Genomic DNA, 72,089 nt, shown 5'->3' on the forward strand with positions numbered 1-72,089 from the left:
AGGCTTGCTAGTATATAGTTGGCCTTGGGATGTTATGGTATGTATACATATATTATTCTATGGCCAATATTTGGCGATGTTGTAGTCGTATCGACTACGGATGTTACGTATGCCTACTTTGTGTTTGCATATGTTGATGAGATGTTACGTGTTTGGGTTGTACATTTGCTCGACCTTGATGTTATTACTTGGATGTTATATATATATAATTATATATATATAGGAATGTACTTATAAGGATGTTTATATATATGTATGTATGTATATACATAAGAATGATTATTTACCAATGATGATGGCTTAACTGGTGTACTCCTTTTATATTTTTAAACCTTTGGAATGCCTATTATGATTTTTATTATAGATGTTATTTATTTAAAAACTTAAACTCACTCAGCTTAAGCTGACTTTGTGTGCATGTTAGTGTGAGTTTCAGGTTAGGAGGAGGATGCCTTATCGCTTGGACGTGCACGAAGCTACTTGGATGGTGAAGGGCATACGTGGATGGAAGATTTTATTATTGAACATTTTATTTTAAAAAGCTTTATAAAATACATTTAACTTGGTTATTGGCATAATTTCCCAGGGTTTTGGGAACTTATTTTATTATTTATGTTTTCCGGTGAATTATACTCTGAATTGGTTATTTTGATGAAATGAATTATTCCAAGTTTAAATATTTTTACAAGTGTTTTGAATGAATACCAACTATAGGGTTCTCGGGATTCGGGGCGTTACAAGTTGGTATCAGAGCCATGGTTCGAGGGATCCGAGCATCCCCGAATGCTTGGACTTGAACTGTAAGAAAAGAGACCAGTATGCCCACCGCGAGTAGCTGCACGCCAAGAGGTAACTTTAAATTATTTAGTCATTCATTTGAATTTAAAAGTTTACAGTATGTGATTAACTGTTTAAGTGTTAGATAGAAGGCTAATGTGGTTAGGGGCAGGGGTGATTAGGACAGGCGGGTAAAGTAAACAATTAATTACACTTGATCAACGTCATTAGCAGTTTACCCTTACCTTACATGTTCTAAATGCCACTCATAGTTGACCATATTAAAATTCTGTCTTTGTAGGGATAAGTCATGGTTAATACACGAGCAGCTAAGAGAGGTGGTTCAAGTGTTCGTGGTCGTGGTCGTGGTCGTAAGCCACGTGCCGAAGCCGAGAATGAGATTCCCACTTCCCAGCAGGAAGCCCCAATTCATGAGGAGGGGGATAACCCCGCCTTAGATCCTGCTATGCGCACGGCTATCGCGGACGAGGTTTATCAGGTGTTCCATAGTGCCATTCCCGAGATAGTTGCTGAGGCCGTTAGGGCCATGGAGGAGTCTATGGTTGGTAAGAGTTCGGGTAAAGAAAGGAAGGGTAGGGAGACGCAGGTTGATGAGGAGAAAGAGGTGTATGTGCCGAGTGGGGATGAAGACGAAGTGCGGACTGTTAGTGTGTCTACTCGGGGTTGCTCATATGGTGACTTTAAGAAGTGTGACCCCCCTTCTTTTGACGGTACTAAGGATGCGTTGGCAGCACATCAGTGGGTGAGGGAGATGGAGGCCGTTCTGAGAGTTAGTAAATGTAAGGGGGATGACATGGTGACTTATGCTACTGCCTCTTTTCGTTCTGAGGCATTGTGTTGGTGGGATAATCTGGCGCTGGCCATGGGTGATCATTCGATTAGGAGGATGATATGGGATGAGTTGAAGAAATTAGTTCTTGACCAGTTTTGTCCACTACATGAATTGGATAAGATTGAATAGGAATTCTTGACCTTGGAGGCGGGTAATATGACGCATCGGGAGTATACCACCAAATTTAACCAGATTGCCCGTTTATGTCCCGATTTGGTTACTCCCGAAGCCAAGAGGATTAAAAAGTATGTGAAGGGGCTTCCGGCAGATATTCTTAAAGGTGTGGTAACCACCGACATGAACTCTTTTCACTCGGTAGTTTCCCTAGCAGGTACATTATATGATCAGAGGGAGAAGTTACCACCGACCGAGTCTAGGAAGACATGGAACGCAAATTCGTTCAGTAAGCGGCCCGGGGGAAGCCATTTCAATTCGTCTGAGAAAAGGGTAAAGAACGAGACTTCTGAGTTTAAGAGGGATGCCGTGTTCGGTAATTGCAAGAAGTGCGGGAAACCGCACAAGGGGGAATGTAAGAGTGGGTCTGGCTCCTGTTTTCATTGTGATAAGGTTGGACACCCCCATTTCGAGTGTCCGACGTTGACTTGTTTTCGCTGTAAGGGTTCCGTTCACTTGGCATCAAACTGTCCTACCAGTAAGGCGGGGGGGAGGGTCCGGTCAGGAGACTTCCTCAAGGGAGAAGATTGAAGAGAAGCCGAAGGCCAGGGTTTAACCGACAATTTCGGTTCAAGGATTCGGAACTTGCAAAGTATGTACAATTCTTGGGGTTTAACCGACATCTCCCGGAAGCCGTTTCGTCATCCTGGTACGTTAAAACATTTAACTTTCCTTTCAAGTTGCCATACCTTTCAAATTGGAGGTGCTTAGATGAAATATTTTTATATCATAACACAAACGTAAAAACCCTAAACCCCCCCCCCTCCTTGCTCTTGTCCGATCGGCGCCCAACAGCCCCAACCCCACCATCGTTTTTCTTTTTCCGGCCAGATCGTGAGCATAAAACATCAATTAAAGGTTAGTACTACGATTACCCAAGTCTTTTACACCTTAATTGACTCTTTTACACCAAAATCCTCCTAGGCATGTTTATTATATCATACTTAAAAACCATGTTCATTGGTGGTCATTAGATTGGTCAACTAGTTATCGTTTGAAAGATTGTGCTCGGTTGACTAGAATTGTAGTTTGATGTGTTTAATGCATGGGTTGAAGTGATTAACGACCAATTCAGCTCGGGGACACTTGGTTTGATGTAAGGGCTGTTGAAAAATCATTTTTATAAGATTTAGGGCTGAATCTTACCGGGAAATATTAGCCAAATTTAGAATTATGATAGATATATGCATTATACTTTTGTGAGCACCTATATCGTAATATTTAGATAGTTAGCTTCAACGTATCTTAAAGTTTCTTAGGTTATCACCCTAAATTTGTTGATCAACAATGAATCGAATACTCTAATAACACAACAAATCATATGCAACGTTCCTAATCATTTCTTTCTTTAAGAAGCTCGATAACATGTAATCAAGACTTCATGAGCTAGAATAAAGTGCATTAATCATAAAAAAAATATGTTTAAAAATAAGTTAATATAATACACATAAAATGCCAATACATAATTGCTCAATGTGTCGCAAGTAATTTGAGCTTCCATGCTGAGATGAAAGTGAGGATAATTATGCTAGCAAAAGCTGCATAAGAAAATGCAATTGAAAGGGTGCCCATAAAACAGAACTTTCGAGCCAGATGACATATAGGAGCCCAACTGATTCCCGGTTTTTCAATACCTTTTAGTGCCACAAATCCAACACCAGTTGCTGCCGCACAACCAGATATCACCAATGTCATCATCACCTGCACTTGTTTCATTCCATACTAAAATACTGCTTTTGAGATTTTAATATATGTTTAAAATTTAAACACGATAATATATCCTTTTACATCAATATTGAAGGCGAATGAGCAACAAGCTGCGTTGATAACCCTCAAAACATTCGCGATGTAATAAGTGGGAGCAATTTAACAAGTTTTTGTTGGTATTTAAGTGTTAGATGGGTTACATAGTTGGAATTTTTGTAAAAATATTATTTTTACACAAATATAGGAAAATGGTTTTCCTATCGGAGCTAAGATGAATGAGACATCGATGTTCAAAGTTGAGTGTTTAAACAAGTTAAAGCAGTAAAAAATTTAACCCGACAAGTAGATTAAAGACGATCTTCATTTAGTATAGAATTTGGAAAAAAGCGATTAGATTCAATGTATTAAAACAAAATAATGACATTGATGACGTCCAATGCCATTTATTTTCGTTTTAATTTCTATGAATATTTATCTGTCTTTGAAAGTTGGTTAGCATTTCTTTTGTCCACTACATAAACCAAGGTGAGCTTTGTTTGAAAACACACAAGAAAATAAACAATCTTGAGATACCTTTCTAAGCTCTCAAGAACACTTTACATATATTTTCGTTCCAACAGTATTAAGGTGCTTTTCCAGGCTTGGTGGTCTACTCTCGCAGTTCAACTACTTTTAGCTGTTGTACACTGGGAGATAGACGTGTTCTCAGTGGAACGCGAAATCTATTTTAAGGGAACCGCGTCAAACACGAGCCTCAGCTTTCTGCTTCTATCCCTTTCTTCGTATTTGCTTATTGCGATTGTAATTCTTATCATAATTTCCTTTCAAGTTATTTGATTTTCCATTGTATTGTAGTTCTTAGAAAAAATTGTGAACGGTTTCCCTACAAACTTAAAGCAGATTCGTAAATCTTATCATTCATAATTTTTATCAAATAATTTATTTTCAAAGAAAAATCGTCCGCATCACACAAAAATTTAAGAAACAAAAAAGTAGATCTTTGATGAAATATTTTGGTCACATGTTGATTAAGTATTTATAATAAATTGTTTTGGTTTAAGGATATTATGATCATTTAATCATTTTGGACAAAATAATTTTAGTTGCTTTGAAAAAAGAGTTTATTTAAGTATTAACTACGAGTAGTAATACGTTTGACGGTTATGAAAAATGAAAAGACACGAGTAGGGTCTTATGGATTACCTTATGCAGGTAAAAGGATGGTAACATCGAAAGAAAAATTAGGCCCAAGGAATGAAGTTATGGAAAAGAAACTTCAAAGATTTCAAGGGACTTTTTACAACTATGGCCAGTTTGGTCATAGGGTAAAAGAGTGTGAATTTCTAGAACATGCATTGCTTAAGGTTAGCTCTTTACCCGGAGTTATCTTCAAAATAAAATTTCCCTCACCCTTGATATCAACGGTAGTAGCATTTATCATGAACAATTTCCTATCATCCATAGCTTCTTTGAACAAATCAAAAAGGCTTTTGTTGGTGCAAACATGATAGTTAGCACTTGTATCAACCCACCACTCCTAAGACGATCCTCGGTTGACTTCTGACAGCATAGCTGTACTATTAGATATCATAGCGATCTCTTCCACCATATTTGTCATTCTTGGGTTTTATCTTGTGTCTGGATGGTTGCTTAACAAGTTGGGGTTTGGCTTGGCTATTGAATCTGATGAGGTTATGCTAACCAAGAATAGAGTCTTTGTTAGAAAGGGACATGCCCTTAATGCAATGTTTAAACTTAACGCAATAGTTGTTAAAAATGATTTGATCAAAACAAATATGAATTCCGTTTATACACTTGAGTCTCCAAATCTTTGGCATGGATGACTAGGCCATGTAAATTTTAATTCAATGCGTCGTTTATTAAAACTAAGCAACATTTCAACATTCCAATTCGATTCAAACACCAAATGTAATACATTTGTTAAGGCCAAACTAACAATAACACCATTTAAATCGGCTGAAAGAATAACTAAACCCCTTTAAATGATTCACACTGATGTGTGTGATTTAAAGATGGCTCCCACAAGAGGTGGAAACAAGTATTTCATCACATTTATTGATGATTATACAAAGTATTGCTATGTATACTTACTTAAAAGTAAGGATGAAGCAATAGACATGTTTGTCCTATACAAAACCGAGGTTGAGAATAAACTCAAAAAGAAGATCAAAGTTGTACGGAGTGACGGAGGAGGTGAATATGTTTCACCATTCGCAGATGTACGTGCAAAAATGGCATTATACATGAGGGCATCCCTCCTTATTCTCCACACTCAAATGGCATTGTGGAACGAAAGAACCGAAATATGAAAGAGATGATGAATGCCATGTTGATCAGTTCTGGGTTAAGCGAGGGCATGTGGGGGGAAGCCATATTGTCGGCTAATTATCTTTTCAATATGATACTCCAAAAGAAATGGGATGAAACCCCTTATGAATTGTGGATAGGAAGAAAACCATCATATGCATACTTGCGAGTATGGGGGTTCCTAGGTGTTGGTGCCACCACCTAAGGTTCTATAGATAGGACCTAAAATTGTGGAACGCGTGCTCATTGGTTATTCTAACCATAGTAATGCATATCGGTTTCTTGTACATGAGTCCAAGAATCCGGATATACATAAGAGCACGATAACGGAATCGAGGAATGCCTCATTCTTTGAAAATGTGTTTCCATGTTTGGAAAAGGCTCAACCAAGTTCGCCAACACCGACTAATAAAATTGTCCTTGAGAAGAGACAATCCAAGGTTGAAGAGGTAGAGCCTAGATGAATTGCAAAATCCTTTGGCTATGATTTTCGTAGCATATACGGTCGATGGTGAGCCTAAGACCTACCGGGACACGGCTACCTCCTTAGAAGGACCTCAATGGAAAGAAGCCATGAAGGATGAGATGAATTCTATTTTACAAAACATACTTGGGAACTAGTAGATCTTTCGCCTGGTTGTAAATCAGTTGGATACGTTGGATATTCAAAAGGAAGATGAAAGCCGATGGCAGTATTGGAAAATATAGGGCAAGTTTAGTGATCAAAGGATATAGACAAAAGGAGGGTCTTGACTACTTTGATACTTACTTGCCCAGTGGTGAGAATAACCTCCATACGGATGGTCTTGCTCTTGCAATATTAAGAAATTTGCACGTACACCAAATGAATGTTAAAACCGCATTTCTAAACAGTGACTTAGAAGAACAGATTTACATGGAACAACCTGAGGGTTTTCTGCCTGTGGTCAAGAGGGCAAAGCATGTGAACTCGTGAAGTCGTTGTATGGCTTGAAGCAAGCTCCAAAGCAATGGCACCGGAAGTTTGACTATGCCATGATTGACAATGGATTCAAAATAAATGAGTGCGACAAGCGCGTCTATGTGAAAAACACACTTGAAGGTTATGTTATCCTATGTCTACATGTAGATGATATGCTTCTCATTGGGAGTAATGATAATATGATAAAGCCTACCAAAGACATGTTGAAAGCTAAATTTGACATAAAGGATTTGGGGTTAGCGGATGTGATCCTTGGTATGAAGATCACGCGAACCCAGAGTGGACTTGTGTTAAGTCAAACTCATTATGTGGATAAGATCCTTGAGAAATTCAGTCTGGAGGACTTGAGTATAGCTAGAACTCCAATTGATATTAATCATCATCTATCAAAAAATAGAGGTGAGAGTATTGCTCAATTAGAGAATTCAAGGATCATTGGTAGGTTAACGTATCTTATTACTTGTACTAGACCTAACTTAGCTTACGCTATAAGTAGACTAAATAGGTATGCAAGTAATCCGAGTGAAGACCACTAGAAAACTATTAGAAGATTGCTTTGATATGTGAGATACACCCAGGAATACGGACTGCATTATCACCATATCGAGCAGTGATCGAGGGATACTGTGACGCAAATTGGATATCGGATATAAAAGATTCCAGATCTACAAGTGGGTATGTGTTCACACTTGGCGGTGCAACTATATTTTTGGAAGTCTTGCAAGCAAACTGTTATAGGTTGATCAACGATGGAATCGGAGGTTATTGCCTTGGCTAAATCGGGAGAAGAAGCAGAGTGGCTACGTCAGTTTATGGAAGATATTCCTTGATGGCCTAAGCCTATGTCGGCCATATGCATACATTGCGATAGTCAATCAATGATTGGCATAGCTAAAAGTGCAATGTATAATGGAAAGTCAAGGCACATCTGATGTAGACACAATACTATACGGACTCTGCTCTCAACAGGGGTTATTACCATTGACTATGTGAGGTTAAAGGATAACATAGCGGATCCGCTTAGGAAACGTTTAAATAGAGAGGCAGTGTATAAGTCGTCGAGAGGAATGGGACTAAAGCCCATGGAAAAGGGAACATGAGGGAAACCTAACCATGTTGACTGGAGGTCCTAGAATCTAGGTTCAATAGGATAACCAACTCATGTAACCAAAGGTGGTTACTGTGGGGGCATAGCTTATGTATAAGTTGACTTATAAGCTAAAATCTATATCCTCCTAAATTGTAATGAGAGTTTAATTACTTCATAGTCCATTCCTATATATATTAGTGGCATTGATATGAGGCTAAGCATAATGTGGTTAATAATGTGTTAAAATCACGATAACCTTAATGCTTTTAATGATTTGTGCGAATCATCTATGTGAGAGAGAAGTGAGCTCATTTCGAATGGAATTTGGGGCAAATTCCTAGAGCTTTCGCAGAACCAGGCAAGTGTTCTAGGACCATAATGGACACGACTTTGAGAAGTTGACCAAGTCAAAGAGAGTCTTGTGTGAATGTGTGTTATCACTTATGTAAATAGCCATCAGTGCAAAGACAGCATATTCTATTGACAGCTTGTAAGCAAAGTATGCTTCACAAGGGAAGGTTCAATGGGTAACACTTGCCTATCTGTAACATCCGTCTTTTGAATGTAATAAATAAAGAAAGTTTTATTATTAAAATTTGTGTTGTTATTTAAATATGTTAAATAATAATGGATTGGGTGGTAGGCTTAGAAATAATATATGGACTTTGAGAACGTTACGGGCCTAAAGTCCATAGGCTTGGAGTATTTAAACTCCTTAAACCTCCCTAAAACCCTAACTTTCTCATTCCATCACCTTTCCCTCCATACGCACACTCAAAAACACACACAAACACTCCTTTCTCTCATCCGGATCCAAGATCCAAGTGAAACCAAGGAGATTTCATGTGCATGCATCATCAAAACGACAAGAATCACATCTAGATCTACGTGTTTCTCCATATCCGAACCGAATCAAAATCCAAGAAAGGTACGTTTTAGTATAAAGGTTAGGTTTTTGATGTCTGTTTGTTTTGAGATTTGATACAAAGGCAAATTGGACCTCATAATGTAAGAAAAACATATACTTTTTAGTAAACAAGTTGTTTAGAACGAAATGGGATGAACAATTGATATTCGGACCGTGCTAATGCGAGAAGAATGAAGTTTTTACGGCCTAGAACTCATTTTATCAGTAAAATGGGCATAACGGGATGTAAGGATGTGATAAGAGCTGAAAGACATGAAAAACCATATTTGAATCGAGTTATGAGAAAATCGATTTTTTTGGGAAGAAGAATCGAATCGAATAGTGTAACGCCCGTTAATTCCGGTTTCAAGAATTAAAGATTGTAGAGTATGTATAATTCTTAGGATTTATCCGACGTTCCTCAGAAGCCTTTACGTCATCCTGGTACGTCTAATCGCTTAACATTTCTCCCAAGTTGCCTTATTATTAAATTCCGGGGGCTAGAATGAAAATGTTTTATAATATAACATTAACAAAAAAAAAACCCTAAACCTATGCAGCTGCTGCGATCGGCCAGGTTCCAGCCCCCCTCCCTTCTTTGCTTCGACATTTTGATCGATTCCAAGCTCCTAGAAGTAGTTCAAGGTATGTACTACAAGCCCTAACACTCTTTTTGTTCACCCCTAATCGTTTTGATGCTCAATTTTGTCGAAACTTTTCGTTGGACCGATTTTCGGCCAAGGTGTAATTGACCCATTTCCCTTGGATGAAAATTAGAGTTTCCAGTGTAGAAAGATCCCTAGGTATGGTATTTACATCATATTAAAATTTCGTGGTCATTGGAGGTGTTTAGGTCGGTCAATCGATTTTAGTTCGAAAACTAGGGTTTATCGGGTGTAGAATTGCAAATTGTTGAGTTTGATGCGTTAATCGGTTGGATGGCCAACCGAATCAGTTTGAATGGCCCTAGGGGAGTCTAAGGGCTGTGGGAAAATTATTTTTTTGATGCTCGGGGCTGTTTTGGTTGGTGCTTGGTCAATCGAGTCGGCGGTGCGCGAATTTTTGTTTAAATGTTAAATTGAGAGTTGTAAAAAGGAACCGTCAACCCAATCAACTTAGGTGACATAATTATGATGAATGAAAATATTAAAGGGGGGATTTGGCCCATTTGGGGCTGATTCTTTTAACAATTTGTTTTAAGATTTATTACGCGCGTATTCGACTCGATTTGATTGCCGATGGGCAAGTGTTGGGGCTTGGTCCAAGTGTTGGGCCTTAGGCCAAGTTGTTGGGCCTTGGGCCAAGTGTTGGGCCTTGGGCCAAGTCTTGGGCCTTGGGCCAAGTTGTTGGGCTTGAACGGCCCATTAGGAAAGAGTGTTCTTACGGTCTAGCTTAGTAACACGTTGTGTATACTTTACAAGCGCTTGCTTGTGATTGTGCACTTAGGGATTTCCTAACTCGTTGCAAGTGTTCGATTGATTTCAGGTGAGTTCATGATGCCCCGTTTAACTCTTTTTATGTTTTGGGCTAGCATGCACACCTAAGTGTTTTCTCACTGACGAAATGTTTTTAAATAGTTTTATACAGGCTTGCTAGTATTGGTAGGCGTTGGGATGTTTAGAATGTTTGTATGTATATATATTTATATATATTTAGAATGTCCAATATTTGGCGAATGTTGTAGTCGTCTCGACTACTGAATGTTGTGTATGCCTACTTTGTGTTTGCATGCGCCGAATGTTACGTGTTTGGGTTGTACGTTTTCTTGGCCCTGAATGTTATTATTGATTGTTATATATATATATATATATATATATATATATATATATATATATATATATAGGAATGCACGTATAGAGATGCTCATACGTAAGAATGACTATATATTGAATGTGGTGACCTAACCGATGTACTTCTGTTTGCTATTTAAAACCGTTGGAATGATTATTAAAACTTTTGCTACTTATTTAAAACTTGAACTCACTCAGCTTAAGCTGACTTTGTATGCATGTTAGTGTGAGTTTCATGTTAGGAAGAGGATGCCTTATCGCTTGGACGTGCACGGAGCTACTTGGACGGTGAATGACATACTGGAATGAAGAATTGCTTATGAACATTTTATTTCAAAAGACTTATAAAAGTTGTACTTAATTTTGTGTTTGGGGTTAAATTCCCAGGTTTTGGGAACTCATTCATTTATTTACGTTTTCCGCTGAATTATACTCTGTTATTTTAATGCAAAGAATTGTTTTTAAGTTTAATTATTTTGGTGTTTGGAATGACTACCAACTGTGGGGTTCCTAGGTTTCGGGGCCTTACAAGTTGGTATCAAAGCCTTGGTTCGAGGGATCCGAGCATCCCCGAATTCTTGGACTCGAAATGTAAGAAAAGAGACCAGTATGCCCACCGCGAGTAGCTGCATGCCAAGAGGTAACTTTTAATTATTTTGTCATTCCTTTAAATTTAAAAGTTCCCGGTATGTGATTAATTGTTTAAGTGTTAGATGGAAGGCTAACGAGGTTAGGGGCAGGGGGTGGTTAGGACGGGCGGGTAAAGTAAACGACTAATTACACTTGATCAACGTCATCAGCAGTTTACCCTTACCTTACAGGTTCTAATTACCACTTGTACTTGACAGTGTTAAAATTCTGTCTTTGTAGGGATAAGTCATGGTTAATACTCGAGCTGCTAAGAGAGGTGGTCCTAGTGTTCACGGCCGTGGTCGTAGGCCACGTGCCGAAGCCGAGAGAGAGATTCCTACTCCCCAGCGGGAGGAGACCCCGATTCTTGAGGAGGGGGATAACCCCGCCTTAGATCCTAGTTTACGCGCGTCTATAGCGGATGAGGTTTACCTGGTGCTCCATAGCGCCATTCCTGAGATCGTTACTGAGGCCGTCAGGGCCATGGAGGAGTCATTGGTTGGTAAGGGTTTGGATAAGGGAAGGAAGAGTAAGGAGGTACAGGTCGAAGAGGAAGAGGAAGTGTATGTTCCGAGTGGGGATGAAGATGAGGTGCAGACAGTTAGTCTATCGACCCGGGGTTGCTTGTATGGTGACTTTAAGAAGTGCGACCCCCCTTCCTTCGATGGTACTAAAGACGCTTTGGCAGCGCATCAGTGGGTGAGAGAGATGGAAGCCGTTCTGAGGGTTAGTAAGTGCAAGGGGGATGACATGGTCACTTATGCTACCCGCCTCGTTTCGTTCTGAGGCATTATGTTGGTGGGATAATCTGGTGCAGGCTATGGGTGATCGATCGATTAGGAGGATGACATGGGATGGATTGAAGAAGTTGGTTCTCGATCAGTTCTGTTCTCTACACGAATTAGTTAAAATTGAACAGGAATTCTTGACCCTAGAGGCGGGCAGTATGACACATCGGGAATACACCACAAAGTTCAATAAGATGGCTCGCTTATGTTCCGATCTGGTTACCCCTGAGGCAAAAAGATTAAGAAGTATGTGAAGGGCCTCCTGGTGGAAATTCGTAGGGTTGTGGTGACCACCGACATGAACTCCTTTCACTCGGTGGTTACCTTGGCAGGTACATTGTATGATCAGAGGGAGAAGATACCGCCGAACGAGGCTAGGAAGACTTGGAACACTAATTCGTATGGTAAGCGGCCTGGGGGAAACAATTTTAGTTCGTCTGGCAAAAGGGCGAAGACTGAAACTTCTGAGTTTAGGAGGGATGCGGCATTCGGTAGTTGCAAGAAGTGCGGCAAACTTCACAAGGAGGAGTGTAAAAGTAGGTCCGGCACCTGTTTTCGTTGCGATAAGGTTGGGCACCCCCATTATGAGTGCCCGACTCTGACTTGTTTCCGCTGTAGGGTGTAACATCCTAAAATTTTAATGATGAATAAAGGAAGTTATGTTTAGTGATTTCGCGTAATTGATTAATGTCGGGGATGGAGGGGGTCTTGGACTTGGATTAATTGAGATGGGTTAAATGAGAATGGGATTTCAGGGATATAAATACCCCCAAAATCCCAAAATATCTTCATTTTCCCCCACTCTCCTAAACACACACATACACACACACCAAGCACACCCAAAACCGCCGACGGCCGGGCCGAGAAAGAAGGAAGGATCGAGCGAGGTCCGGGTAAGAGAGAAAGATTAGTGGTGATACCAAGATAAACGAGATCCAAACAAGCTCAAAAGGTATGATTCTTGATCTTGGAAGTTTAAAGATCCGAGCTTTTAGTGTATAAACGACCGAAAATGGTCGGGAAGTGTAGTGGGTAGTATTGAACCTTAACAAGGGTGTTAAAATCGCCCGAAATGTTCATCAGAAACCGAAACAGCGGACATCTGGGCAACTTCGCCTTCATCTGGGCAACTTCGCCTTCAAGTGATGAACTTCGCCTGCAAGCTAAGTTCGCCTGATGACAAGTTCGCCTGAGGTTTAAGTTCGCCGGATGATAAGTTCGCCTGAGGTTTAACTTCGCCTAAAGCTAAGTTCGCCTGAGGTTTAACTTCGCCTAAAGCTAAGTTCGCCTGATGACAAGTTCGCCTGAGGTTTAAGTTCGCCTGATGATAAGTTCGCCTGAGGTTTAACTTCGCCTAAAGCCAAGTTCGTTTAGAAAATAAATTTAAAATCTAATGAAAAATGTGTTAAGACAGTTAATGGAAATAAAATTTTTCCAAGCTGACCTGGCAGCTCGACCCCAGCCAGGGGCTCTGCCCCTTGGACCCTGCTAGGGGCTGCCGCCCCTAGACCCCGCTGCCAGAGGCGCTGCCCCCGGACCCCCGTTCGTTGTGGGTAGTAATTAAGACTAGAAAGATGTTATAAGTAGTGATAGTTAAATTGTTATGTATACTTGTTATACAGTCAGCCGTGCACAACTGAAGAAAGGGATTACGATCAACGGAGAACGTAACCGTGTTCAGGTGAGTTTCTAGCCCCATTCCTTGTTATGTTTTCGGGGCTGTGTGCATACTTAATGTGTTGATTAATACATTTATCCTAAGTGATAAATGTATGCCATGTGTCTTATATGTGATATGAATGAATGATTGCTTGATGATACGTGAACGATCTTCGGATATTGCACGTACTGTCAGGTTGTAACGCTATGTATAAGGTAAGTATGTTATGTATGTTTATGTGTATGAACATGATAGAGATAATAGAAGAAAGAAATGATAATGTATGGTTGTATGGTTACGAAAAGGGTACCGAGCCCTAATAATACTCGAGGTATGATGTATGGTTGTATGGTAACGAAGAGGGAATCTAACCCTACTAATATTCGAGAACTAGCGAACCGAACCCTACTAATATTCGAGGAAGAAGGGTACCGAGCCCTAATAATACTCGAGGAAAGAGGGTACCGAGCCCTAATAATACTCGAGGAAAGAGGGTACCGAGCCCTAATAATACTCGAGGAAAGAGGGTACCGAGCCCTAATAATACTCGAGGAATGTAGGGCGTAATGCTCTTTATAACATAAGATATGAAAGTAAGTTAATACAAAAGAAAGTAAGAAAGTATGAAAGTAAGAAAGTATGAATGTAAGAAAGTATGAAAGTATAAAAGTATGAATGAAAGAATATAATGTTATGTGAATGGTATGATTATGTGATTATCTAGAACTCACTCAGCGTAGCTGACTTTTAGTATGCACGCAGGTGAGTAGGATGAGGCAGCTCGCTTGAGGAGACACATGACACTGAACAAGAATCTGGCATCTGAAGACCTATGATGTGTTAATTTTAATGCTTTAATGTGAAAGGCAATAAATGTTTTGAGACAAGTTATGAATTACGTAAAGTTTTATGAAAGTTTCATATTCCGCGTAAATGTTTTAATTAACTCTGATATTTAGAACTGTGTTTATGAGTAAATCCAACACGTAAGTAGGGTTACCGGTAACGGGGCCTTACATAGGGGTTCCGGTCACTTGTCATCAAACTGTCCTACCAGTAAGATGGGGGGGTCCGGTCAGGGGACTTTCTCAAGAGGGAAGATGGAAAAGAAGCCGAAGGCCAGGGCGAGGGCCTTCAACATCTCCAAGAAGGAAGCGAAAGAGGACGCGAATGTCATTTCAGGTACTTTTTTGTGACATCCGTGGCAAAACCGAGTACACCTTAGTACTTACAAACTCAAATAAGCGTTTAACCGCTTATTGCGTACCGAACAAACGAATAACCAAACGGGTTTGGTTATGGTCCGGATATCCCAGGGTGCCATCTATAAGTGATATACGATCTATGCAAGCTAAAATATTAGTAATATGGCTTTAGTTCGATAGCAAACAAGTTAAACGAAAACATGCTTGTTTAACTACCCGCTATAGACTTAAACGCGAAAGATAGTTACAAACCAAGCATTGTATCATCCGTTAAGCCAAAAAAGACTTACCAAACACTTATTTGAAATGTTTTAAGCGATCCGTGAAAATTTTTTCGATTTTTACAAACGTATGGTATGTTTTTATAATTTTACACAAAACTAGCCGAAAAACACTCGTTTTCGCTCCGTTTGTCGCACCCGATATATTTTTGTCGCCAGAAACCGAACCCGAAATAAATTTGGACTCGGCATTTCACGTTCGTGCACGTAAATCAAGAAAAGTGGGCCAAATGGGCCCAAAAGGGGACCCAACGAGCCCAGCCCGCCAAAGAAGACTTTTCCCCCTTAAACCCTTTTCATATTTAAACAAGTTCTAAGATATTTTGTGATATCTTTTTCATGAAAATTCTGGACACAAGTTCTGCTCCAGCCAGAAAACCTTGAAACCTTAAGGTAAGGAGCTTAAATAAGTAGCTTTTGTACTTGTTTAAACTCGTTTAATACCATAAAAACATGTCTTGGTTACTAAAAATCATTCCTAACCGTGTAAAAATCCTAAAAATGGTCCATAAACATGTTTTGATCATAAACACGGTAAGGAACCTGTTTTGATAGTTTTTTTGGCCATAAACACGGATGAAAGGGTTGAAACGGCGTTTTTACGGTTCAAAAGTTCGTTTTTGTGCACTAGCCGAAACCCTAAGTTAAGGGCTGTTATGTTGATGTAAAATTGCTTGGTTTGTGATATAGGACTTGTACCTAGCTTTCTTAGAAGCACAAGAACCTGAAAACTTGATTAAAAAGTCGGAAACGAGCCAAACCCGCTAAGGTAATACCGAAACACTCGCTTACGGGCTATTTAGGTTAAGGTTGTGATGTGCATATTTTTAGGACTTGAAATTTTTTAGGGACATAAGGGACCATGTCAATAAGTTCCTGTTTAAATTTGGTAATTTTTCGACCATCCGAGAATATTTGGCGAATTTATTACCGAATTGGGATGTTTATTTGGGAAAAATAGCTAAAATACTTCAAAAATTATGAAATTTTTTTGGGAACTCAGATTTGATGTATTTTGATAACATATGAATTTTGCGATCATTTGGAGAAGTCTAAAGGTGTTTGTGTATATGCGTTCGTGTGAATTTTTATAGCCGAATTTGGGTCGAAAAGAATATCACACGAGCTTTTTACATTATGGAATTGATATAAATTGTTTTTGGACATGATTTGAAAATTCATGAATTTTTGTGGAATTTTTGGAAATTGTTTGGGGTAAAAGGACGATTTTAAGGCGAAATATAGCTGACAAAATGAATTTTTATAAATTAATAAATCAATAAATAATTCCAAAAATATTTTTATAAAAATCTACATATTTTAATTGATAAGTGGTTAAATTTTCATAATTTAATGATTAACGGTTAAATAATTATGTTAATTTAAAGATTAAACATATTCAGTTTTTATCAAAACCGGCAAGTTCGCGACTAGCGAACCTGCGAGAATATCAAAACACCAAGAGTGATCAAAAATCATATTTTTGGATTAATTAAGTAAAAACGAACTTTTCTATGAGAAACCTAGACAATCCGGGTGGATTGTGCGCGTTTCTTCTCAAATCAAACTGAATAAACGGAAACGGGCCCCGTGGCTAATCCGGGACCCCAGTATGTGATCATTCTTTATAAGTTAATCATTTTATTAACCAATACATTTAGCCAAGCTTATTTTCCCATAACTGTTTTCTGAACGCGTAAACGAACAACTTGGCCCAGCTGGGAAAACGTGAATCTGAGCCAAGTTCGGTTTTAAGTATTAGACATTGAACAACATCACAACCTAAGCCTATTGTCACTTTCTGGGCGTTCCAGCTATACCCAGATTAATTATACAGCCCGGTTTAGTACTGAGATTATAATAATATTAAAATATTAATATTATTATAATATGGACTATAGGGACTAAGTGATAGCAAGGGAAACAAACCCCGAGCTGATCTCGCACTGAGTGCCTACAAAACCGTGAGTTTCATGACCCCTCTTTTCAAACTGTTTACAAACTTTTGGGGTGAAAAGCATGTTCATATGCATTATCTATCTGAAAGCGGTTCAGAACGAAAAATACCTGAACCTTCATATATGAAAAATTCCTACAAACATAATGGTAAACTACGTGCTGAGGAAAGGTGATTATTATCGTGATTGATATATTAAATGGAAACACTACGAATGCCAAAACATAATGAAATCATACGTAACAACCTGTTTATACAAATACGCTATATAGTGCTAAACACAACAGGTAGAGGAAATAACGTGGTCTGTAATGGCCATTGGTGAATAACGTGGTCTGTAATAACCATGGGGCTATTGTGGGCGGAAGGGGGGGGGGGGGGCACAATAGTACTAAACTAAAGTTGAGTATGACCTATGAGCCAAGTTTTGCTACAACTTATAAACTAAAGTTGAGTATGGCCTATGAGCCAAGTTCTGCTGCAACTTACTAAACTAAAGTTGAGTATGGCCTATGAGCCAAGTTCTGCTGCAACTTATAAACTAAAGTTGAGTATGGTCTATGAGCCAAGTTCTGCTGCAACTTATTAAACGAACTAACTTGATTATGACATGAATGTTAAGAAAATAATGTGATTATGCGTATTGTGGGCGGATGGGGAGCCACAGTATTTGGTGATACGTGATAAATACTATATGTGTATATGTGTCTATATACATGCTATGTGATTAGCCGTAGGAAATACTATGTGTAGAATATACTAATTATTTGCGTGTACACTATATAATGTTTGAGTTTACATGGAATCATTGTGGATGGAAGGGGGACCACAGTGGTTGATGTTAACGCGGAACCGTTGTGGGCGGAAGGGGGGCCACAGTGGTTGAGTTTATGTGGAACCTTTGTGGGAGAAAGGGGGTCCACAGTGGTTGGTTAAACACGAAAATTGGAAACAGGTAGTACGAACAATCAGTCACGATTTTACCAAAATTTTGAATTTATATTATAAACTTACATGTGTGCATATGCACACACAAGGATATGGCTGTACATATTTATACAACCGTAAATACATATTTTTATATACGATCGTACATACAAACTATGACTGTGTGGTACGCAGAACTGATTTCGTTAAACTTATGAAACTCACCAACTATTCGTAGTTGACCTGTTTTAACATGCTTTTCAGGTAATCAGATATGAGAAGTAATTTCCTGTGCATTACGTGTCTGACTGATGATTGATGTTGTGGGCATTTGAGTTAGAAGTAAAGTAATTAAAGAACCGGTTTGATTGTATCACCTAGTTTGTAAAAGATGTTAGAACGATGTAATATATTGTAAATTAGTTAGTAATGTTTCTTTATGAACAATGTATTTGATACCAGTTGTATCTGTTGCATTTCTGTTTTACGCTTCCGCAATTCGCTTAATGGGGTGTGACATTTTTCCTTATTTAGCTTTCATTCCACTGTTATAACTTCTTGTTCCTTTGAAATCATATGTGTTGACCGTGTAGCTAAGCAGTAGTATAATATCGTCCCAGGTATTTTTCTACTTGATGAGTTACAGGCGTCAGTTTTATTTGATTCGGGCGCCAGTAGGAGTTTTTTGTCTACCGCTTTCTGTTCCTAGTTGAATAAATCACCCGAGTGCGTAGTCGATGTGTTTGAGGTTGAGGTCGCCGTAGGAAAATCCGTGTCCGTGTCTAGGGCTATTCAGGGTTGTTCCATCGAGTTGTCTGGTTATAGATTTCCGGTGCGATTGTATTTGATGCCGCTTGGTTTTTTCGATGTGGTGCTCGGGATGGATTGGCTCGCGAATGTTGATGCTCAGATCATTTGTGGTCAGAAACACGTTCGTCTAAGGGCCCTGGGTGGGACTCAAATTACGGTCTTCGGTGATCGGAATGTTGCGACGCCACGTATTATATCCATGCTTAAGGCGGGAAGGTTGATGCAGCGGGGGTGCGTTGCGTATCTGGCGTATGCTATGAATGTGAATACCGAGGTGGCTACCGTCGGTGATGTTCCTATTGTTCGGGATTTCCCGGATGTATTTCCAGATGATTTGTCAGTTGTGCCACCATATCGCGAGGTCGAGTTCCAGATGGACCTTGTACCTGGTGCTAAGCCCGTTGCCCGAGCTCCCTATCGCCTAGCGACGAATGAAATGAAGGAACTTATGGCTCAGTTGGAAGACTTGCTCGATAAGGGCTTTATTAGACCGAGCATCTCGCCTTGGGGTGCCCCGGTCTTGTTCGTTAAGAAGAAGGACGGTAGCATGCGTATGTGCATTGACTACCATGAGTTGAATAAGCTCACTCTTAAAAATCGGTACCCGCTCCCGAGGATCGACGACTTATTTGATCAGCTCCAAGGAGCTAATTGGTTCTCGAAGATCGACCTTAGGTCCGGGTATCATCAGTTGAAGAATCAGGGGTAAGATATTCCTAAGTCTGCCTTCCACACTCGTTATGGACATTATGAATTTCTGGTGATGTCTTTGGGGTTGACCAACGCACGGCTGCGTTCATGGATCTTATGAACCGGGTGTGTAGACCGATGCTCGATCGTTCGGTTATTGTGTTCATCGACGACATTCTTGTGTAATCTAAAAGTGAATCCGATCACGCCGGCCATCTCGTAGAAGTGTTGGAGGCTCTGTGGAAGAAAAAACTGTATGCGATGTTTTCTAAGTGTTCCTTCTGGTTGTGTGAGGTTCAATTCTTGGGTCATGTTATTAACCCGAGTGGTATCCTGGTTGACCCTACAAAGGTGGAAGCCGTGAACGAATGGGAGTCACCTAAGTCTCCATATGAAATCCGTAGTTTCCTGGGTTTGGCGGGGTATTACCGTCTCTTTATTCTCAATTTTTCGAAAATTGCTTCTTCACTGACCAGGTTGACTAAGAAGATTGTTAAGTTCGTTTGGGGTACGGAACAGGAGGAGGCTTTTCTCGAGTTGAAGAACAGATTGACACATGCCCCGATTTTAGTTTAACCTGATGGTACCGATGATTTGGTAGTGTATTCTGATGCCTCTTATCAGGGGCTTGGGTGTGTTTTGATGCAGCGAGGTCGAGTCATCGCTTATGCCTCACGGCAGTTGAAACCTCACGAGGCAAATTATCATACTCACGATTTGGAGCTTGCGGCAGTTGTGTTTGCGCTTAAGTTGTGGCGACATTGTTTGTACAGTGTTCCCTGCGTTATCTACACCGATCATAAGAGTTTAAAGTATTTCTTCGAGCAAAACGAACTGAATATGCGACAGCGTCGATGGTTGGAATTGATTAAGGACTACGATCTGGAGATCATGTACCATCCGGGTAAGGCTAACGTGGTGGCCAACGCGTTAAGCCGGAAGGAGAGACCAAAAGCTATTCGTGTGAAATCCTACCTGCTTATTCTCAAACCGACATTTTGAAACAAATAGCCAACGTCCAGAATGAAGCGTTGCAGGTGGAATGGGTTATGTCAGAACGTGTTTGGGGTCACGAAAAATTGTTGGAAAACGTCGGTGATGGGGTGAAGTATAAGGATGGTCGTTTATGGGTACCGAGGTATGGGGGATTCAGAGATAAAATTTTGTATGAGGTACACAAGTCGCGCTATTCTATTCACCCGGGTGCGACCAAGTTGTACCAAGACTTGAAGAAAAATTATTGGTGGCCTGCGATGAAATTTGAGGTGGCTCAGTACGTGAGTAAGTGTTTGACGTGTCTGCAAGTTAAGGCCGAGCATCAGAAGCCTTTTGGGAAACTTCAGCCTTTGGAAATACCTGAGTGGAAATGGGAACATCTTACTATGGATTTCGTGACTAAACTGCCTCGTACTCCTAGGGGTAATTACGACACCATTTGGGTAATCGTGGATAGACTGACCAAGAGCGCTCACTTCTTGCCGATTCGAGAGACTTTTAATTCCTAGTTGCTGGCTGATGTATTTATTCGTGAGATCGTCTCTAGGCACAGGGTTCTGTTATCTATTGTTTCGGATAGGGATACGCGTTTCACCTCCAGGTTTTGGAAAAGGTTTCACGAGGAGATGGGTACCAAACTCCTCATCAGTACTGCTTATCACCCGCAGACGGATGGTCAGTCCGAGAGGACCATTCAGACTGTCGAGGATATGTTGCGGGCTTGTGTTATCGACTTTGGTGGTAGTTGGGACCGTCACTTACCGTTGGTAGAGTTCTCCTATAATAACAGTTATCACGCCACGTTTGGGATGCCACCGTTTGAGATGTTGTATGGTAGGAGGTGTAGGACTCCAGTCTGTTGGGGTTCCATTGGTCAGAAGCAGTTGGGTAGTTTGGAGGTGGTCGAGGCTACGACTGAGAAACTCAACAAGATTAAAGCATTTATGAAGGCCGCGCAGGATCGTCAGAAGTCTTATGCAGATAAAAGGCGAAGGCCTATTGTGTTTGAGGCTGGGGATCGGGTTATGTTAAAAGTTTCTCCCTAGAAGGGCATTATTCGTTTTTGTAAGAGGGGGAAGCTCAGTCCGAGGTTTATTGGCCCGTTCCGTATATTGGCCCAAGTCAGTGAGGTAGCATATAGGCTGGAGTTGCTCGAGGAGCTCGCGGGGATTCATCCTACTTTTCACATGTCCCATCTGAGGAAATGCTTAGCCGATGAAGAGGCCCATGTGCCTCTTGATGATATTGAACTCGATAGTAAGCTGAACTACGTTGAACAACCGATTGCTATTCTTGACCGTCAGGAGAGGCGTTTGAGGAATAAGGTGGTTAGACAGGTGACGGTGCAGTGGAAACACCGTAGGGGTTCCGAGGCCACTTGGGAGACCGAAGACAAGATGATGAAGCTTTATCCGCAGTTGTTCCTGTCGCATCGGGATTCAGGGACGAATCCCATTGTAAGGGGGGTGGACTTTTAACGCCCGATAATTCCGGTTTCAAGAATTAAAGATTCTAGAGTATGTATAATTCTCAGGATTTATCCGACGTTCCTCAGAAGCCTTTACATCATCCCGGTACGTCTAATCGCTTAACATTTCTTCCAAGTTGCCTTATTATTAAATTCCGGGGTCTAGAATGAAAATGTTTTATAATATAACATTAAACAAAAAAAAAACCCTAAACCTATGCAGCTGCTGCGATCGGCCAGGTTCGAGCCCCCCCTCCCTTCTCTGCTTCGACTTTTTGATCGGTTCCAGCTCCTAGAAGTAGTTCAAGGTATGTACTACAAGCCCCAACACTCTTTTTGTTCACCCCTAATCGTTTTGTTGCTCAATTTTGTCGAAACTTTTCGTTGGACAGATTTTCGGCCAATGTGTAATTGACCCACTTCCCGTGGATGAAAATTAGAGTTTCTGGTGTAGAAAGATCGCCAGGTATGGCATTTACGTCATATTAAAATTTCGTGGTCATTGGAGGTGTTTAGGTCGGTCAATCGATTTTAGTTCGAAAACTAGGGTTTATCGGGTGTAGAACTGCAAATTGTTGAGTTTGATGCGTTAATCGGTTGGATGGCCAACCGAATCAGTTTGTATGGCCCTAGGGGAGTTTAAGGGCTGTGGGAAAATTATTTTTTTATGCTCGGGGCTGTTTTGGTTGGTGCTTTGTCAATCGAGTCGGCGGTGCGCGAATACTCGTTTAAATGTTAAATTGAGAGTTGTAAAAAGGAACCGTCAACCCGATCTACTCGGGTGACATAATTATGATGAATGAAAAGACTAAAGGGGAGATTTGGCCCATTTGGGGCTGATTCGTTTAACAATTTGTTCTAATATTTATTACGCGCGTATTCGACTCGATTTGATTGCCGACGGGCAAGTGTTGGGCCTTGGGCCAAGTTGTTGGGCCTTGGGCCAAGTTTTTGAGCCTTTGGCCAAGTGTGGGGCCTTGGGCCAAGTTGTTGGGCTTGAACGGCTCATTAGGCAAGATTGTTCTTACGGTCTAGTTTAGTAACACGTTGTGTATACTTTACAGACCCTTGCTTGTGATTGTGCACTTAGGGATTTCCTAACTCGTTGCAGGTGTTCGATTGATTTCAGGTGAGTTCTTGATGCCCCGTTTAACTATTTTTAAGTTTTGGGCTAGCATGCACACCTAAGTGTTTTCTCACTGACAAAATGTTTTAAATGGTTTTACATAGGCTTGCTAGTATTGGTAGGCCTTGGAATGTTATAGAATGTGTGTATATATATATTTATATATATTTAGAATGGCCAATATTTGGTGAATGTTGTAGTCGTCTCGACTACTGAATGTTGCGTATTCCTACTTTGTGTTTGCATGCGCCGAATGTTATGTGTTTGGGTTGTACGTTTTCTCGGCCCTGAATGTTATTATTGAATGTTATATATATATATATATATATATATATATATATATATATATATATATATATATATATATATAGGAATGCACGTATAGAGATGCTCATACGGAAGAATGACTATTTATTGAATGTGGTGACCTAACCGATGTACTTCCGTTTGATGTTTTAAAACCGTTGGAATGATTATTAAAACTTTTGCTACTTATTTAAAACTTGAACTCACTCAGCTTAAGCTGACTTTGTGTGCATGTTAGTGTGAGTTTCAGGTTAGGAAGAGGATGCTTTATCGCTTGGACGTGCACGGAGCTACTTGGACGGTGAAGGGCATACTGGAATGAAGAATTACTTATGAACATTTTATTTCAAAAGACTTATAAAAGTTATACTTAATTTTGGGTTTGGGGTTAAATTCCCGGGTTTTTGGGAACTCATTCATTTATTTACATTTTCCGCTAAATTATACTCTATGATGTTATTTTAATGCAAAGAATTGTTTTTAAGTTTAATTATTTTTACGAGTGTTTGGAATGAATACCAACTGTGGGGTTCTTGGGTTTCGGGGCCTTACAAGTTGGTATCAAAGCTCAAAGTTGGAATTTTTGGAATTTTTGTGAAAATATTAGTTTTCACAAATATAGGAAAATGATTTTCCTAACGGGGCTACGATGAATGACACATCGATGCTCAAAGTTGAGTGTTTAAACAAGTTAAAGCAGTTAAAACTTTAACCAAACAAGTGGATTAAAGACGATCATCATTTAGTACGGAATTTGGAAAGAAAGCGGTTAGATTCAATGTATTAAAACAAAATAATGACATTGATGACGTCCAATGCCATTTATTTTCGTTTTAATTTCTATGACTATTTATCTGTCTTCGAAGGTTAGTTAGCATTTCTTTTATCCACTATATAAACCAAGGTTTTGGTTGAAAAAGCGCAAGAAAATAAACAATCTTAAGATACCTTTGTAAGCTCTCAAGAACACTTAATATATACTTTCGTTCCAGCAATATTAAAGGTGCTTTTCAGGCTCGGTGGTCTACTCCGGCAGTTCAACTGCTTTTAGCTGTTGTACCCTAGGAGACAGACGTGTTCTCATTGGAGACGCGAAATCTGTTTTAAGGGAACCGTGTCAAATACAGGCCTCAGCTTTCGGCTTCTACCCCTTTCTTCGTATTTGCTTATTTCGGTTGTAATTCGTGTTATAATTTCCTTTCAAGTATTTAATTTTCCATTGTATTGTATTTCATAGATAAAACTGTGAACGGCTTCCCCACATAAATTATGTAGAATTAAAAATAAAAAGAAATCGCAAATAAGTGGATTCGCTTCACATTAATTTCTTGAACAAAACGAAACACAACTGCGCTATCAAAAATTGATCTATTTGGCCTATTGTAATAAAGTTCTATATGTTTTAATTCGGTTGGTGGGCTACAATTAAAAATGGGTTAAACAAATTAATTGGTTGTCTAGTTTGATTAAGCAAGTTGATAGTCAACTGAAGGGATAAAACACATCAACCCAAGCTCACCCCTGTTATTTTTAAGAGTTATATAACGGTCCGAAACATGATATATGCTTTTTCATCTATATCTGATCTGGAAATAAAAATAATCGCTGTCGTAAACTTACCACATCATGAATAAGCAAATTAAAATAGAAAGAAGATCTGGGTTCTGTATGAGAGCTTCTCGATTTCTTGTAAACCAGAATCGAGGATAGTAGAGAGAAAACGCTTACTAGTGCATCTATTACTAGTTTGTACCTAAAACGCGTCACATGATTAACATAAAACGTGTTAAAATCACAAATAATTTAATTTTGTTTTCCAATCGTTAACATAAATCACCTCAATGCAGAAGAATAATTATAATGAGCTTTAGCAATCGGTATGCGGTCCAACATATAGATTTCTTGATTGCTAGTCAATATCGTGACAACTGAAGTTGCGGCAAAACCATGTGCCAAAACACGTAGAACAACATGTGCCACTTCCAGAATAAAGTTCCACCATGTAGTCGATAAAAACCTCGTCATGGTTTCGTTGTTTTTTGAAAAAGGAAAGAACACTATCTTCGGTTTTATGTGCACAAGTGTTAATTGATTTACATCAAAAGGAATGGAGCACGTAAAATATATATGCAATTTATAGTTATAGAAACATAAAGATGATTGACCTCGTAATTGGAATGAATTCATCGTTATAAACGAAATTGTTTTAGTTGTTGCAACGAATTAAGTGATGGTGGGAACGTAGCAAACTGTATATCACACATTTGGTACCGCAAAATGAGTTGGAGAATGCATAATTTTGCAAACTATTAGAAAACATTTTGAAAAGTACGAGGATGCGTTTGGAGGTTGTTTTCTTGATCATGCATATTATCACTATTTTTTAGGAAGGTTTGTGTTGCAAATGTTATTATCTATATATAGACTAAAAGCTGATTTTTATGCTATAAAAAGTTGGTCCATGTCATTTTTCTTTTATTTTTTATATTTACGATACAGATGCTATAACAAATAAAACGGAAATTTTCGCTGAATTCGCACACTCGCCGCCTTAACGCTCGGGTTTGATCAAGTTTGAGTTTTACCAATCTCGAATTTTACAGACCGATGCCACCCTGCTTGTCCACTTTAGTTTATTATATTTATTTTGTTTTAGTTACGATACCATAGTGATTGTAACCGAAATCGGACCAATTCGCGTAGATTCACCACCTCAACGCCTTGGCACCGATAATGCTTGGGTTTTACCAACAATTGACAATTTATTTTTTTATATGTTAATTTGAGGAATTTATTTTGGGGCTTTAACCTTTGGGTTTCACTAATGATGTTTATATCCTAACAAACATAGATGATAGTTATCGAATTCGCTATGACTCTCCATCTTAACGCTCGGGTTTTATTAGTGTCCGGGTTTCAATGCTCATGTTTACTAATGTCCAGGTTTTGTTGTCCGAATAAACATCGTGTAAATTTTTTTCTCCTTTTTATATGTTAATTCAACAAATTTATACCTTGGATATAATTAAGGTACCATTAGGAACATCAATAATACCCACCGAATATTAGGGCTGAGCATGGTTTGGTTCGGTTCGTTTATTAGGTGAAACCCAAACCGAAACCGAAGTAATCGGTTATTTGAATATGCAAACCGCTCGGTTTTCAGTTTTCCGGTTTTTCGGTTAATTTCGGTTTCGGTTCAGTTATTTTTGGTTTTTTTTCAATTCTTTTTTACAATGCAAAAAAAATTAAAAAATGAAAATGCATATTTTAAGCTTGTATAAGAACGTGTTAGAGTACTACAGTCTACATATATATTGAATTCAAAAAACAAAAATAGGCACGTGTTACGTAAAACTATACGAATATAAAGTTGATAAATAGAGTTTAAAAATTAAAAAGCATTAAAAGTTTAGTCCCGATCTTCATTCATCATCTTATTTATTTATCTTAAAAGTTTAGTCCACTACTCATCATCTTGATAATCTTTATCATCATCAATCGGTTCGGTTTGGTTCGGTTTTTGAAAAATGGATAACCGAATCGAAATCGAAATTTTGGTTTTTCAAAAATACATAAAATTGACCGTCGGTTAATGCTTCGGTTCAGTTTGGTTTTTCAAATTGCCACTGCAACGCAATGCTCGGGTTTTACTGATCGAATAAATGTTATTTTAAATTTATTAATTTTAATTGAAGTATGCTAATTTGACGGATATATTTTTAGGTTTGATTCCGGTTTTGCAAGAACGTAGCCACTACCGACTGTACGCTATTGTTTTACCAACCGAATGGGGGGGGGGGGATTCTCATAGGCATGAGGAGAAGTCAATGCAAATAAATAAAAGTAAAGTTAAGTGTCAGGATAGATTTGTTATATTAAATCAGACAAGAATAAACTAAATATTGAAGAACACTAATTAAAGTATGTAGAATCCACAATAACTAGTAACCTACTAAATAAGGAAACAAAGATTTGAAATAACTTCAATAGAATTTCTCATTGATTGTTAATTAAAATCTTAGTACAAGGGATTAGGGTTTCATACAAATTGAATGCCGGCTATAATAAATTCCAGGTGAGTCGTCAGATGTGTCTCATCAAGTCTAACAATCATTCTATTTATAGAGACACCTAAGAGCCTTCTAGAAATCCTAGAAACTAGAAAACAGTAAATTACTTAAGTAAAATGCTCTTCAAGTAACAAATAGTCTTTAACGAGCATGTCTCCTTGATTAGTGATGACTTTAGTGATCTAGATGTCTTGGTCATCCACAAGCATGCTCGTACCTAGAATTGTATCAGGAAAATGTTCCTCTCAATCATGTCTCCTTGACTAGCAAATCTTACTTTGAAAGGCATGCTACCTAAAGCAAGAAGAACCCTTGATCGTGAATAAATGTTTTCAAGCATCATAATTGATCTTCATTAGGATCTTTGCTTGAGACCAATAAGATACTCGTTTCATATTTCCTTGGAGTAAATCATTGAAAAAATCCTTAATTCCCTACTACAAAGATTGTGATTGTAATATTAATTGCAATACCATGCTCGACCCACACAGATGCTCGTGATCCATGTGTAAGCAGTTGCTCGTCATCAAGTTTTGGTCGGTACCAAAACTTGAAGCTTTGGGAAACCTTTTGCTCAAAGTAGTGTTGAAGTTCGGGTTCAACACCTAGAAGATATAGAAGACTTTAACATGCAAGTTAGCATAACTGGAACATCCGATGTTTGAAAATAATAAATAAAGAAAATTTTATCATTTAGTTATGAGTATTTAATTGTCGTCACACAAATAATAAAATAACTTAGTGGGTGGTAGGCTTAAATAGTAATGTGCATAGAATGAATAATGGACTTAGTGAACTAGTGAGCCTAAGGTCCATGGACTTAAGGAGTATAAATACCCTTAAACCCTAGCCACTTTACATTTTTACCAACAGACACTCAAAACCTACACACATAAACACTCCCTTACATTAGGATTCAAATCCGAGGGATAACTGAAGCTATTGGTGATTCGTGTATCTCGACAAGAAAGAAACATACCAAGAACTAGCTGTGTTAGAGAAACCGATTAAAATTTGTTTGTCTAAGGTACGTTTCATAACGAAAGCTTAGTCATTTAGCTCGGCACGCATAGTATTAGATCTTGCCAAAGCCGGGTTTTAAAATCGATAAAGGTTCGAACTTTATCCAAAACGAGCTAGATCTTGGTTAACAACAACCACAACAACAACAACAGAAGCAACAACGACAACAACAGCAGCAACAACAGTGGCAGCAGCAGCAACAGCAACAGAAACAGAAACAGCAATAGCAACAGCAACAACAACAACAACAAAAACAACAATAACAACAACAAAAACAAAAACAAAAACAACAACAACAACAGGAGAAGTGATAATGTAATAATAGTAATAACAGCATGAAGCAGCAGCACGTCAATATTGATAATGATAACAATGGCAAGGATTAATAATAATAAGCTACAGTACTAATACTCTAGCCCCATTCTCTTTTGTGTTTCCGGGGCTGTGTGCATATTGTGTGTCGAGTCTAATTTATTAAGTCTTTTATGATGTTAGATTATTAAATTATAAATAATTATATTGCTTATAAATGAAAGCGTGAATGAGAATAAGTGGGTAAGTTACGCTGTGCATGTTTATGGTGTGAATGCTTCTAGTTATTCGTGTGTAAGTGTTTTTTAAAAGTGAGTACATTTGTGTTAGTAATAGTGAGGGAAAGGCTTTACGTGCTTTCGTGAATAATTTTTGTGACGTTAGTCATAGTGAGGGCAAGCCTCTACATGCTTTCGTGAATAATTCTTGTGACGTAAGTACTAGTGAGGGAAAGCATCTATGTGCTTTCGTCTCTTAGGGCGTAAGTATGGGAAAGGGCAAGCCTTTACGTACTTACGGTAGAAGCAAATGACAAGTTGGTATATGTGGTAAAAAGAGTAGGTGGTATTATTTATATATATGAGTATTTTCAAGGTGAAGAATAATTCATGGTGTATTAAGTGGAGTCATAAACTAGAAATCACTCAGCGTAGCTGAGTTTTAGTATGCACGTAGGTGAGTAGAATGAAACAACTGGCTTGAGGTGGGACTCATGACATTTAAGAATAAAGGCTAGCATTGGAAGAAGAAAGAATTATGTTACATTTTTACATTTGAACTTGTAAGACAAGTGTTAATGTTTTTTATGAGTTTAGATATTTGTAATGAATGGTTGATGTTTTTATATTCCACGAAAAGTTTTAATTCACTCTGATATTTAGAACTGTGTTTATGAGTAAATCCAACACCAATGTAGGGCACCCGGATTGGGGCCTTCTAAGTTGGTATTAGAGCATAAGTTCAAGGGAAATAAACATCCTATATACTTAGACTCGATCAGAGAATGGGACTAAGTGAAAGAAAAGAAGAAAGATGCCAGTCAAAGAAAGTCATGTGTCACTCAAGCAAGCTTTGTAAAGGTAAGATACATTATTTAATTCATGTGTAGTGTAAATAATGAGTAAGAAAGTTAGTTAATTGCTAGAAATCAAAATATGTGTTTGTATGTAGTGATATGAAATGTTTGATTGATTGTATGACTGTTTTTAAGTATAACCTAGTACAAGTGGACTCACAAAGGAAAGTGCTGAGGACACAGAAAGTAACGTGATTAGCTAATCACGACTGGCTGCTGTTATTAATTGTTTGTCTTACTATCCTTGTACTAAATAGTTCCTAGAGTGATGACGTTTGTGTTTTCTTCTAGAATTCGGATGGCTGGTGCAAAAAAACCTGTTTGTCAAGGAGGTCATACGGGACGCCATGGGAGGCCATATGTTACCCGATACCTTTCGAGGAACCGATTACTACAACCAGAGAAGAAGGAACTGTGACTGAGCGAGATGAAGGGTATCAACTTGATCTTGCTATCTAAGCTGCCGTTGCTCAACGGTAGCTGCTGCCGTGAAGGATTTCCAACTGGAAAAGTCAACTGGAAGCCATGTATGGACTACTGAGGAGACATGGGAGAGTAATAAGTAAAATGATGAGACTGAGGAGGGTGACTCGAGTGAAGTCAAGTATGTGCAAGTTGGTAAGAAGGATAATGATCTTGGTGGGTGTACTAAGAGACTGTTATTAGGGTTATAATCCACCGAAGCTGACTAGCATGGGTCATGCAATCGCTACTCTCAATGGATAACTGCTATGGACAAAGTTATCTGAATCAGCGAGTGCCTTCTCAACCAAGCAGTGGGATTCGCTGAGGCCACGTTCTGGTGAGTGGAGCAGAGAAAAATCTCTGAGGAGATTAAGGCCATGAGGTGGGAAGATCTGAAAGAGATGGTTATGTGCTCATGTTGAAGTTAAACGTGCTGGGTGAAGTTTCTGAATCTAAAGGCGGGCAAAATGACACACCACTAGTACACTACCGAATTCAACCGGACGTCCAGGTTGGGGCCTGACATGGTGAACATGGAAGCAAAGAGAATCAAGTGTTACATCAGAGGACTTCCACAGAATGTTCGCACCTTAGTTAGGACCAGTAAACAAGCCACATTTAACTCTGCCGTCGAACTAGTAGAGATTGTTTATGCCGATTTGGCTGAAGATGATGTAGAGGTAGAAGAGAAGAAAGAAAAGAAAGTAACCACTTCTACTAAATGGTCTAGTGATCTTGTGGATAGTATGGGGAAAAGAAACATAGGATTAGGGGGAAAGAGGCATGCAAGGTATGTGACAAGTTGCATCTTGGAGAATGTAAGGCTGGTCCAACCAAATGCTACCAATGTAGAAAGACGGGACATTACCCCCGTGAATGCACCGAAGACCAGAAATGTTACAACTATGGCAAGACAGGTCACATATCAAAGGATTGTGGAAAAGCCAGAGCTGCAGGTTAGGGAAGGAGAAACGGGTAGCGTAGGGTCTGCCAACTATTTTGAAGACTTCAAGAGAACAATAATCACTTGTCGTAAGTTTAACTTTAGGTAGGGTGGTTAAAATGGCCTAATGCGTACGGTTTTATGTTGAAGTTCGGACTTATGTTTGTTGGATTTGGTTATGGTATGAAGATTATCATAAACTTTTTAGAAGTTTATGGATTAAATATGTTATGAATACCTGTGTGAATGACAGTCATGTGATGCATGACTTGATAAGTTAAGGTAAACAGTAGTTTTAAAATAGTATGTTTCAATGTTTTTAAAAATGGGACAAGACTTGCTAAGTCAGGATAGGAAGCCTATCATCGAGGGCTTCATGGATAAGCTACCATGAATAGCTAAAAGTCATGAACCCAACTTGGTGACTGCAAGGTCGGGAGTAAGAGAGATAACCCAGGAACCTAAGACGTTTTAAGAAAGGATTGAAATTGTGTGTGCAAATGATAAGAGCACAGGAAGTATTTATTTTACGAGGATTAAGCATGTTTCGAGGACGTATGTATAGGAAAAGGCAAGCCTTTATGTACTTACGGTAGAAGCAAGATGACAAGTTGGTATATATGCTAAAAAGAGTAGGTGGTATTATTTATATATAGGAGTATGTTAAAGGTGAAGAATGATTCATGGTGTATTCAATGGAGTCATAAACTAGAAGTCACTCAGCATAGCAGACTTTTAGTATGCACGTAGGTGAATAGAATGAAACAGCTGGCTTAAGGTGGGACACATGACATTGAAGAATAAAGACTGGCATGGGAAGAAGAAAGAATTACGTTACATTTTTATGTTTGAACTTGTAAAACAAGTGTTAATGTTTTTGATGAGTTTGGATATTTTCAATAAATGGTTGATGTGTTTATATTCCGCGAAAAGTTTTTATTCACTCTGATATTTAGAACTGTGTTTATGAGTAAATTCAACACCCAATGTAGGGCATCAGGATTGGGGCCTTACAATAACTTATGCTTAAGGAAATACTATCATGCTCGGAGTGCATTGAGATGCTCGTATTTCATTCTTAGCCCATTTAGGGAAGGTTGAGAACATTTCAATTATTCTCTAAACCCAACAATCTCCCTCTTGATTAAATCACCTCAGATGCAACCAAAAACACTTAATATACTTACAACTTCCAAAATACACATAAAAAATTTTAAAGTAGTAAATTACATTACTTAAAAGAAAACTTATTAAATAAAGTGATATAAGTATCCTTATTTGTTTTTCTCTTCTTTGTCTTCTCAACTTCCATCTCCTTCTCTCTCTACTTTTTCTCCTCTTGTTTCTTATTGAGTTCTTTATGAACTTTCTTGAGTTTTTCAGCAAAGACATGATTTGTGTTTTTCTTTTATTCTTTTCTTGATAAGATAATCAAGATCTTTGTAATTTAAGTCTTTGATTTCATCAAACTCCATTTCAAGACCAACCAAAGTTTGGGTTTTCTTATTAGATTTCTTCTTTTCTTAATCCAAAATCTTTTGAATATTCCTCATATGCTCTTCAGTAATATGCTCCAAATTCTTCTTATATTCCTAATATGGTCTTGTGTCTCCTTCACAGGATTTTCAACATCATTAATCATATCATCCATATATTCGTCGGTCAAATCATCTAAGGCACTAATTTGAGGTTGATCATCCATTGGCTCCTTTTCTCTCTTCTTCTGAAGCATCTTTCAATATGATATTTTCCCTTTAAAGTGTTATGAGCTTTGGATTTAACCCTTTTCTTGTCTTGATGGGGAAGTAGGAGGAGTTTGGACATTTTGATAAATATGAGGAGCTTCAATATTTTGTGCTTAACATTTGGTTCTTGATTAGTTGGTTGACTATGTTGTGTGGGTTGAGTTCTCCCTTTTCTTGCATAATAAATATGAACTTCAATCCATTTCTTCATTTTATACAAATCCTCTTCAGTTTCCTCGTCTTTCTTGGTCAGATCTTGACCATTTCTCAACCTTGTTAGAGATTCAAGAATCTCCTAAGGAATCTCTTCTTCATTGGCTCTTTTAGCTTCATCATGAAGCTCCTTTTCAATGTTTGCATGTTCTAGCAATATTCTTTGCTCTTCAAGTTCCTTCTTAGAAAAATGTCTTGTCAATAAATTAACCTCCTCCATTTCTTTCAATCTTCTTCTAATTTCATTATAAGCATTTAAAGCAGATTTGTAACCATCCAACATTTCTTCTTCAAATCTCTTTGGGAATATAGGCAACCTTTTCATTAATTTCATTTTTATCAGATACATGTGCCTTCCCCTTTTTCCTTTTTCCTCTCTTATCGTTACTCAAATCAAACATAAAATTACTCACACCATCATCAACATCATTCACATCATCATTACTGCTTTCATCACCTATCCATACATTTTTTAGATTAAATTTATGACATTCACAATATCATAAACCATATTTTTCAACTTCATCTCCTTCATTAACACCTGCATCATCACTTTCTTCACCATATAAGGTAGAGATCTAATTTATAGCATTAACTTCATTCTTCTCGATATGGTTTCTCTTTGTTGTTGAGGAGTAATGGGATAGGGATGTCTCACATTAACTTCTTCTTAATCTGGAATATTAGCACCCAAATTCCCATCCTATCCCACATTTCTCTAACATTCATTAATTATAAAACCCGAAAAACGACCCATTTTAAAATTTCGACACCTTTTAGATCTTCATTTATTAATAAAACGGTGAATTTGTTTTTGTATTTATGTTCATGATGTTGTTTATGTTTATAATGTTGTTTTATTATTTATGATGTTATAAATTTAATACTAAGTATTATATCATCTTTCTTACATCAATTGAGTCAAAGACATTTAAATGTTCATATTAATTGATTGGTTCATCAAAATCCATGATTTCAAGCCTTATAACTAGCCTCTTGTCTAGCCATCAAATTAACTCACTTTGACCTTATTATTAACGATTTTGAGCCTATATAAAGCTCACTCTTTCTCTACAATTTCTTTACACAATAAATTTACCCTCAAAATCATCCAAGCTTTTCAATTTCTCTTAAGATTCAAGTTGGACTTTCAAAAGTCAACTACTCAAGAATTATTATTTTCCTTTTCTTTTGTGATTCAATCCCCGGGTAATGTTTATTTCTTGTCGTTATGCATAATGATTGTTTCCATTATGACATCACAAACGACATTCATGGATATGTGTCATTCTTCATAATCGTTTCCCTGATGCTCGGTTTATGAATTTTTTGTTTAAAAGTCAACCTTTATTTTTACAAACTAATAATCAAGAACAAATTTTTTTTATCATACTTCTCCATCTTTTGCTAATAATATTAGGCACAAACCCGACTAAAAAATGAACCAAAATTGTGTCTGACCAAAAAAACGAACCACTCGTGAAACTAGTTTTCTTAATTAATTTTTCGATTGGAACAAACCGGACTCAGCTAAATTAACTAAGAGTTCTTATAACCCATTTATTTTAATATGACTAAAATAAATTAACTTAACAAATCAAATAACCAAAAACCTTTTTAATAAACCCAAAATACTTTTTCTTTATAAAGTGTTTTGTCATAAATCGAGTGTCCTCGCCAAATTATTTTCTTTACGCAACTTCTTTTTAAGCCTAGCTATTTATTTTTCTAGGGTTGTTTGTTGAACCGAACTTTTTCGGTTCACTCACTTAAAGGCACTTTTCTCTCTGGACTCACTTTCTTAACAAGTGAGTTTACATACCCCATTTCCATTTTTTATATATTTAGAGGGTAGCATATATACCTTCTTTACATTACTTATGTGTTTTGATCACATCTATTCAAACACAATTCCAATTATGTCTATGTGTGATGATTACATGATCTATTACTATGCTCTATGTGCTTAAATGTTAATTATATATTAGGTGGTTTATTTTCTCATCCTTATCTATTCTCATCTAGTATAATCATACATTTACCCAAGTACATTGATTTTGTATCCATGGTAATGGGTCCACATCTATATAATTCTTTAAATTTTCATAAGAATTGTATTGCTCATCATTGACATATGAATTGTGATTTTTATCTATATATATCTCATCGAAAATTATGTATTCTCACCAACATTGTTGTTGACAAACCATAATTTTATACATGCTACAGGTACAAATTGTTGATACTGTTCAAGATCGAAGACATTAGTTTTACCTTAGGATATTTACTTTAAAATACAAAATTATGATGTATTTGTTCTCATTAATGAATTTCTTCACTTGTTTAATGTTAATGAAATTAAATAATTATTGTCGCTTTAATTACTATCTTTTGAGTTACTGTTCATTTAATACGTTACGCCCTAGCATGTTCCACCGCTTTTGGTCGAGGTGTGACACATTGGTATCAAAGCAGAAGACTATAAGGTAGTTGGTTAGACGTAACAACCTAGTAGCATGCTTATGGTCCCTATACGTGATATGCCTTTACGTGTTTGCACCCTAAATTATATTATTGATTGTCGTATCTTAAATACTATTTAACGATTTAATATTATTTTTTTACACAAAAGCACACACTATTCCAAGGGTATGCCTTATCTCATAACATTTTTCCTCTTCAAAAATGGATTTTATTTATTTATTTATAATTTTTTTCTCGAACACTAGTTGTTATTTATTTGGGACATTTTTATTCTATTATCCCTGAGGATGATTCGTATGACGGATATGTAGTAACTGGAAGGGGGAAAACACTTGTTCCCTAAACCCCTTGACACCAATGCTTGCAAGCCTAAGGAAAAGCAATGCGCATAAATCTCAATCAACTGTAAGACCCGGTTGCTTTCCTGGAGGGTTCGGTGAGGTTTTGAAACCTATTAGGCCAAAGATATCATACCAAACATCTATGAATCTACAAACTCATTGTATCAAACATGGTCATGTGATGATCACACTCCAAATTATAACCGAATTCTCTGTGGTTCATGGTTAAACTCGACTTTTCCTTATGTTGCTTTAGTTGAAAGAATGGGTGGGAAAAGCCATGGTGATACATGGATACCCCAACCATTCACCTAACGCCCTCATCTCCATTTTAATTGATTTTAAATCTGCTGTTGAAAGTTAAGCCATGAGTACATGGATTTTACCAATAATGAGATTTTTGTATTAATTGTTGATTTTTTTTATGAATGATAATTTTCTCATTTTCTTGGAACAAACTCATGTAATTCATGCATATTTTAACCCTAAATTTATTTATTTTATGTTTTAATTAGATATCAACCTTCTGAACTCCAAGTTAAGGTTAATAAAAATTTCATTTTGTACCCTCATGAATTTTCACAAAACCCGAAATTTCACACAGTTATACAATTTATCCTCAAACCTAATAAATTTTCACATTTCATCCTTGTAGCATATCTTCCTCCCGTTGAACTGTAACATCCCGAAATTTCAAAGGTAATATTAATTACATTACTTATTAATAGATGGGAAGTTTACTCGGGTTATCAGGGAATAAATAAAAGAATAGGAGTTGGTATGGGTCGGGCTAATGTCGGGTAATGGAAGTGGGTTATGGACTTGGGTTAATTGAGATAGGTTAAATGAGAATGGGATTTCAGGGATATAAATACCCCCAAAATCCCAAAATATCTCATTTTCTCACCAAACTCCCTAACACACACTCCTTACACCCTCAAAACACACACATTCTAACCGATCAAGATTCGGAGCCGAGACCCGAGGTTTTGTTGATAGATCTGCGTTGGTAAGGTAAGAACATATCCAACAAAGCTAATATTACTGAAAATGGTTAGGATTGGATGGGTTAAACCGGACCCGAACCCAAACTGCCCAAATCGGACCTCTAAAACGTCGATTTTAGGCCGATTTGATGGTTAGGGTTTGTAGGCGCCGATCATACGATTCCGTGGGTACCAAAATCGAGTTATTTGGCTAAGAAACGAAGGAGTTATGGGCAAACAGATCTGCAGCGCGACAACTTCGCCTTCATCTGGGCAACTTCGCCTTCAAGCGATGAACTTCGCCTGCAAGCTAAGTTCGCCTGATGAACTTCGCCTGCAAGCCAAGTTCGCCTGATAAGTTCGCCTGAAGCCAAGTTCGCCTGATGGCAACTTCGCCTAAATGGTAACTTCGCCTAAAAGCCAAGTTCGCCTAAGGTTTAACTTCGCCTGAAGCCAAGTTCGCCTAAGGTTTAACTTCGCCTGAAGCCAAGTTCGCCTGAGGTTTAACTTCGCCTAAAAGCCAAGTTCGCCTGAGGTTTAACTTCGCCTGAAGCCAAGTTCGCCTAAGGTTTAACTTCGCCTGAAGCCAAGTTCGCCTAAGGTTTAACTTCGCCTGAAGCCAAGTTCGCCTAAGGTTTAACTTCGCCTGAAGCTAAGTTCGCCCGAAGGGTTAACTTCGCCTAAAGCCAAGTTTGATTAGAAAATAAATTATAAAGCGATAAGTTAAAGTAAGCTAATACTAGGCCACCAGATTAGGTCAGGCGAGTATTGATACGTGTAACTTGTACAGTTAGCCGAGCTCAGTTAAAGAAGGGATTTACAGCTCTCAGAAAAAGAAGCAGTATTCAGGTGAGTTTCTAGCCCCATTCCTTGTTATGTTTTCGGGGCTGTGTGCATACTCGATGTGTTGTTAATACATTTATCCTAAGTGATAAGTGTATGTCATATGTGAAATGTGTGATAGATATGAACGACTGTTTGTCGGTACGCGAACGATCTTCGGATATTGCGCGTACTGTCAGGTTAAAAATAAAGGTACGAATATTATATATCGTAGATGTATGAATGTTCAAATGAATACTTGTCGGGGCGTGAACGATCTTCGGATATTGCACGTAACGACAAGGGGTATGGTTGTTAATGAATGAGGTAAAGAATGCCTAGAGTGTTCTTATGTTATAATGTAAGTATGTGTGTATAGGTACACGAATGGTATGTGATATGTGTGATATGTATGAATGATTGCTTGATGGTACGTGAACGATCTTCGGATATTGTACGTACTGTCAGGTTGTAACGTTATAAATATGGTAAGTATGATATGTATGTTTATGTATATGAAAGTAATAAAGTTAATAAAAGAAGGAAATGACGGTTGTATGGTTGTATAGTCACGAAAAGGGTACCGAGCCCTAATAATACTCGAGGTAGGATGTATGGTTGTATGGTAATGAAGAGGGAATCGAACCCTACTAATATTCGAAAACCAAGGGACCAGACCCTTATAATATCTGTGATGTTAGGGACCAGACCCTTATAATATCTGTGATGTTAGGGACCAGACCCTTATAATATCTGTGATGTTAGGGACCAGACCCTTATAATATCTGTGATGTTAGGGACCAGACCCTTATAATATCTGTGATGATAGGGACCAGACCCTTATAATATCTGTGATGTTAGGGACCAGACCCTTATAATATCTGTGATGATAGGGACCAGACCCTTATAATATCTGTGATGTTAGGGAATCGAACCCTTCTAATATTCGAAAACTAGGGACCAGACCCTTATAATATCTGTGAGGTTATAGGGCGAAAGGCTCTTTAAAACGTATGATTATGAATGTAAAGAAAGTATGTAAGTAAGAAAGAAAGTATGTAAGTAAGAATGATGGTATGAGTACTTATGTGTGTATGAAAGAAAGTTATGAGGTTAAGTACGTATGTATGTAAGAAGGTATTGCATGATATTGTATGATTAACTAGAACTCACTCAGCGTAGCTGACTTTTAGTATGCACGCAGGTGAGCTGATTATAGAGTTAGCATGAGGATGACACACGGCATGGATTGAACGGCTGGCATCTGAAGAAAGAAGTAAAGATGTTTTAAATATAAAGTTTTGTGTTATGGTATCAAAGAAAAGATTTAATGTTTGGTAACAAATGATTGATGTTTTATATTCCACGAAAAGTTTTAATAAACTCTGATTTGAAGAACTGTGTTTATGAGTAAATCCGACGCTAAAGTAGGGTCACCGGGTTCGGGGCCTTACAAGTTGGTATCAGAGCATAAGTTCGAGAGATTTAAGCATCCTACATGCTTAGACTCGAACAGAAAATGGGATTTAAGTAAGAAAGGAAAGAAGATGCCAGTTCAAGAATGCCATGTGTCGCTCAAGCAAGATCAGTAAAGGTAAAGTGTATGATTAAATGATATATGTTAATGAGAAAGAAAGGATATGTGAACGATAGGGATAGGAATAATTGATTGTTTGATTTGACTAACTGCTTAAGTAGAACCAGCACAAATAGACTCATAAAGGGAAGTGTATAGGACACGGAAAGCAATGTGATCAGCTAGTCACTGCTGGCCACTGTTATTACCTGTTAGCCTTGCTATCCTTGTACTAGATAGTTCCTTGAGTGATGATGTTTGTGTTTTCCCTTAGAATACTAATGGCTGGAGCAAAAAGGTTTGTTGGTAAGGGAGGTCACACTGGACGTCCTCTTGGAATACGCGTTGTCCGAGAACCTTCTGAAGAACTAGTTACTACCACGAAAAAGGATAAAAGTGAAACTTTGCAAGGACCAAGCAGCAATGAAGGGTATCAGCTGGATCCTGTTACTCAATTTGCCATTTCTTACGCTGTGGCTGCTGCAGAGAAGAAATTTCGTACTGACAAGTCTGCCGAAAACCATGCAAGGGCCACTGAGAAGGCAGGAGGAGACGGAAAGAAGGGTGATGATTATAAGGGAGGAGCGAAAGGAACCAAAGGATCTGTAGATGTCGTGGAGTATGCGGGGAAGAAGATACTAAAGGTCGCGGGAAGGGAAACATGCAAAGTGTGCGGGAAGATGCACCTAGGAGAATGCAAGGCTGGTCCAAATCAGTGCTACCGATGTGGGAAGAAGGGACACATAACTCGTGATTGCACCGAGAACCAGAAATGTTATAAGTGTGGTAAGTCGAGTCACTTAGCTAGGGATTGTGGGGGAGCAAGAACGGTGGGGGAAAAGAAGAAAAAGAACCCAACTCCAGAACCAGAGGAAGCCGATGAGGTGGATCCACGCAAAAAGAAGGCAAGGCAAGAGGGGTTCACTGCTTGTGAAAAATGTGGGAAGAGACACCCCGGAGAGTGCAGAAAGGGATTAGGTGTTTGCTACAGGTGTGGAAGAGCAGGACATTCCTCTGGGGAATGTGATGATTACCATAGGTGTCACAACTGTGGAGGACGTGGGCACCTAGCAAGGGATTGCAAGAAGCCAAAGGAAGGACATGAAGGAGAAAAGAAGGAGAAGAAATGGGCTACCTCTGCTAAGCGGTCTGGCGAGATGGTGACAACAACTGATGAGAGGAAGGCCAAGGTTGGGAACAAGGATGCGTGTAAGACATGTGGGCGAGTGCACCAGGGAGAATGTAAGACTGGGACAGACAGGTGCTATCGGTGTGGAAAGAGTGGGCATTATTCTCGAGAATGCCCTGATCGTCCAAAGTGCTTCAATTGCGGAAAAGCTGACCACATGGCTAGGGATTGCAAGGAATCAGGGGCGGTAGGTGCGAAAGGATGAAGACTTTGGGAAACTGCAGAGAGGAACACCTGATGAAGGAATAATTGCTCATGCAATGGTTTATTTAAATTACTTTTGCTTAAGAACTTGTTTTGTGTTAAGGTTTAAAACTTATGTTTATCTGTGGCGTGTAATTATTTTGAGTTTGGTTAAGAATGATTATTATGTTATGGTGAAATGTTGTTTTAGACAATAGTGTTAAAAGTACTAATCGAAACCCTTAGAAGGATGAGATGAGTCTTGGTGCATCGAGGGTCTCATGGACAAGCTACCTTAAATAGCTAAAACACATGACCACCATTCGATGGCTGTAAAGTCGGAAGTAGGAAGGGTAACTCAGAAAGCGAAGGCAATTCTATAAAACGTGTATATGTAAGAAGTTTTCCTTTTATAGGGAATAAGTTAGGTTTCGGGGACGAAACCTCTTTAAGGAGGGAAGACTTGTAACATCCCGAAATTTCAAAGGTAATATTAATTACATTACTTATTAATAGATGGGAAGTTTACTCGGGTTATCAGGGAATAAATAAAAGAATAGGAGTTGGTATGGGTCGGGCTAATGTCGGGTAATGGAAGTGGGTTATGGACTTGGGTTAATTGAGATAGGTTAAATGAGAATGGGATTTCAGGGATATAAATACCCCCAAAATCCCAAAATATCTCATTTTCTCACCAAACTCCCTAACACACACTCCTTACACCCTCAAAACACACACATTCTAACCGATCAAGATTCGGAGCCGAGACCCGAGGTTTTGTTGATAGATCTGCGTTGGTAAGGTAAGAACATATCCAACAAAGCTAATATTACTGAAAATGGTTAGGATTGGATGGGTTAAACCGGACCCGAACCCAAACTGCCCAAATCGGACCTCTAAAACGTCGATTTTAGGCCGATTTGATGGTTAGGGTTTGTAGGCGCCGATCATACGATTCCCTGGGTACCAAAATCGAGTTATTTGGCTAAGAAACGAAGGAGTTATGGGCAAACAGATCTGCAGCGCGACAACTTCGCCTTCATCTGGGCAACTTCGCCTTCAAGCGATGAACTTCGCCTGCAAGCTAAGTTCGCCTGATGAACTTCGCCTGCAAGCCAAGTTCGCCTGATAAGTTCGCCTGAAGCCAAGTTCGCCTGATGGCAACTTCGCCTAAATGGTAACTTCGCCTAAAAGCCAAGTTCGCCTAAGGTTTAACTTCGCCTGAAGCCAAGTTCGCCTAAGGTTTAACTTCGCCTGAAGCCAAGTTCGCCTGAGGTTTAACTTCGCCTAAAAGCCAAGTTCGCCTGAGGTTTAACTTCGCCTGAAGCCAAGTTCGCCTAAGGTTTAACTTCGCCTGAAGCCAAGTTCGCCTAAGGTTTAACTTCGCCTGAAGCCAAGTTCGCCTAAGGTTTAACTTCGCCTGAAGCTAAGTTCGCCCGAAGGGTTAACTTCGCCTAAAGCCAAGTTTGATTAGAAAATAAATTATAAAGCGATAAGTTAAAGTAAGCTAATACTAGGCCACCAGATTAGGTCAGGCGAGTATTGATACGTGTAACTTGTACAGTTAGCCGAGCTCAGTTAAAGAAGGGATTTACAGCTCTCAGAAAAAGAAGCAGTATTCAGGTGAGTTTCTAGCCCCATTCCTTGTTATGTTTTCGGGGCTGTGTGCATACTCGATGTGTTGTTAATACATTTATCCTAAGTGATAAGTGTATGTCATATGTGAAATGTGTGATAGATATGAATGACTGTTTGTCGGTACGCGAACGATCTTCGGATATTGCGCGTACTGTCAGGTTAAAAATAAAGGTACGAATATTATATATCGTAGATGTATGAATGTTCAAATGAATACTTGTCGGGGCGTGAACGATCTTCGGATATTGCACGTAACGACAAGGGGTATGGTTGTTAATGAATGAGGTAAAGAATGCCTAGAGTGTTCTTATGTTATAATGTAAGTATGTGTGTATAGGTACACGAATGGTATGTGATATGTGTGATATGTATGAATGATTGCTTGATGGTACGTGAACGATCTTCGGATATTGTACGTACTGTCAGGTTGTAACGTTATAAATATGGTAAGTATGATATGTATGTTTATGTATATGAACGTAATAAAGTTAATAAAAGAAGGAAATGACGGTTGTATGGTTGTATAGTCACGAAAAGGGTACCGAGCCCTAATAATACTCGAGGTAGGATGTATGGTTGTATGGTAATGAAGAGGGAATCGAACCCTACTAATATTCGAAAACCAAGGGACCAGACCCTTATAATATCTGTGATGTTAGGGACCAGACCCTTATAATATCTGTGATGTTAGGGACCAAACCCTTATAATATCTGTGATGTTAGGGACCAGACCCTTATAATATCTGTGATGTTAGGGACCAGACCCTTATAATATCTGTGATGATAGGGACCAGACCCTTATAATATCTGTGATGTTAGGGACCAGACCCTTATAATATCTGTGATGATAGGGACCAGACCCTTATAATATCTGTGATGTTAGGGAATCGAACCCTTCTAATATTCGAAAACTAGGGACCAGACCCTTATAATATCTGTGAGGTTATAGGGCGAAAGGCTCTTTAAAACGTATGATTATGAATGTAAAGAAAGTATGTAAGTAAGAAAGAAAGTATGTAAGTAAGAAAGAAAGTATGTAAGTAAGAATGATGGTATGAGTACTTATGTGTGTATGAAAGAAAGTTATGAGGTTAAGTACGTATGTATGTAAGAAGGTATTGCATGATATTGTATGATTAACTAGAACTCACTCAGCGTAGCTGACTTTTAGTATGCACGCAGGTGAGCTGATTATAGAGTTAGCATGAGGATGTCACACGGCATGGATTGAACGGCTGGCATCTGAAGAAAGAAGTAAAGATGTTTTAAATATAAAGTTTTGTGTTATGGTATCAAAGAAAAGATTTAATGTTTGGTAACAAATGATTGATGTTTTATATTCCGCGAAAAGTTTTAATAAACTCTGATTTGAAGAACTGTGTTTATGAGTAAATCCGACGCTAAAGTAGGGTCACCGGGTTCGGGGCCTTACATGAACCCACCCTCGCACAGGTAACTCTGGCCGTAGTATGTCGTCCCGCATTGTGAAGGGGATTGTGGAAGCCTTTCCAACACTCATGTCTTAGCTCCAAACCGTGAATGCTGTTACACACCTGTAAACCCAAACACTATTGCGTGCTCCTTCAAACAATTCACAAATGCTATCCCACCAGATTACGTTGCGGCCAAGGGTGCTACCGCCCTCCTCCAATGGTTCGAGCGGATGGAAAGTGTGTTCCTACATTGTGCATGCCCGAAGGATAAAAAGACCACCTATGCCTCAAGAGTCCTCAAACTAAGTGTCCTCACTTGGTGGAATATCGAATAACACTCTCTTGGGACTGAGGTTGCCATGGCCTTGTCTTGGACCGATCTCAAGAGACTCATGCTCAAAATGTTTTTCCTAAAGTATGAGCTCCAGAAGTTAGAAGAAGAATTTTGGAACATGAAACAAGTAGGCGGTGATAATGTAACCTATAATGATCGTCTCCATAAACTAAGCCTTCTTATCCTGCATATAGTTACTCCCCATGAGCGTACCATTGATAAGTGCATCTTGGGTTTTCCCTTGTGTAACACCCCAAAACCCTTGAATCAAACACTTGGTAATCACACCATAAATATTATGTAAATGTCAAAGTGATTTCGATTTATTAAAATAAGTATAGAGTGACATGCAGCGGAAAAGTTATCAAGTGCAAATCCCAACCCGGGAAAAACATCCAAATAAAATTCTTAAATCAATTGAAATAAGTTTCTGCAATAAATGGAAAAGTCTATCTTATTATAACAAAAGTTCTTCAACTAGAAATGCCTCCAAATGTTTCAGATAGCCTCGATCACATCCAAGCGGTGTTCCATGTCTCCTCAAACCTGAAATCAATCTAACATGCACAATAAGTCAGCTTACGGTGAGTGAGTTCATGTTTTAATAAATAACATTTATCATAAATCGATTAGTTCAATAAATATAAAAATAAGGAAAAATAATATTTTCCTCACTCAACCACGAAACACGGGTCTCCTCACCTCAAGTCACTAATCATGAAGTCAAGGACTCGAGTGATTTATCCTTTAGCCCCAAGGACAGTTAAAATGTTATGGAACTCTTCACATTAACCCGCAAAAATGAGAAAAAAATTTTTATCTTCTATTTAACTTGGTCACGACTTAACTAAAGCATTCACATCGGTGCCCACACACACATACAATTTAGTCAAGCATCAACCAAATAAAATCCTCAAGCATAGATATAAATAAATATATAAGTTCAAAATATACAAATATAGTATAGTCTATGCAGCATCATCCAAACAGTTTAAACGGGTAATACCGTAAATAGGTGTGCATGCTAGCCCAAAACATAAAAATATTTAAAAAGGGCATCATGAAACTCACCTGATATGGATCACACAATTATCAACAAGGTAGAGAACTGCTAGGCAATCACTCAAAATTAAAAGCCTACCAAGTTATAGCACACGACAATTACTAACTAGAGGAAATTTCTTTCAACAAGGGGATAATGTGACATCCGAAAAATTTTTGTTAAACATTTACAACCAAAAACTTTTGAAATTAATTCAATCACCAACGGCTCATCGGGTCAAGTTTATGTTTGTGTGTGAGTCCATAAGTGGGTCCTAGAGTCATGTGTTGTTGAACACTCTCCTCACTTAAACACTTGTATTAGGTAATAGTTAACAAGTCAATTGCATTCATTTGGTTTGAGAAAAGTCTATTACACGTGACACCGGATGACTTCATGCTTTTTTCTACTTGTTTTCTGGATTGAAAACACTAAACATTTTCCTATTGTTTTCTAGATTGAAAACACAAGACTACTTTCGTATACGTGTTTTCTGGATTGAAAACACAAGACTACTTTCGTATACTTGTTTTATGGATTGAAAACAACAAAACATTTTCCTTACTAGTTTTCTAGATTGAAAACCCAAAACATTTTCCTATACTTGTTTTCGGGGAGAAAACATGGACATATACATACTGGTTTTCTAAAGGAAAACGCAGCGACTTGTTTTCGTTTTATGTAGTTTCTTATATACCTCAAGTGTATACTAGATGCCCTCAGATCACTTAAAGTCATTACATACCTTGAATTGTTACAATGGGATCACGAGGAAATATAAGTAGTACTACTGGGTTTGACAATCCCACCTGCTATAACTCGACTGGAGGTCGTACGAGTGTAAATGGTCCTAACATACTTGCGTAAGTGTTTTCTGATAGATCTAGTAAGAAGGCATATAGACAGTCAGCTTCTGTTCACATGTCTAGTAGTTTGTAAACGAGTTTGCTACCCTAGTATATTTGAAAAGTGCTAAATCTTCTTATACATAGACTACTTGTGCTACATATATTATCTATACTATATATATACTACATTTTACTACATCTATGAAAGCACCAACCTCGTGTTGACCCTTAAGTATTTATACTTGCCCATGTTTGTCACACCCTCAAAATCCACTAACGGAGTTTTACCGTCAGAGGGTGTGAACTAACAGGATCGGAATCATTAGTTATAATCAAACCATAAAACAAGGTTTCAAAACCATGAAAACGTTTACGAGTAATTTAATGCGGAAGCGTAAAAACCTTAGAAAACAATGTTACGTCACGCATGACGAGTTAAAACCCAATGATAACAGTTAAAAGTAAGTTTGCATAGTTAAAAGTTTTGCAAGCAATGCATGTTCCTAAACCGCGCGCCCAACTCGGCTACCTGAGAATAACATACTAAAAGTGTCAACACAAGGTTGGTGAGTTCACAAGTTTATATAAAAATAAATGTTTAGCGTTTGCGTTCAGCGTGTTGCGTTACAGCGTGTTACGTTACAGCGTTTTGCGTTACATTGTTTTGAGTTACAGCGTTTTGCTTTACCAGATAGTGTTATGTCAATTATATATCTATAGGTAGCTAGCCTATAAAACAAGTATCATTAAGTGTTCGACACCGAAGCTGACTGTTTATCATTTGCCTTGCCACCAGGTCATCCAGACCATGGTATGTGTTTAGCCAAGATTATACCCGCTCGACATCCAGTCGAGTTTAGCGTTGGGTGGGATTTGTCAAACCCAGTAGTACTACTCAACAGTGACTCGCTATTATCCAAATATTAACCGGTTCGATGTTATGAAGGACTTTAGTTTACGCGTTTGCCACTTAGTCTTTACAAGTGACATAAAATCTATATTAACAAAATCTTAAATGCGTTTCGGAGTATGTTATCTCCCCCAAGTGAAAAGCGTTTAAAAAGTTTAAAAGGGGAAAGTGAAACTCACTGTTTGCGAAGAAATTCCGAAATTAAATCACCAAGATGCGCGTCACAGAAAAACTCTCTCTAGCGTTCTAAAACAACAAAGAGATTTTTCTAAGTGTCGGAATATTATCGAGTCTCTAGACCCGGCACATATTACCTATGCAAATAACATGTTTCGTGTTTCGTTTGTGAATCGTGTGTGACTTTAACAAATGTATTTGTGATACATTACATGTGTAAGCAATCATATACGTGTCATGTATTCATAAAGCACATCACTAGCAATTACTCCCAGTAAGGGCAATTTGGTCAAAACATACCAATTATATAGCAAGTATCATGTTTCATGCAATTTCACAAAACTCAGCAGCTAGTTTCACAGAGACAGAAATTCTACTTGAAAGATTGTACTATTCCACCAATCATAGCATCTCAATTAATTTACCAAAAATCATCACAGAAGCATATATGTCTTAGGTTTCCAGGACATATTTTATTATATTTTTATTCCACATAGTTCTCTCACAATCATCAAATCGTTACAGCAAACTCATAACAATCAAATTCATGCGCATCAGAATGTTATTTGCAATTCCCGTTAAAGGAAAATCCAATAAATGCACGACCACTTGGGTTAGGTTCCTAACTCAATAAGTCAACTTTCAGAAGTGGAACCAACCCAATTGGTCTCGTAGTTCATGAGATATAACATTTACAAAACAACCTAACAGCAGGTCTAACAGCTCAGCTTTGCACAACGTTTTTGTAAAATCATAAAAGTTAACCTTTACTTGTCCAAAAATTACAAATTTATACACAATATAAACTAGACTCAACCTAGTTTACAATAGTACCAATAATCTCAACCAATTTTCACATTTACACTTAGTTACAGTCACTTAAACATCAAATACACATTCTGTCCAGAAACTGTTTGGATCCAAACTCAACATATTAACTATCTATGAACTATCATGCATTCATATAACACTCTAGACTCCATAAACACCATCCATGCACATCAATTACACATTACATACATGATTAGGGTTCTTGTTTGAACTCAAATCAAAGACACAACAATTAACCTGTAACAATATCAATACTAGTTATCATATCATTACTCAATCAACAACAATCATATTGGTTACATGCACACATGAAAACGGCAGCTAGGGTTTGTAGTTAACCCAACAAACATCAAAATCAAGTATAAAGGATGCATAGGATAACCAATTATACCTTCCTAGCACCTAATTCTTCAATAAAACACTTGATTTCTTGATTGTATGTGTGTGTGTAAGTCGACGGCAGCCAAGGGAGGGGGGAAAGGGTTTCCGATCGGGACTTGTGTGTGGGGAGAATAATAATAAGTTAGGGTTTAGTTATTATTTATAAACATAATATGTTACACTCAAGTCCCTCCACTTTCAATTGTTGTTTTTCTAACTTAAATAACTAGTTTACCTCTTGAGTTAACGTTTATAACCATGTTATCACACAACACATAAGTCTAACACATAATTATCACATAATTACTGTTTTGACGTTTTTCGTTTATTCATCAATCTTTTGCGTCAACTCGTTTGTGTTTCGGTGCAATTCCCGAAAGACTACACATGTAGTGAGTGTTAAGCGTCATTTAAACCCTAGTTTAAATGTAATGAAGTGTGCGTTATAGATTCAGTGATCTTAAGTTTGAATTGACGGAGTTGAGTTAACGGAGTTAACCTGAAATTGACGATTGTCACATCATTCCCCTGTTAAAGAATTTTCGTCCCGAAAATTTGAGTCAAGTCGTGATGAGTGTCTGAAAGAGTAAGAAAAAAAATTTCAGTCTGTCATATCATCCCCTAGTAGAAAGAAATTTTGTCCCGAAATTTAATTCATACCTCCGGTGATGTCTGACGGTTTGCTGGGTTTCGCGGTTTTCTGTGTTTGGTTAGCCCTTCAAAAAAGTGAGGATACTTCTTCATCATTTGATCCTCGCGTTCCCACGTGAACTCCGGTCCACTTCTCGAGTTCCAACGAACTTTAACGATTGGAATTTTGCTGTGCTTGAGCGTTTTGGTTTCCCAATCCAAAACTTCGACTGGTTCTTCAATGAAACGTAACTGTTCATCAACTTGCAGTTCCTCCAAAGGAACTACTTGGGTTTCATCGGACAGGCATTTCTTCAAATTGGACACGTGGAATACATTGTGTACGCCACTGAGTTCTGTTGGTAGGTCAGTCGGTACGCCATCGGACCAATGCGCTCAGTTATCCGGTAAGGACCAACATATCGTGGGTTGAGTTTGTTTCGCTTACCAAAGCGAACCACACCTTTCCAAGGTGAGACTTTAAGTAACACTTGGTCATTCACTTGAAATTTGAGGGGTTTTCGGCGCTTGTCGGCGTAACTCTTTTGGCGATCTCGTGCTGCTGCCATGCGATTTCGGATTTGAACAATCTTTTCCGAAGTTTCGAGTACCAGTTCTGGACCAGTGATTTGGCTGTCACCCACCTCTGCCCAGCAGAGTGGTGATCGACACTTCCGTCCGTACAGCGCTTCAAACGGCGCTGCTTTAATACTTGCGTGGTAGCTGTTATTATACGAAAACTCTACCAAAGGTAAGTGGGGTTCCCAACTTTTTCCGAAATCCAACACGCATGCACGCAACATATCCTCCAGGGTCTGAATAGTTCGTTCACTTTGCCCATCCGTCTGAGGATGGTATGCTGTGCTCATATCAAGACGGGTGCCTAGTGCGCTTTGCAGCGACTTCCAAAAGTGTGAAGTGAAACGAGAATCTCGATCAGAAATGATTGAGACAGGCACTCCGTGTCTAGACACTACTTCCTTCATGTAAACACGAGTCAGTCTTTCCATTTTGTCCGATTCCTTAATCGCTAAGAAGTGTGCAGACTTAGTCAACCGGTCAACGATCACCCAGATGGTATCGCATCCCGTCGGTGTCTTAGGTAAACCCGTGATAAAGTCCATTGAGATGTGTTCCCATTTCCACATTGGGAGTTCCGGTTGTTGCAGTAGACCAGATGGTTTCTGGTATTCTATTTTGACTCGGGCGCAAGTCAAGCATTTGCTCACGTAGGTGGCAATGTCGGCTTTCATGTTCGGCCACCAGTAAAGTGCCTTTAAATCATGATACATTTTATCTGAGCCAGGGAGGATAGAATACCGGGACTTGTGAGCTTCGTCCATCACTAGAGTTCTCAACTCTCCGTATCGTGGAACCCAAATCCGGTTCTCAAAATATCGGACCCCGTCCGATCTTGTTTCAAGTTGCTTGTTCATGCCCCGCATGAGTTCCGATGGAATATTATCATCTTTCAAAGCTTCGTGTTGCGCCTCGCGAATCTGGTCAGGTAAGTTGGCATGAATCGTGAGTTGCAATGCTCGCACTCGTCTGGGTTTATCTGTTTCTTTTCTACTGAGGGCGTCGGCCACTACATTGGCCTTGCCAGGGTGATACTTGATGGCACAATCGTAATCCTTGAGCAGCTCGACCCAACGGCGCTGTCGCATGTTCAGCTCCTTCTGATCGTAGATATGTTGGAGACTCTTGTGGTCGGTGTAAATGGTAAACTTGGTACCGTACAAGTAATGCCTCCATATCTTGAGAGCAAACACCACAACTCCGAGTTCCAAATCATGGGTCGTGTAGTTCTTCTCGTGAACCCGTAGTCGTCGAGAGGCGTAAGCTATAACCTTCTCGAGTTGCATCAGCACACAACCGAGACCTTGTATCGATGCGTCACAGTGTACCTCAAAATTTTCCGTTCCCTCGGGGAGGGCTAGAATAGGGGCGCTACAGAGTTTGGTTTTCAACAGTTGAAAAGCGGATTCTTGCGCGTCACCCCAATTGTACTTAGTTCCTTTGTGAGTCAAAGCGGTGAGGGGTTGAGCAATCTTTGAAAATCCCTCGATGAAACGTCGGTAGTAGCCGGCCAGTCCTAGGAATTGCCGCACCTCAGTCGGAGTCTTAGGTGCATCCCAGTTTTTGATGGCCTCTACCTTACCGGGATCGACATGGATACCATTCTCGTTGATCACATGCCCTAAAAAAGTGAACCTCGCGAAGCCAAAATTCACATTTCGAGAGTTTAGCATGCAGTTGTTCCTTCTTCAATAACTCCAGGATTACCCTTAAGTGTTCTTCATGGTCAGCTTCGTTCTTGGAGTAGACCAGAATATCATCAATGAAAACAATCACAAACTTGTCGAGGTACGCCTTGCATACTCGATTCATGAGATCCATAAATACGGCTGGTGCGTTGGTTAGTCCAAAAGGCATAACCGAAAACTTGTAGTGACCATACCGTGTTCTGAAAGCCGTCTTTAAAATATCTTCTTCGCGCACTCTTAGCTGATGGTAACCGGATCGCAGATCGATCTTTGAGTAGTAACTCGATCCTTGAAGCTGGTTAAACAAATCATCAATTCGGGGTAAAGGATAACGGTTCTTGACCGTCACCTTGTTCAACTCCCGATAGTCGATGCACATGCGGAAAGTCCCGTCCTTCTTTCTGAAAAACAAGACAGGGGCTCCCCATGGCGATGAGCTAGGTCGGATAAAACCTTTATCCAACAAATCTTGCAACTGAGTGGACAACTCCTGAAGTTCCGCCGGTGCGAGCCGATACGGGGCTCGTGCTATGGGTGCTGCACCGGGTGTCAACTCGATTTGGAATTCGACTTGTCGTACAGGAGGGAGTCCAGGCAAATCATCAGGGAAAACTTCCGGAAAATCGCGCACAATCGGTATATCTTCCATTCGCTTCTCCTCCGCGGGTTTCTCAACAATCTGCGCCAAAATTGCCGGATGACCCTTTCGCAGGTACTTCTGCGCCTTCATAAGGGTAATGACGCTGGTGGTCATGCCGCTTCTATCACCTTGGACCGAAATGATCTCGCCGGAAGGGGTAGTAATGTGAACTATCTTATCGTGACATATAATCTCCGCTCGGTTCTCGGATAACCAGTCCATGCCGACCACGACATCGAAACTACTAAGCGTAAAAGGAATAAGGTCGATATCAAAGACATGACCTGACAGTTTTAACTTACATCCCGCAAGTACATGAGTCGTTACTATAGTCTTACCGTCAGCTAATTCAACAGGAAACTTAGCATTTAACGGAGTTGGAGTTAAGTCTAAGAGTTGGCTAAAGGCTTTCGACACAAAACTCCTATCAGCTCCAGTGTCAAACAAAACAGAAGCAAAACAATCGTTCACAGGGAACTTACCAGTCACCACGTGCGGATCATTGCGGGCTTGACCCGACCCAATAACGAAAGCTCTTCCTTTACCATTGCTTCCACCACCACTGCCACTTCCATTACCTCCATTGTTGTCGTTCTGTTTCAGCTTGGGATAATCTTTCCTGAAATGACCTTCCTGCCCACATTCGAAACATCCCTTTGTCGTCATAGGTGGCTTAGGAGCACCCTTTGCCGCAAGGTCTCCTCTACATTCCTTCGCCTGGTGACCCATCTTTCCGCATCTCTGACACTTGACACGGTCACACTGGCCAACATGATGATAGTTGCACCTATTGCACTTCGGATATTTCCCAGCATATCCGCTCGAACCCTGCCCGCTACCGTTGTTATTGTTGTGGTGATTCTGATTGTTAAAGCTCCGAGTGAATTCGGGCTTACGGTAGTGTTGTTGCGGTGGGAGGTTCGAGGACGAGGATCTGGTGTTGTCAAACTTCCTCTTTCCGCTGCTCGGGTTGCTGTTGCTGTTGTTGTCATTGCTCGGGTTGTCACGGGCTTTAGTGGTTGAACCCCTAGGTGGTAACGCACCTTGGGTCACAGCCTGATCCGTCAGTTTGTGAGCTAAACGGATCGCTTGTTGTATCGTGGCTGGTCTGGAAGACGTCACCATGCCCTGAATATGCGGTGCTAACCCATCGATATACATCTCAATCCTCTTACTCGGCGGATCCACCATCCGCGGACACATCACCGCTAACTCGTGAGAACGGGTAGTGTAGGCTTCGATTTCTGAGCCCACCATCTTCAGTGACCAAAATTCTGACTCTAACTTCGAAATCTCCTCTCTCGGACAGTACTCTTCTCGCATCATGTTTTTGAACTCCTCCCAGTTCATCGCGTTAGCCAGTTCCAATCCAAGGATCTGTACATTCGAATTCCACCAAGTGAGGGCAGAATCCTCAAGTGTTCCAGCAGCGAATTTGACCCTACTGGCAGGGGGACAATTACACATCTCAAATGCCAACTCGGCCTTCTCAGCCCAACACAGGAAGCCTATAGCTCCCTCAGTGCCCTTAAACGTACTGGGCTTGCAGTCAAGGTAGTTCTTGAAGGTACACGTTCCACTTGGACCTCCAGCTTGGTTCTGAACATGTGCGGCTAAAGCGGCCGCCGCATGGTCGTTCAGTAGTGTTTGGAGTTCAGCTGCAGCTAAGTTGATGTTACCACGTCCGTGTCCAGCGTTTCTTCCAGCCATATCCTAGAATCACAGTATAAAATGTTAAACATGAATTTTTCTTTCATATTCAACACACCATACATGTAATAAAAAGATTGGTAAGAAAGAAATAAGAAACAACATCACATCACAACCATATATTAATCTAAATCAAAATTCATGATTAAAACCATTGTATTCGCTACAAAGTATTTCCAATCAATCCTTAAAATCATAGAAAATAATAGTTCGGATGGAGACAACCCCTCCATCTAAGTGTCATCATCACTAGATGTCATCATCTGAGGACACCTCTGAGTGTGCCTCCTCCTCAGCCGGTTTTTCCTCCGGTTCTTCTTCAGGTTCCTCCTCGGGATCTTCCTCGGGATCCTCCTCAGGCTCCTCTTCGGGATCTTCTTCAGGTTCGGCCTCAGGCTCCGCCTCAGGCTCGGCCTCAGGCTCGGCTGCGTTCTGAGCAAGTTGCATTTGTAAGACATCGTAACGCTCTAGAGCTATCTCGGTTTGGGTCCTTGCTACCTGGAGTTGCTCTTGCAAGTCTATCATCTCGGCTTGCATCTTCCTCATAATCTTCATCTGTTGATCACTAGCCTCTTGCATTTCCTTCATTGCCGCTTCCATGCAGGCAATCTCCTCCTTAGTCTCGGTTCCGTCTTGTAACAGTCCGGAAACGTTCGCTCTCGTATAGCGCATGTAACCCACGTCACGCTCCAAACAAGAAACAACAGCTGTGAGAACTCGCTCTACAGGTTCGGTTATGGGTGGTAGGGTGTTGGGGTAAGCAGGGTGGTTCGGGTGAGGTGACGGGGGAACTTGCTAGCGATAGACCATACGTCTAATCATGTTAGGGTACCAATCCCAGCTAACGGCGTTTTCGTATATGCCTCCGGATAGGCGGTACCTCTTCGGTGCGGGAGCTTCGAGTTCCGGGACTACTTGGGGTGGCGATGCGGTAGGTAACTGCGGTTCCTTCCCGTGAGCATGCGTCATCGAATCGGATGATGATGAGGGTGGCGTCGACATTCCTACAGGTAAGCCGTGTATGCGCGCGCGTATGAGTGAAAGAGGTAAAGAGATAAGATAACAAAGACTACACAAATCTATGCAGTGCGTATCATTATAACTAATGGGCCGTCGCGGTTATAGTCTAGTATGCATGCAGCTTCTGGTTCGCTATAACCAATGGCTCTGATACCAATCTGTCACACCCTTAAAATCCACTAACGGAGTTTTACCGTCAGAGGGTGTGAACTAACAGGATCGGAATCATTTGTTATAATCAAACCATAAAACAAGGTTTCAAAACCATGAAAACGTTTACGAGTAATTTAATGCGGAAGCGTAAAAACCTTAGAAAACAATGTTACGTCACGCAGGACGATTTAAAACCCAATGATAACAGTTAAAAGTAAGTTTGCATAGTTAAAAGTTTTGCAAGCAATGCATGTTCCTAAACCGCGCGCCCGCCTCGGCTACCTGAGAATAACATACTAAAAGTGTCAACACAAGGTTGGTGAGTTCACAAGTTTATATAAAAATAAATGTTTAGCGTTTGCGTTCAGCGTGTTGCGTTACAGCGTTTTACGTTACAGCGTTTTGTGTTACATCGTTTTGCGTTACAGCGTTTTGCGTTACTAGATAGTGTTATGTCAATTATATATCTGTAGGTAGCTAGCCTATAAAACAAGTATCACTAAGTGTTCGACACCGAAGCTGACTGTTTATCATTTGCCTTGCCACCAGGTCATCCAGACCATGGTATGTGTTTAGCCAAGATTACACCCGCTCGACATCCAGTCGAGTTTAACGTTGGGTGGGGTTTGTCAAACCCAGTAGTACTACTCAACAGTGACTCGCTATTATCCAAATATTAACCGGTTGGATGTTATGAAGGACTTTAGTTTACGCGTTTGCCACTTAGTCTTTACGAGTGATATATAATCTATATTAACAAAATCTTAAATGCGTTTCGGAGTATGTTATCTCCCCCAAGTGAAAAGCGTTTAAAAAGTTTAAAAGGGGAAAGTGAAACTCACTGTTTGCGAAAAAATTCCGAAATTAAATCACCAAGATGCACGTCATAGAAAAACTCTCTCTAGCGTTCTAAAACAACAAAGAGATTTTTCTAAGTGTCGGAATATTATCGAGTCTCTAGACCCGGCACATATTACCTATGCACATAACATGTTTCGTGTTTCGTTTGTGAATTGTGTGTGACTTTAACAAATGTATTTGTGATACATTACATGTGTAAGCAATCATATACGTGTCATGTATTCATAAAGCACATCACTAGCAATTACTCCCCGTAAGGGCAATTTGGTCAAAACATAACAATTATATAGCAAGTATCATGCTTCATGCAATTTCACAAAACTCAGCAGCTAGTTTCACAGAGACAGAAATTCTACTTGAAAGATTGTACTATTCCACCGATCATAGCATCTCAATTAATTTACCAAAAATCATCACAGAAGCATATATGTCTTAGATTTCCAGGACATATTTTATTATATTTTTATTCCACATAGTTCTCTCACAATCATCAAATCATTACAGCAAACTCATAACAGTCAAATTCATGCGCAACAAAATGTTATTTGCAATTCCCGTTAAAAAGAAAATCCAATAAATGCAAGACCACTTGAGTTAGGTTCCTAACTTAATAAGTCAACTTCCAGAAGTGGAACCAACCCAATTGGTCTCGTAGTTCATGAGATATAACATTTACAAAACAACCTAACAGCAGGTCTAACAGCTCAGCTTTGCACAACGTTTTTGTAAAATCATAAAAGTAAACCTTTACTTGTCCAAAAATTACAAATTTATACTCTATAGAAACTAGACTCAACCTAGTTTACTGTAGTACCAATAATCTCAACCAATTTTCACATTTACACTTCGTTACAGTAACTTAAACATCAAATACACATTCTGTCCAGAAACTGTTTGCATCCAAACTCAACATATTAACTATCTATGAACTATCATGCATTCATATAACACTCTAGACTCCATAAACACCATCCATGAACATCAATTACACATTACATACATGATTAGGGTTCTTTTTTGAACTCAAATCAAAGACACAACAATTAACGTGTAACAATATCAATACTAGTTATCATATCATTACTCAATCAACAACAATCATATTGGTTACATGCACACATGAAAACGGCAGCTAGGGTTTGTAGTTAACCCAACAAACATCAAAATCAAGTATAAAGGATGCATAGGATAACCAATTATACCTTCCTAGCACCTAATTCTACAATCAAACACTTGATTTCTTGATTGTATGTGTGTGTGTAAGTTGACGGCAGCCAAGGGAGGGGGAATGGGTTTCCGATCGGGACTTGTGTGTGGGAAGAATAATAATAAGTTAGGGTTTAGTTATTATTTATAAACATAATATGTTACACTCAAGTCCCTCCACTTTCAATTGTTGTTTTTCTAACTTAAATAACTAGTTTACCTCTTGAGTTAACGTTTATAACCATGTTATCACACAACACATAAGTCTTACACATAATTATCACATAATTACTGTTTTGACGTTTTTCGTTTATTCATCAATCGTTTGCGTCAACTCGTTTGCGTTTTGGTGCAATTCCCGAAAGACTACACATGTAGTGAGTGTTAAGCGTCATTTAAACCCTAGTTTAAATGTAATGAAGTGTGCGTTATAGATTCAGTGATCTTAAGTTTGAATTGACGGAGTTGAGTTAACGGAGGTAACCTGAAATTGACGATTGTCACAATGTTGCTAGATGTGCTAAGAAGCGGGTTGCATCACATGTGTTATGAGTCACACTTGTCGCATGAACTTTTTATTTCACATAATTTACATTGGATGGGTGTGCATGCTTGAACACATGGTTTATTGTTTTTAAACCATTTACTTTTATGCTTCCACAAAACTTTAAACTATTTGGTTTGGTTTTTATTTTGTCATGTTTGAATGAGACTTAAATAATGTTTTGAATATTTTGAATTGGATTTTTGGTACAACAACTGAGCTAGATAATAGTATGCCACACCCTCGCGGTCAAACTCAGTTAGTCAAAATTTGAGGGTGTAACACGTTATAGGCATTTAAGAAGCATTTTTATTTGTAGTCCACCAAAGCATCGACCTTCACTTCTATTTCTAGCAAAGGATAACAATCCTTCGGGCTGTTTAAATCTTCTAAGTCGATGCACATCCTCCAATTATTAGCACCTTTCTTCACCATTACCAGATTTACTATCCAGGACTGGTATCTCACTACTTTAATGATGCCCGCATCCAACAGTTTCGCTACTTCCTTGGTGATGGCATGGCTTCTCTTCGGCCCCACACTTTTATTCTTTTGCTTGACAAGCTCAATTGATCTGTATACTTTTCAGCTAATGCTCTGCTATTCCCCTCGGGATCGCTCCCATATCTGCCACCTCCCTTGCGAATACGTCCTTGAATCTAGACAATAAATCTCATAGGCATTTTTTTTACTGTTTCTGGTAATTATATCCCCACTGCTACTCTTTGTTCTGGGAATTTTGGGTTAATCGCCCATTCCTCCATGTTTTTCTCTTTGTTCACCACAATCTTTTCTGTTTCTTTTCTGACCTCCCTTTACTCATCTACCCTTGGCAAAAACTCTGAAGCTAGTGTGATAACCCTCTTCAGCATGGGAAACTTGAGTTCCCCATGGATGGTTGACACTATTGCACCTAGTACATTGATTGCTGATCTTCCCAGAATTATGTTATATGCTGAACATACATTAACGACCAAAAAGGTCATCTGTAGAGTTTGGTATTGTTCCCCTAGGTCGATGTGTACTTTAAGTGTTATTTGACCCATGGGCTGACCACCTCCCCAGAGAATCTTACCAAAGGGGCTTCGACTTCTATCATCTTTTCTTTTTCTAACAGGTTTAGTTGATTGAAACACTGAAAGTATATGATGTCGGTGGAGCTTCCCGTACAAGGTATGCCCTTCTCACCCATTGTCCTGCGACCATGATTGATATGATCATGGGGATTTCTTGTCTTCCTTTCAGTGGCGCTCTTCCAAAAGTGGTTGGTTGGCTCATACAATCTCTACATGAATATTGTGTCGCTTTGACCCTTGGTGTTCTTGCCTACGTATCATCCCTACTTTCATTCCAATCTCTCGGTTTTCAAATGTCTCCTTTTGTATGCCCATCAGTAGGTGTGACAACTTTCCTAACTTCATGGCTTTTTCTATATCTTTATGAAGCACCCAACATTCATCTATGTTATGCCCTTTCTCCTTGTGGTATTCATAAAAAAGAATGGAGCCAGTAAACCTGGTGGGCCTCTTCTTTGATGGCACTGCAAATTTTATGTCCTTAGTGGCTAAGATTTTTGACGGTGTTTTCATCAAGTCAGCCAGTACAACTAGTTTTATCATGGTTGTTGGTGCGGAAAACCTCATAGGTGTCGAAGAATTTATGTCTTGGACCCTCGGATAGGGCTGCAACCTTTACTTACTCCAACTTGGGCTTCTTTGTGGTTGACGATGCATTGGTTTTTCCATTGGCTTTTGGGTAGTGCGTTCTTGTAATTGTTTTCGACTTGGCATGCACCCTTTCCCCTGATAAATGCTTTTGTCTTGTCCATGACCCCTTCCAACGTAACTGATAGATCTTCATGCAGCTTCTCAACCAATTGGTTGTTTCTTACTTCGTGACATAAGGCATAAATTTTTAACTGATCTTCCGCGTTGGCCACCTCCATGCTTTCTTTGTTGAACCTTTCCATAAACTCTTCTACACTATCTCCATCCCGCCTCATTAGATTTTTCAATGAGGTACGCACCTTCGTGCTTTTCCTTCGTTGGCTAAAACTTTTCAAGAACACTCTTTGCATATCTTCGAAGCCATTTAGGCTGCCCGCTGGTAACTTGTTGAAACATTTTCGGGCTACTCCAGTTAACGTCTGGGTGAATATGTAATACCACCCTGGCATCGACCGTCCTTCCACCTCGGCTGCCCAAACAAATGAGAACAAATGTTCATCTGGGTCACTCATGTCATCGTATTTGTCGATGGTGGATGACATTTTCATTTTTGTTGGTAACTTGGCCTCTATGATCTCTTAAGTAAACTTGGAGTGGGTGTAGGCCGATGATGGTTTGTAAGGTGCGGTCATGTCTAGTGATTGTATGGTTTATTCTGAGTCGATCACCGGTGCCCCGTATATTGAGTTCTTTGGATGGTTGTCGAAGTAAGAGTAAAGGATCCAAATAGGTTTTGTTCTTGGGTGAATAGTGGCATGGTTGCTTTTGGTCCCGCGTTTTGGTTCTAGGTAAACGTGTGTGTTGTTTGTGGTCCCGACGGCCATTGTTCGCCAGGATGCTTCGGGTGAAAGTTCTAACGTGAAGGTTGCGGTGTAGGACTGGAAGTGTGTATGATTGTGTCACACCCCGACTAGCATAATGCGGAAACGAAAAAACGAGAATGTAACAAACACCTCTGGTATCAACACATTGTTTATAAAGAAACATTACAAACTAATTTACAATATATTACATTTCCTTGTTCTGTCATCGTTTTACAGTCTAGGTGATACAAACCAAACTAGTTTGTTAACTATACGATCTTACTACTAACTCCCTTGCTTCTATTCACATAGCATCAACAACACACCTTGGGCAAGTAACAGATCACCAAATCATTCCGATTTAGGTACACCTTGAAAGCAGTTTAAAACGGGTCAACTACTAGAGTTGGTGAGTTTCACGAGTTTCAAGTAAAGAGTTATGAGTATTCACAAGTTAACACTTGTAATCATGAACTAAGTATGTATGTATGTAAATGATGTAATTATGCTAAGCTACAGTGAAGCCTTGACTATTTGTGCTGCGTGCATCCATTTCCCACGCCCAATCAACCACTATGGTCCCCTTTCCGCCCACAATATGCCCCAAATAGCTATGTCTAACACTACATAGCGTGTTGTATAATTATGGTCATGTGCAAACGGGGTAAAGTATCAGCAACACATGCCGGCTCTGTTTGGGTTTGTCAAACCAATAGTACTATTCACAAGCCACCGGCTCGAAGTTAATCACTGTGTTCGTGGGGACTTTCGTGTGTTAGCACTTAGATAATTTACATCAATACATGTTTCAGGTATGTATATGAAATCAAACATGCTTTTCACACCAAAAGTTCGTAAAACAGTTTAGAAGTGGGGTCATGAAACTCACTGTTTAGTAGATAATCAGTAGCACATCGGTTCGAGGTTTGTATAACTTGCAATCACGGTTTTCTTAGCGGTTTGGGTTCGTTTCCGCCTTTCTAATCAACTTTTTAAGCACTTTTGCTCCTATTTAGGCTAGATACAAGTCCTAGTTTCTTGCTAGTTTTTGAGAGGACCAGGTTGATATCCAGATTTTTCCACAAGAAAATGACTCTAAAAATATCTTGAACTTATTTTTATATTTAAAGGAAACTTAGGGGGGGGGGGGGGGTTTCCCCTATTGCGGCCGCCACAAAGGTGGGGTCCATGGGGCCCCCCTCTTGATCATTTGTCTCGTTTTTCGTGCCCTTACGTGAAATCACGACCCCAAATTTATTTCGGGTTCGGTTTTTGGCGCTAAAAACTTATCGGGTGCGTTAAACAGTGCGAAAACGAGTGTTTTTCGGCTAGTTTTGTGTAGAATTATAAAACCATACTATATGTTTGTGAAAATCGAAAATATTTTCACGGATCGCTTAAAACATTTCAAAGAAGTTTTTGGTAAGTCTTTTTCGGCTTAACTGATGACACAATGCTTGGTTTGTAACTATCTTTCGCGTTTAAATCTATAGCGGGTAGTTAAACGAGCATATTTTCGTTTAACTTGTTTGCTATCGAACTAAGACCATATTACTAATATTTTAGCTTATATTAAACGTATAACACTTATAGATGGTCCCTCGGGATATCTGGGTCATAACCCGACCCGTTCGGTTAATCCTTCGTTTGTTACGCAAAAAGTGTTTTTTTGCTTAATCGGTAAATACGTATTGAGGTGTACCTTGTTTTGGCTCAAATGTCACATTCTCCCCCCATTAGAAAATTTCGTCCCCGCAATTTGATTATTCAACTTTGTCTTTATTTGGAAACAGGTGCGGGTATTTCTTTTTGAATTCGGATTTCAGTTCCCACGTGAATTCGGGTCTTCGTTCTGAATTCCACCGAACTTTGACCAGAGAGATTTTGTTGTGTCTTAATTTTTTTATTTTTCCCTCTAATATTGCCACCGGTTCTTCAATGAAATTCAGTTTTCGTTTATGTTTAAGTCTTTTAATGGCACAATTTCGGTTTCGTCAGTAAGACACTTTTTCAGGTTTGAAACGTGAAAGACATCGTGAATAGAACTCAACTCCAAAGGTAATTTCAGTCGGTAGGCTACAGGACCGATCTTAGAAATTACTTCATACGACCCAATGTATCGCGGAGCTAGTTTACTAGTTTTACCGAATCGAATAACGCCTTTCCATAGGGATACCTTGAGGAATACTTTATCACTTATTTCAAAGGATAACGACTTTCTGCGAACATCGGCGTAGCTTTTCTATCGATCTCGAGCAATTTTCAATTTATTAGAAATTTTATGGATTTTATCAGTGGTTTCTTGAATCAAGTCAAATCGAGTAATTTGAGTGTCTCCGACTTCAGTCCAGCATAAAGGTGATCTACATTTCCGCCTGTATAGCGCTTCATATGGTGCTGCTTGAATGCTACTGTGATAGCTATTATTATACGAAAATTCAACCAGTTGAAGATGCTGATCCCAGTTTCCACCGAAGTTTAGTACACAAGCGCGAAGCAAATCTTCTAAGGTTTGAATGGTTCGCTCAGATTGACCGTCGGTTTGGGGATGGTAGGCGGTACTTAGGTCAATTCGGGTTCCCAAAGCTTCTTGTACGGCTTACCAGAAACGAGAGGTGAAATGGCTATCACGATCAGAAATAATTGAAACGGGTACGCCGTGTCAGGATATGACTTCATTTATGTAAATGTGAGCAAGTTTTTTGGTTGTGTAAGTGGTTCGAATTGGAAGGAAGTGTGCGGATTTGGTTAGTCGGTCAACTATTACCCATATTGCATCGTTTCCTCTGGAAGTTTTAGGGAGGTGTGTTACAAAATCCATGGTAATTTGTTCCCATTTCCATTATGGTATTTCCGGTTGGTGCAACATTCCCGAAGGTTTTTGATATTCGGCCTTAACCCTCGCACAAGTTAAACACTTACCGACATACGTGGCAATATCCTTCTTCATACCGGGCCACCAATAATACTCCTACAAGTCCTTGTACATCTTATCTGATCCAGGGTGAATGGAGTATTTGGACTTATGGGCTTCATCCATGATCAAGTCACGCAGATTGCTGAAAGTGGGGATCCAAACTCGTTTTTTGTAATATAAAATTTCATCGGTTCTTTCTTCAAAATTTTGTTCGGTCCCATGCAAGTTTTCATCTTTCAAGTGATCTCCTTTCAGAGCTTCGTTTTGAGCAATACGAATTTGTTCGGTGAGACTGGTTTGGACGATCATTCCAAGTGCTCGGACCCGTAGTGGTTTGATCCTGTCTTTTCTGCTCCACTATATTAGCCTTGCCCGGATGGTATCAAATCTCACAGTCATAATCGTTCAACCGCTCTACCCATCTCCTTTGCCTCATGTTTAGCTCTTTCTGGTCGAAAATATGCTGTAGACTCTTGTGGTCGGTGTATACTGTATATTTGGTACCATACAAATAGTGCATCCAGATCTTAAGTGCGAAAATAACCGCACCCAGTTCCAAATCATGGGTGGTATAATTCTTCTCGTGCACCTTTAACTGCTGGGAAGCATATTCTATGACTTTATTTCTTTGCATTAGTACGCATCCCAACCCTTTACGGGACGCATCGCAATAAACTACAAGATCATCAGTTCCCTCGGGAAGACTCAGTATCGGGGCTAGGCATAGTTTCCGTTTCAGCAATTGAAAAGCCGCTTCTTGATCTTCTCCCCACACATAAGCGCGATCTTTTTGAGTCAAAAGGGTTAAAGGTTGCGGTATGCTCGAAAAGTTAGCAATAAAGCACCGATAATACCCAGCTAAACCTAAGAATTGGCGGATTTCTTTCGGTGACTTTGGGGCTTGCCAATTTTTGATGGCTTCAATCTTACTAGGGTCTACATGGATACCTTGTCGGTTAGCAACGTGCCCTAGAAATTGTACCTCTTGTAGCCAGAATTCACATTTTGACAGCTTGGCATAAAACTTTTCCTGCCTCAACAGCTCCAAGATAGTTCGTAAATGCTGCTCGTGTTCCTCCTTGGTTTTCGAATATATCAAAATGTCCTCAATAAACACGATAACAAATTTGTCAAGGTACGGTTTACAAACTCGATTCATAAGGTCCATGAAAACTGCGGGAGCATTAGTTAGTCTGAACGGCATAACTAGGAATTCGTAGTGGCCATAACGAGTTCGGAATGCCGTTTTAGACAAATCTTCCTCTTGAATCTTAACTTGATGGTAACCGGATCGAAGGTCAATTTTCAAGAAATAGTTTGCCCCTTGAAGTTGGTCAAATAAGTCGTCTATTCATGGAAGAGGGTATCGTTTTTTTGGTAACTTTGTTTAATTCCCGGTAATCAATGCACATTTTAAAACTTCCATCTTTCTTCTTTACAAACAATAACGGTGCTCCCCAAGGAGAATAACTGGGACGTATAAAACAATTATCTAACAATTCCTGCAACTGGTTGGATAATTCTTGCATTTCAGAGGGTGCCAATTGGTAAGGTGCCTTAGCAATAGGGGTCGATCCTGGGATTAAGTCAATACGGAATTCAACCTGTCGGTTCGGTGGTAATCCAGGTAAATCATCGGGAAAGACATCGGGGTATTCACGTACAACGGGGATATCTTCTAAGTGTTTCTCATCAGGGTTCTTCATAGTCACGTTTGCCAAAAATGCCATACAACCTTGGCGTAAACATTTCAACACTTTAAGATGAGACACGAGAGGTAATATCGAACCAAACTTCTCTCCCCGTACCATAATCATTTCACCTTCCGGAAGGGGAATTTTAACCGTCTTGTCGTTACACACAATCTCCGCCTTATACTTGGTTAACCAGTCCATGCCAACAATAACATCAAAACATCCTAACTCTACTGGGAGTAGATCAATAAGGAATGGGTGGTCATTAAGAATAATGGAACAGTTTTGGACTATTTGGTTGACAGTTATAGAGTTACCGTTAGCGAGCTCTATAGTATAGGGATTTGTTAGTTCACTAACTGGCATATTACCCAGGGATACAAAGCTAGTGGAAACGAATCTTCTATCGGCACCAGTATCAAATAATACAGAAGCATATTGATCAGAAACAACAAATGTACCTGTTACTACGTTCGGGTCTTGTCGTGCTTCTCCAGACCCGATAAAGAACGCGTGTCCCTAGGCGCTCCAGAGGTCAATCCTTGGTTCCGACCGGTGACTGCTCCATGATTCAGCTTGGGGCAGTCTTTTCTAAAATGCTCTGTGCTACCACATTCATAGCAAGCACGGCGGTTTGCTGGTGCTGTGATTTGTTGGATAGGTTGTTGACGAATCGGTTGCGGTCTAGGTGGTTGCGGACGACGAGGTTGAGTTGCTTGGGTTGGTCGGTTGACAATTCCCATACTGATTCTACAAATAGGGCCATTATGCCCCGTTCTCCCACACTTCTGACAAATTAACGATCTACACTCACCCACATGATGAAAACTACATTTATCACATTTTGGCCATGGTCCCTTGTACCTGTCTCGTTTCACCTCAGAACTGCTTATGGCAAAATTTGGTAGCACGTTTATTTGCTGGCCTTCCTTGTGATCTTGATCCAAAACTGGTTCGCTTCATACCCGATGATTCCCCGGCCATTCTCAACACTCCACTTCTTACCAAGTCAAAAGTCACAATGCCGGCTTGAGTCACGGCATTCTTTAACGATGTGTGACCCACGGAGTTTACCAAACTCCTCACTTCTAGGGCTAAACCCCAAATATAACGTTCAATTCGTTTGTCCTCGGGAGTTACTAACCAGGGTACTAAGCGGGCCAATTCATTGAAGCGGTTCGTGTAATCCAAATGATCCGCTCCTTTCATTACCAGACTCCAGAGTTCATGTTCTAACCTTTGTATTTCGTTCTTTAGACAGAAATGATCTAGCATTAATGTTTTGAGTTCAGCCCAAGTCATGCGGTTAACCGTATCTTGCCCTTTTATCTGAACTGTAGTGTTCAACCACATCAAAGCGATAAAAGTAGAGGCAACATACTTGACAATACTCTCGGGTGGACAATTACTAATATTGAGAAAAGATTCCGTCTTTTCTATCCATTTAATCATCCCGTTTGGCCCTTCGATACCTTTGAATTCAATCAGTTTACAGGCCATAAAGTTTTTGATCGAATATTCCCTTCGAGGGGGATTAGGGTTGTTATTGTTGTTGTTTGGGTTCAGTGGAGGATTATTGTTGTAGACATTATTTGTATCCGGTGGGGGATTATTGGCATTGGGAAGGGCATTTGTATTAGGTGGGGGATTGTTATTTGTAACTGTTTCATTGTTGGTTGGGGAAACATTATTGATTTGTTGCTGGTTTGTTTGTATATTGGCATTAACACCGGCAGTTACTTGTGTTACAATAAGTGGTATTGCTGCCTGCATTTGCCGAGCAATCATCTCGGCTATTTCTGCTTCAGTCATGGGGGTTGCTTTCTTTGGGGCCATTCTATAATGATAAACACATATAAGACAATTAATACTAATTCCAGTCCATAGCACTGTGTAATAATAATCACAATAAATGTTGTACAAGTAAACCAGATAACATACTGACATTTCACAAATTGTGCTGTACATTGATAATAAAAGGTACATAGACTTAGCATGATAAAGGCCATTGCTTGCATGTATATATCAAAATCTGTCACTAAGTGACTGTTAGACTTAACCCTGTAAAGGTCAGTGCTTGTAATAGTGTACAAAATTGTGCCCCATGTTAACATAACATACTATTATATACACACATGGAGTATCAAAAGATCACGTACACATATTTGTAACATCCTGCATCTATCCGTACAAATGATAGACTAACCACAAACATAAAAAACAACAACACTATAATCATCCAGTAACAGTTCCACAGTCGAACTGTCACCGTATCCAAACACCAGCGGTGGTAGGCATCTGACTGCTGCAGGTTCAGCACTATCTGTTGTAACGTCGATAAGCACTGTGTCACGTCCCTCCTTTCCTGGTTAATATTAGCTATGGTTATCGAGTGGTCTATCACACGGTCAGTCAGAACAGCCATCCAAGAGTTGTTTCCTGCGTTTGGGAGATCGGGGTGAGGAGTAGGTATACTCAACGAACGGGAAGATGAAGTATCTGCCCTAGGACGTGAAGGTCCTCCTCGGTAGTGGGTAGATCTGAATGGAATCGAGGTAGGGTTAATCGGGGTTAACCGAATACGGGCAGTCTGTCGGACTCGCGCAGTAGCTGAAGTTATCGGCGACAGGTGTATAGGTGGAGTGGGTGATCTGGCTACTCTAGCAAGTGAACGATACTGACTGTTAACTTCGTTTTGATCTTTGCGTGGTGACCTGGGTGGATAGCTATCGCATCTGTAGCCGGACAGATCAGGCACATTTCCAGGTAGCTCTCTACAAATAAATTCTTCCACCTCTTCCTCATCCTCCTCCGGTTCCTCTTCTGGGTCCTCCTCCTCTGGATCCTCCTCTTATTCCTCATCTGGATCCTCCTCTAGATCCTCCTCTTCAGCCCAGATTACCGGTTCTTATTCCGATACGTAATCGTTATTCCTTGACATGACTCTGCACAAAGGTTAATTATAAGAATAATATATATTGCTAGCGCTAACTATTGTCGAGGAGATTAATTATTAAGCCAAATTTAATATTAATTATATTAGAATATAATATTAGTTTTATTAAAATTTTAATTCTAATTTTTATTAAAATTAATACTAAATATAAATGAATATAATATTCATAATAAGATTTATCGTCATCAACAGTATAGTATGTATACGTATTTATACACCTTGATTCAGATAAGTACGTATGGGTGTTACCTATATATATATACTTACACGTTACTTTTTATACACATATGTTGCCACTTTTACCTAACCACACGTTTCGCGACTTCTCCTCGAATTCCCTCATACATGCAAGTCTGTTATTATGTTCCGGACCACAATATCTCACTTGCCCTACAAGTTTATCCCGACGTCCATTAGTATATAATATTAAATTATTATTTAAATATTTCCCAGAGTTAATCGAGCCTACGGTTATATTTTAGGTACCCTAAGGGATAACCTAATCCTTTATAACAAATGGCTCTGATACCAACTTCTGTCACACCCCGACTAGCACAATGCGGAAGCAGAAAAACGGGAATGTAACAGACACCTCTGGTATCAACACATTGTTTATAAAGAAACATTACAAACTAATTTACAATATATTACATTTCCTTGTTCTGTCATCGTTTTACAGTCTAGGTGATACAAACCAAACTAGTTTGTTAACTATACGATCTTACTACTAACTCCCTTGATTCTATTCACATAGCATCAACCACACACCTTGGGCAAGTAACAGATCACCAAATCATTCTGATTTAGGTACACCTGAAAAGCAGTTTAAAACGGGTCAACTACTAGAGTTGGTGAGTTTCACGAGTTTCAAGTAAACAGTTATGAGTATTCACAAGTTAACACTTGTAATCATGAAATAAGTATGTATGTATGTAAGTGATGTAATTATGCTAAGCTACAGTGAAGCCTTGACTATTTGTGCTGCGTGCATCCATTTCACACGCCCAATCAACCACTGTGGCCCCATTTCCGCCCACAATATGCCCCAAATAGCTATGTCTAACACTACATAGCGTGTTGTATAATTATGGTCATGTGCAAACGGGGTAAAGTCTCAGCAACACATGCCGGCACTATTTGTGTTTGTCAAACCAATAGTACTATTCATAAGCCACCGGCTCGAAGTTAATCACTGTGTTCGTGGGGACTTTCGTGTGTTAGCACTTAGATAATTCACATCAACACATGTTTCAGGTATGTATATGAAATCAAACATGCTTTTCACCCCAAAAGTTCGTAAAACAGTTTAGAAGTGGGGTCATGAAACTCACTGTTTAGTAGATAATCAGTAGCACATCGGTTCGAGGTTTGTATAACTTGCAATCACAGTTTCCTTAGCGGTTTTGGTTCGTTTCCGCCTTTCTAATCAACTTTTCAAGCTCTTGTGATCCTATGTAGGCTAGATACAAGTCCTAGTTTCTTGCTGGTTTTTGAGAGGACCAGGTTGATATCCAGATTTTTCCACAAGAAAATGACTCTAAAAATATCTTGAACTTATTTTTATATTTAAAAGAAACTTAGGGGGGAGGGGGGGGGGGGTTTCCCCTATTGCGGCCGCCCCAAAGGTGGGGACCATGGGGGCCCCCTCTTGATCATTTGTCTCGTTTTTCATGCCCTTACGTGAAATCCCGACCCCAAATTTATTTCGGGTTCGGTTTTTGGCGCTAAAAACTTGTCGGGTGCGTTAAATAGTGCGAAAACGAGTGTTTTTCGGCTAGTTTTGGGTAGAATTATAAAAACATACTATATGTTTGTGAAAATAGAAAATATTTTCACGGATTACTTAAAACATTTCAAAGTGTTTGGTAAGTCTTTTTCGGCTTAACTGATGATACAATGCTTGGTTTGTAACTATCTTTCGCGTTTAAATCTATAGCGGGTAGTTAAACGAGCATGTTTTCGTTTAACTTGTTTGCTATCGAACTAAGGCCATATTACTAATATTTTAGCTTATATTAAACGTATAACATTTATAGATGGTCCCCCGGTATATATGGGTCATAACCCGTCCCGTTCGGTTAATTGTTTGTTTGTTTCGCAAAAAGTGTTTATTTGCTTAATCGGTAAATACATACTGAGGTGTACCTTGTTTTAGCTCAAATGTCACAGATTGGGTGTGTAAAGGTCATGTTTGGTGTTGATATTGGTGTTTGTGTTGAGACCGTATTGAGCATTGTGTTGGCCGTAATGTTCGTGGAAATAAGATCACCTGACTTTATGTTGTTTTCTACTGGTGTTGTGTATACTACACTTCCGACGGCTGCTCCTTCCGTCGTAGGAGTTTCAAACAAGTTTGTTCGCACCGATTGCATCATTATTTCCTTCTGTTGTTGCTTTTTGAGGTTTTTCAGGAAATCCCGGTTTCTTTGAAAGAAACCAGCCCCAACTACTCCATTATCTCACTTTCCGACTCGATTTCTTCTTCCTCCTCCATCGAAGCTTCACCGTTCTTTTCCGTCATAACTTCACTACTCATACCTTCTAAAAAAATCACAAAAATTTTCTATAAAACTCAAATTCTATCACCGGATGATACCAATGTTAAAGCAAATCTCGACCCTATAGGATTGTGGACCATGACTAGCTCGAGTAACAAATAATATGAGTTATATTTGATACAAGCATAAGAGATTAAATGAAACACATAGTTAAAGGTGTATTGTATTGTTGATAAAGCACGTGTGCATTTTTACAGTTATACATTTCTATTTATAGAGATAATATGATATCTACAGATTGTACTATCGTTCTTCATGGCCGATCGAGTGGTCTGACTATCCTTTCTTCTCTGCAACCATTATCTTGTCCTTTTGTTGTGTGTATTAGGTTTGTGGAATCGTATCTGCTGTTTGTTCGCTTTGTAGAAGGGTTTGGAAATAGTTAGTTAGCATTATGGAGGTGGTTATGGTTTTGTTGCCCATTTTGGTAAGACGAATTGTTTTATAGAATCGAAAACGTGTTATTTGGGTTCAATGGATTCATCTTTGTAGTGGCTAAAAGAAGATGTAAAAACATGAATAAGATAAAGATGATACATGCAATAGTGAAGATACTTAAAATGTTATTTATAAAAGTTTAATATTATTAGTTTAGAAAAACCGACGACTCTTTTCTTCCTTGGAAACCCCATGTCACACCCCAATAATATTCATAGTTGTTTATTACATTAAATAAATCATCATAATGCTACGTTCTACAAACCCAATGGTTGGAAACCGTAGATTGAAAATTTTCAATCTACGGCCCAAACATGACAAGGTTAAAAACAAAAATCCTTCAAAATTGATGATCCTAAATGTAATGCTTGACGGTAAAACAACACTCCACTCAAGTAAAAAACAAACACCTTTTAGCTTTTTTAAATAAAAGTTTATATATTATACCATGTATAATTCGCGCTCGAACCGCCTCTCATTCGAACCACATCCTCTTGTGTTAGCATTGGTTCCTCTTGCGGTCGAACTGCCTCCTCTTGTGTTAGAGTCGGTTCCTTTCATGATTAAACCGCCTAACCTCATCTTGGAACCGTCTCTGCTAGCACTAGAACCACCTTCTTAAGTTTTAGATAATTTTTTAGTTTGATTTTTTTCTGACTTTTCAATAAAGATTGAAGGTTGTATGAGTAGAATATTATTTATATTTTGGTTGGTGTGTAAAAAAAGATAAAATGTTGGTTCTAAATAGAAAAAAAAAACTTTGTTTTTATTTTATTTAATCAATGGTCCAATGGTCAAATTGTTGACTACATATGTCAGGTACTACCCATTTTTGATACCCAATGTGGAGGTTGAGCCATCGACGATGGTTTTTAATTTGTGGGTATTATACCCAAAAGGGTGCCCGCAATACACCCGTTCCCTTTCATCATTATTTTTCTTTTAATTTTATCATTTAAAATATTAAATAAACAAACTAATTTTTTATATTTTTTACATTACTATACATTAAATATTTAATTAGCATTTTATTTGTCATATATATATATATATATATAACACTAAGTATACCTTTTTATCAAGATTTATTTTGAAAAAAGCTTTTTTTGTTTTTGTTTTCTATTTTATTTTTTATTAAAAGTACTTTAAACAAACATTAATACTTTATTAGATAAAAATTATTAAATATATATGTAATAACAATAAAAGTGGTAGAGAAAAGAGTGAATTGTTAAATTGAAATAATCGGTTCTTATGTTAACCAATTGATGATTTTGCTTGGTTAACCTATTTGTGAAATTTTAAGTTAAAACTTTCTGACACTGGTTAAAAATATAAATGTAGCTCATTTACCAAAATAATTTTAAATTTAAGAACTAAAATTTTAAGTTATAATATTTTCAGCCCTTTGATTTAATGTTCAAGTTTCGATGTGACGCACAAAATGTTTTCTTTAGCGAAAAAGTTATTTACAACTCTCACTAGCGCTTCTAAGAAAATAACGAATTAT

The 72,089-nt window shown here is 39.1% G+C and overlaps 1 protein-coding gene across 1 annotated transcript; it reads right to left on the reverse strand.

The window, feature by feature from the left end:
- Window positions 1-3,091: 3,091 nt before the first annotated feature.
- LOC143599616 (CASP-like protein 1F2) lies at window positions 3,092-25,578 on the reverse strand. Its single transcript, XM_077077527.1, has 3 exons — window positions 25,269-25,578; window positions 25,052-25,184; window positions 3,092-3,505 (listed from the first exon to the last, which is right to left on the reverse strand). The coding sequence occupies exons 1-3, from the start codon at window positions 25,454-25,456 to the stop codon at window positions 3,275-3,277; spliced, it is 552 nt and encodes a 183-aa protein (XP_076933642.1). The 5' UTR covers window positions 25,457-25,578; the 3' UTR covers window positions 3,092-3,274.
- Window positions 25,579-72,089: the final 46,511 nt, after the last annotated feature.

Source organism: Bidens hawaiensis, unplaced genomic scaffold, assembly GCF_021521415.1.
Source record: "Bidens hawaiensis isolate Kalapana, Puna unplaced genomic scaffold, B.hawaiensis_p1.1 tig00052432_1, whole genome shotgun sequence".
Classification (NCBI taxonomy): Eukaryota; Viridiplantae; Streptophyta; class Magnoliopsida; order Asterales; family Asteraceae; genus Bidens; species Bidens hawaiensis.

Bases quoted from the DNA above. Each gene is read 5' to 3' on its own strand.
- LOC143599616 (XM_077077527.1), bottom strand. From the start codon at position 25,456: ATGACGAGGTTTTTATCGACTACATGGTGGAACTTTATTCTGGAAGTG. The intron at 25,185-25,268 runs GTGATTTATGTT...GACGCGTTTTAG, and splicing joins AATTATTCTTCTGCATTGAG to GTACAAACTAGTAATAGATG. The intron at 3,506-25,051 runs GTAAGTTTACGA...AAACAAGTGCAG, and splicing joins ATTTGCTTATTCATGATGTG to GTGATGATGACATTGGTGAT.